The following is a 72,089-nucleotide window of genomic DNA, read 5'->3' as shown; positions in this document are numbered from 1 at the left end:
AGCGCGCTGAAGAAATAGCGACAGCTTCAAAAACTACATTTCATTGTCTTTCTAACAGTATCAATCCGTTTGAGTTACAACGGTTGAGTTACATATTCGTACCAACATGTATTTCGTGCTATTTTTCCGGTATTACTAGGTTGTATGGCTTTTAACAGTAAAACAATTGACTGTGGTACTTAATTGAACTTATTATGGACGGTGATCTTGAAAATGTTATAAGTGAGACAAGTGGACTCCAAGAAATAACATTCTTTTTAATTTGACATGATTGCCGGAACTTATAAATGTTAAAATGAGACAATTGGTCTCCAAGAAATAACATTCTTCCTAATTTGACATGATTGCCGGAACTTAGCGATTACACTGGGCGCTGTGGTAGCGCTTCATTTAAGAATTTAGATAAAAAAGTCATTCTTTACTGTGGGACCAATCCTAGCTGTTGTAGCGCGCTGAAGAAATAGCGACAGCTTCAAAAACTACATTTCATTGTCTTTCTAACAGTATCAATCCGTTTGAGTTACAACGGTTGAGTTACATATTCGTACCAACATGTATTTAGCGATATTTTTCCGGTACTACTAGGTTGTATGGCTTTTAACAGTGAAACAATTGACTGTGGGACTTAATTGAACTGATTATGGACTGTGATCTTAAAAATGTTATAAGTGAGACAATTGGTCTCCAAGAAATAACATTCTTCCTAATTTGACATGATTGCCGGAACTTAGCGATTACACTGGGCGCTGTGGCAGCGCTTCATTTAAGAATTTAGATTAATAAGTCATTCTTTACTGTGGGACCAATCCTAGCCGTTATAGCGCGCTGAAGAAATAGCGACAGCTTCAAAAACTACATTTCATTGTCTTTCTAACAGTATCAATCCGTTTGAGTTACAACGGTTGAGTTACATATTCGTACCAACATGTATTTCGTGCTATTTTTCCGGTATTACTAGGTTGTATGGCTTTTAACAGTAAAACAATTGACTGTGGTACTTAATTGAACTTATTATGGACGGTGATCTTGAAAATGTTATAAGTGAGACAAGTGGACTCCAAGAAATAACATTCTTTTTAATTTGACATGATTGCCGGAACTCAGCGATTACACTGGGCGCTGTGGTAGCGCTTCATTTAAGAATTTAGATAAATGAGTCATTCTTTACTGTGGGACCAATCCTAGCCGTTATCGCGCGCTGAAAAAATAGCGACAGTTTCAAGAACTACATTTCATTGACTTTCTAACGGTATCAATCCACTTTAGTTACAACGGTTGCGTCACATATTCGTACCAACATGTTTTTAGCGATATTTTTCTGATATTACTAGGCTGCATCGCTTTTAACAATGAAACGTTTGACTGTGGGACTTAATTGAACTAACTTTGGACTGTGACCTGATAAATGTGATAAGTGAGACAATTGGACTCTAAGAAATAAAATTCTTCTTAATTTGACGGGATTCACGGAACTCAGCGATTACACTTGTCGCTGTGGTAGTGCTTCATTTAAAAATTTAGATAAATAAGTCATTCTTTACTGTGGGACCAATCCTATCCGTTATCGAGCGCTAAAGAAATAGCGACAGTTTCAAAAACTACATTCCATTAACTTTCTAACGGTGTCAGCCCGTTTGAGATACAACGGTTGGGTCACATACTCGTACTAACATGTATTTAGGGATATCTTTCTGATATTACTAGGTTGCATCGCTTTTAACTACGAAACGATTGATTGTGGAACTTAATTGAACTAACTTTAGACTGTCACCTGAGAAATGTGATAAAGTAGACAATTGGTCTCCAAGAAATAACATTCTTTTTAATTTGACATGATTGCCGGAACTCAGCGATTACACTTGTCGCTGTGGTAGTGCTTCATTTAAAAATTTAGATAAATAAGTCATTCTTTACTGTGGGACCAATCCTATCCGTTATCGCGCGCTGAAGAAATAGCGACAGTTTCAAAAACTACATTTCATTGACTTTCTAACGGTGTCAGTCCCTTTGAGTTACAACGGTTGTGTCACCTATTCGTACCAACATGTTTTTAGCGATATTTTTCTGATATTACTAGGCTGCATCGCTTTAAACAATGAAACGTTTGACTGTGGGACTTATTTGAACAAACTTTGGACTGTGATCTAATAAATGTGATAAATGAGAAAATTGGACTCTAAGAAACAATATTCTTCTCAATTTGACATGATTGCCGGAACTCAGCGATTACACTAGGCGCTGTGGTAGCGCTTCATTTAAGAATTTAGATAAATAAGTCATTCTTTACTGTGGGACCAATCCTAGCCGTTATCGCGCGCTGAAGAAATAGCGACAGCTTCAAAAACTACATTTCATTGTCTTTCTAACAGTATCAATACGTTTGAGTTACAACGGTTGAGTTAAATATTCGTACCAACATGTATTTCGTGCTATTTTTCCGGTATTACTAGGTTGTATGGCTTTTAACAGTGAAACAATTGACTGTGGTACTTAATTGAACTGATTATGGACTGTGATCTTGAAAATGTTATAAGTGAGACAAGTGGACTCCAAGAAATAACATTCTTTTTAATTTGACATGATTGCCGGAACTCAGCGATTACACTGGGCGCTGTGGTAGCGCTTCATTTAAGAATTTAGATAAATGAGTCATTCTTTACTGTTGGACCAATCCTAGCCGTTATCGCGCGCTGAAGAAATAGCGAAAGTTTCAAAAAGTACATTTCATTGACTTTCTAACGGTATCAATCCACTTCAGTTACAACGGTTGCGTCACATATTCGTACCAACATGTATTTAGCGATATTTTTCCGGTACTACTAGGTTGTATGGCTTTTAACAGTGAAACGATTGAATGTGGGACTTAATTAAAATGATTATGGTCTGTGACCTTATAAATGTTAAAATGAGACAAGTGGTCTCCAAGAAATAACATTCTTCCTAATTTGACATGATTGCCGGAACTTAGCGATTACACTGGGCGCTGTGGTAGCGCTTCATTTAAGAATTTAGATAAATAAGTCATTCTTTACTGTGGGACAAAACCTAGCCTTTATAGCGCGCTGAAGAAATAGCGACAGCTTCAAAAACTACATTTCATTGTCTTTCTAACAGTATCAATCCGTTTGAGTTACAACGGTTGAGTTACATATTCGTACCAACATGTATTTCGTGCTATTTTTCCGGTATTACTAGGTTGTATGGCTTTTAACAGTGAAACAATTGACTGTGGGACTTAATTGAACTGATTATGGACTGTGACCTTAAAAATGTTATTAGTGAGACAAGTGGACTCCAATAAATAACATTCTTTTCAATTTGACATGATTGCCGGAACTCAGCGATAACACTGGGCGCTGTGGTAGCGCTTTATTTAAAAAGTTACATAAATAAGTCATTCTTTACTGTGAGACCAGTCCTATCTGTTATCGCGCGCCAAAGAAATAGCGTCAGTTTCAAAAACTACATTTCATTGACTTTCTAACGGTGTCAGCCCGTTTGAGTTATAACGGTTGGGTCACATACTCGTACCAACATGTATTTAGGGATATCTTTCTGATATTACTAGGTTGCATCGCTTTTAACTGTGAAACGATTGATTGTGCAACTTAATTGAACTAACTTTGGACTGTCACTGGATAAATGTGATAAAGGAGACAACTGGTTTCCAAGAAATAAAATTCTTCTTAATTTGACGTGATTGCCGGAACTCGGCGATTACACTGGGCGCTGTGGTAGCGCTTCATTTAAGAATTAGGCTAAAAAAAGTCATTTTTTTACTGTGGGACCAATCCTAGCCGTTAGCGCGCGCTGAAGAAATAGCGAAAGTTTCAAAAACTACATTTCATTGACTTTCTAACGGTGTCAGTCCCTTTGAGTTACAACGGTTGGGTCACCTATTCGTACCAACATGTTTTTAGCGATATTTTTCTAATATTACTAGGCTGCATCGCTTTTAACTATGAAACGTTTGACTGTGGGACTTAATTGAACTAACTTTGGACTGTGACCTGATAAATGTGATAAGTGAGACAATTGGACTCTAAGAAATAACATTCTTCCTAATTTGACGGGATTATCGGAACTCAGCGATTACACTTGTCGCTGTGGTAGCGCTTCATTTAAAAATTTAGATAAATAAGTCATTCTTTACTGTGGGACCAATCCTATCCGTTATCGAGCGCTAAAGAAATAGCGACAGTTTCAAAAACTACATTCCATTAACTTTCTAACGGTGTCAGCCCGTTTGAGTTACAACGGTTGGGTCACATACTCGTACCAACATGTATTTAGGGATATCTTTCTGATATTACTAGGTTGCATCGCTTTTAACTATGAAACGATTGATTGTGGAACTTAATTGAACTAACTTTAGACTGTCACCTGAGAAATGTGATAAAGTAGACAATTGGTCTCCAAGAAATAACATACTTCTTAATTTGACGTGATTGCCGGAACTCAGCGATTACACTGGGCGCTGTGGTAGCGCTTCATTTAAGAATTAGGCTAAAAAAAGTCATTTTTTTACTGTGGGACCAATCCTAGCCGTTAGCGCGCGCTGAAGAAAGAGAGACAGTTTCAAAAACTAAATTTCATTGACTTTCTAACGGTGTCAGTCCGTTTGAGTTACAATGGTTGGGTCACATATTCGTACCAACATGTATTTAGCGATATTTGTTTTGATATTACTAGGCTGCATCGCTTTTTGCAATGAAAGGATTGACTGTGGGACTTAATTGAACAAACTTTGGACTGTGATCTAATAAATGTGATAAATGAGAAAATTGGACTCCAAGAAACAACATTCTTTTCAATTTGACATGATTGCCGGAACTCAGCGATTACACTGGGCGCTGTGGTAGCGCTTCATTTAAGAATTTAGATAAATAAGTCATTCTTTACTGTGGGACCAATCCTAGCCGTTATCGCGCGCTGAAGAAATAGCGAAAGTTTCAAAAACTACATTTCATTGACTTTCTAACGGTGTCAGTCCCTTTGAGTTACAACGGTTGGGTCACCTATTCGTACCAACATGTTTTTAGCGATATTTTTCTAATATTACTAGGCTGCATCGCTTTTAACTATGAAACGTTTGACTGTGGGACTTAATTGAACTAACTTTGGACTGTGACCTGATAAATGTGATAAGTGAGACAATTGGACTCTAAGAAATAACATTCTTCCTAATTTGACGGGATTATCGGAACTCAGCGATTACACTTGTCGCTGTGGTAGCGCTTCATTTAAAAATTTAGATAAATAAGTCATTCTTTACTGTGGGACCAATCCTATCCGTTATCGAGCGCTAAAGAAATAGCGACAGTTTCAAAAACTACATTCCATTAAATTTCTAACGGTGTCAGCCCGTTTGAGTTACAACGGTTGGGTCACATACTCGTACTAACATGTATTTAGGGATATCTTTCTGATATTACTAGGTTGCATCGCTTTTAACTATGAAACGATTGATTGTGGAACTTAATTGAACTAACTTTAGACTGTCACCTGAGAAATGTGATAAAGTAGACAATTGGTCTCCAAGAAATAACATACTTCTTAATTTGACGTGATTGCCGGAACTCAGCGATTACACTGGGCGCTGTGGTAGCGCTTCATTTAAGAATTAGGCTAAAAAAAGTCATTTTTTTACTGTGGGACCAATCCTAGCCGTTAGCGCGCGCTGAAGAAAGACAGACAGTTTCAAAAACTAAATTTCATTGACTTTCTAACGGTGTCAGTCCGTTTGAGTTACAATGGTTGGGTCACATATTCGTACCAACATGTATTTAGCGATATTTGTTTTGATATTACTAGGCTGCATCGCTTTTTGCAATGAAAGGATTTACTGTGGGACTTAATTGAACAAACTTTGGACTGTGATCTAATAAATGTGATAAATGAGAAAATTGGACTCCAAGAAACAACATTCTTTTCAATTTGACATGATTGCCGGAACTCAGCGATTACACTGGGCGCTGTGGTAGCGCTTCATTTAAGAATTAGGCTAAAAAAAGTCATTTTTTTACTGTGGGACCAATCCTAGCCGTTAGCGCGCGCTGAAGAAAGAGAGACAGTTTCAAAAACTACATTTCATTGTCTTTCTAACAATATCAATCCGTTTGAGTTACAACGGTTGAGTTACATATTCGTACCAACATGTATTTCGTGCTATTTATCCGGTATTACTAGGTTGTATGGCTTTTAACAGTGAAACAATTGACTGTGGTACTTAATTGAACTGATTATGGACTGTGACCTTAAAAATGTTATAAGTGAGACAAGTGGACTCCAAGAAACAACATTCTTTTCAATTTGACATGATTGCCGGAACTCAGCGATTACACTGGGCGCTGTGGTAGCGCTTCATTTAAGAATTTAGATAAATAAGTCATTCTTTACTGTGGGACCAATCCTAGCCGTTATCGCGCGCTGAAGAAATAGCGAAAGTTTCAAAAACTACATTTCATTGACTTTCTAACGGTGTCAGTCCCTTTGAGTTACAACGGTTGGGTCACCTATTCGTACCAACATGTTTTTAGATATATTTTTCTAATATTACTAGGCTGCATCGCTTTTAACTATGAAACGTTTGACTGTGGGACTTAATTGAACTAACTTTGGACTGTGACCTGATAAATGTGATAAGTGAGACAATTGGACTCTAAGAAATAACATTCTTCCTAATTTGACGGGATTACCGGAACTCAGCGATTACACTTGTCGCTGTGGTAGCGCTTCATTTAAAAATTTGGATAATTAAGTCATTCTTTACTGTGGGACCAATCCTATCCGTTATCGAGCGCTAAAGAAATAGCGACAGTTTCAAAAACTACATTCCATTAACTTTCTAACGGTGTCAGCCCGTTTGAGTTACAACGGTTGGGTCACCTATTCGTGCCAACATGTTTTTAGCAATATTTTTCTGATATTACTAGGCTGCATCGCTTTTAACAATGAAACGTTTGACTGTGGGACTTAATTGAACTAACTTTGGACTGTGACCTGATAAATGTGATAAGTGAGACAATTGGACTCTAAGAAATAACATTCTTCTTAATTTGACGGGATTACCGCAACTCAGCGATTACACTTGTCGCTGTGGTAGCGCTTCATTTAAAAATTTAGATAAATAAGTCATTCTTTACTGTGGGACCAATCCTATCCGTTATCGCGCGCTAAAGAAATAGCGACAGTTTCAAAAACTACATTTCATTAACTTTCTAACGGTGTCAGCCCGTTTGAGTTACAACGGTTGGGTCACATACTCGTACCAACATGTATTTAGGGATATCTTTCTGACATTACTAGGTTGCATCGCTTTTAACTATGAAACGTTTGACTGTGGGACTTAATTGAACTAACTTTGGACTGTGACCTGATAAATGTGATAAGTGAGACAATTGGACTCTAAGAAATAACATTCTTCCTAATTTGACGGGATTACCGGAACTCAGCGATTACACTTGTCGCTGTGGTAGCGCTTCATTTAAAAATTTGGATAAATAAGTCATTCTTTACTGTGGGACCAATCCTATCCGTTATCGAGCGCTAAAGAAATAGCGACAGTTTCAAAAACTACATTCCATTAACTTTCTAACGGTGTCAGACCGTTTGAGTTACAACGGTTGGGTCACATACTCGTACCAACATGTATTTAGGGATATTTTTCTGACATTACTAGGTTGCATCGCTTTTAACTATGAAACGATTGATTGTGGAACTTAATTGAACTAACTTTGGACTGTCACCTGAGAAATGTGATAAAGGAGACAATTTGTCTGCAAGAAATAACATTCTTCTTAATTTGACGTGATTGCCGGAACTCAGCGATAACACTGGGCGCTGTGGTAGCGCTTCATTTAAGAATTAGGCTAACAAAAAGTCATTTTTTTTCTGTGGGACCAATCCTAGCTGTTAGCGCGCGCTGAAGAAAGAGAGACAGTTTCAAAAACTACATTTCATTGACTTTTTAACAGTATCAATCCGTTTGAGTTACAACGGTTGAGTTACATATTCGTACCAACATGTATTTCGTGCTATTTTTCCGGTATTACTAGGTTGTATGGCTTTTAACAGTGAAACAATTGACTGTGGTACTTAATTGAACTGATTATGGACCGTGACCTTAAAAATGTTATAAGTGAGACAAGTGGACTCCAAGAATTAACATTCTTTTTAATTTGACATGATTGCCGGAACTCAGCGATTACACTGGGCGCTGTGGTAGCGCTTCATTTAAGAATTTAGATAAATGAGTCATTCTTTACTGTGGGAACAATCCTATCCGTTATCGCGCGCTAAAGAAATTGCGACAGTTTCAAAAAGTACATTTCATTGACTTTCTAACGGTATCAATCCACTTCAGTTACAACGGTTGCGTCACATATTCGTACCAACATGTATTTAGTGATATTTGTTTTGATATAACTAGGTTGCATCGCTTTTAGCGATGGAACGTTTGACTGTGGGACTTAATTGAACTAACTTTGGACTGTGACCTGATAAATGTGATAAGTGAGACAATTGGACTCTAAGAAATAACATTCTTCCTAATTTGACGGGATTACCGGAACTCAGCGATTACACTTGTCGCTGTGGTAGCGCTTCATTTAAAAATTTGGATAAATAAGTCATTCTTTACTGTGGGACCAATCCTATCCGTTATCGAGCGCTAAAGAAATAGCGACAGTTTCAAAAACTACATTCCATTAACTTTCTAACGGTGTCAGCCCGTTTGAGTTACAACGGTTGGGTCACATACTCGTACCAACATGTATTTAGGGATATTTTTCTGACATTACTAGGTTGCATCGCTTTTAACTATGAAACGATTGATTGTGGAACTTAATTGAACTAACTTTGGACTGTCACCTGAGAAATGTGATAAAGGAGACAATTTGTCTCCAAGAAATAACATTCTTCTTAATTTGACGTGATTGCCGGAACTCAGCGATAACACTGGGCGCTGTGGTAGCGCTTCATTTAAGAATTAGGCTAACAAAAAGTCATTTTTTTTCTGTGGGACCAATCCTAGCTGTTAGCGCGCGCTGAAGAAAGAGAGACAGTTTCAAAAACTACATTTCATTGACTTTTTAACGGTGTCAATCCGTTTGAGTTACAACGGTTGAGTTACATATTCGTACCAACATGTATTTCGTGCTATTATTCCGGTATTACTAGGTTGTATGGCTTTTAACAGTGAAACAATTGACTGTGGTACTTAATTGAACTGATTATGGACCGTGACCTTAAAAATGTTATAAGTGAGACAAGTGGACTCCAAGAATTAACATTCTTTTTAATTTGACATGATTGCCGGAACTCAGCGATTACACTGGGCGCTGTGGTAGCGCTTCATTTAAGAATTTAGATAAATGAGTCATTCTTTACTGTGGGACCAATCCTATCCGTTATCGCGCGCTAAAGAAATTGCAACAGTTTCAAAAAGTACATTTCATTGACTTTCTAACGGTATCAATCCACTTCAGTTACAACGGTTGCGTCACATATTCGTACCAACATGTATTTAGCGATATTTGTTTTGATATTACTAGGTTGCATCGCTTTTAGCGATGGAACGATTGACTGTGGGACTTAATTGAACAAACTTTGGACTGTGATCTAATAAATGTGATAAATCAGAAAATTGGACTCCAAGAAATAACATTCTTCTCAATTTGACATGATTGCCGGAACTCAGCGATTACACTGTGCGCTGTGGTAGCGCTTCATTTAAGAATTAAGACAAATAAGTCATTCTTTACTGTGGGACCAATCCTATCCGTTATCGCGCGCTAAAGAAATTGCGACAGTTTCAAAAAGTACATTTCATTGACTTTCTAACGGTATCAATCCACTTCAGTTACAACGGTTGCGTCACATATTCATACCAACATGTATTTAGAGATATTTTTCCGGTACTACTAGGTTGTATGGCTTTTAACAGTGAAACGATTGAATGTGGGACTTAATTAAAATGATTATGGTCTGTGACCTTATAAATATTAAAATGAGACAATTGGACTCCAAGAAATAACATTCTTCCTAATTTGACATGATTGCCGGAACTCAGCGATTACACTGGGCGCTGTGGTAGCGCTTTATTTAAGAATTAAGACAAATAAGTCATTCTTTACTGTGGGACCAATCCTAGCCGTTACCGCGCGCTGAAGAAATAGCGACAGCTTCAAAAACTACATTTCATTGTCTTTCTAACAGTATCAATCCGTTTGAGTTACAACGGTTGAGTTACATATTCGTACCAACATGTATTTCGTGCTATTTTTCCGGTATTACTAGGTTGTATGGCTTTTAACAGTGAAATAATTGACTGTGGTACTTAATTGAACTGATTATGGACTGTGACCTTAAAAATGTTATAAGTGAGACAAGTGGACTCCAAGAAATAACATTCTTTTTAATTTGACATGATTGCCGGAACTCAGCGATTACACTGGGCGCTGTGGTAGCGCTTCATTTAAGAATTTAGATAAATGAGTCATTCTTTACTGTGGGACCAATCCAATCCGTTATCGCGCGCTAAAGAAATTGCGACAGTTTCAAAAAGTACATTTCATTGACTTTCTAACGGTATCAATCCACTTCAGTTACAACGGTTGCGTCACATATTCGTACCAACATGTATTTAGAGATATTTTTACGGTACTACTAGGTTGTATGGCTTTTAACAGTGAAACGATTGAATGTGGGACTTAATTAAAATGATTATGGTCTGTGACCTTATAAATATTAAAATGAGACAATTGGACTCCAAGAAATAACATTCTTCCTAATTTGACATGATTGCCGGAACTCAGCGATTACACTGGGCGCTGTGGTAGCGCTTCATTTAAGAATTTAGATAAATAAGTCATTCTTTACTGTGGGACCAATCCTAGTCGTTATCGCGCGCTGAAGAAATAGCGACAGCTTCAAAAACTACATTTCATTGTCTTTCTAACAGTATCAATCCGTTTGAGTTACAACGGTTGAGTTACATATTCGTACCAACATGTATTTCGTGCTATTTTTCCGGTATTACTAGGTTGTATGGCTTTTAACAGTGAAACAATTGACTGTGGTACTTAATTAAACTGATTATGGACTGTGACTTTAAAAATGTTATAAGTGAGACAAGTGGACTCCAAGAAATAACATTCTTTTTAATTTGACATGATTGCCGAAACTCAGCGATTACACTGGGCGCTGTGGTAGCGCTTCATTTAAGAATTTAGATAAATTAGTCATTCTTTACTGTGGGACCAAACCTAGCCGTTATCGCGCGCTCAAGAAATAGCGACAGTTTCAAAAATTACATTTCATTGACTTTCTAACGGTATCAATCCACTTCAGTTACAACGGTTGCGTCACATATTCGTACCAACATGTATTTTGCGATATTTTTCTCATATTACTAGGTTGCATCGCTTTTAACAGTGAAACGATTGACTGTGGTACTAAATTGAACTGATTTTGGACTTTGACCTTATAAATGTTATAAGTGAGACAAGTGGACTCCAAGAAATAGCATTCTTCTTAATTTGAAATGATTGCCGAAACTCAGCGATTACACTGGGCGTTGTGGTAGCGCTTCAATTAAAAATTAAGATAAAAAAGTCATTTTTTACTGCGGGACCAATCCTAGCCGTTATCACGCGCTGAAGAAATAACAAGAGTTTCAAAAACTATATTTCATTGACTTTCTAACGGTGTCAGTCCCTTTGAGTTACACGGTTGGGTCACCTATTCGTACCAACATGTATTTAGCGATATTTGTTTTGATATTACTAGGTTGCATCGCTTTTAGCGATGAAACGATTGACTGTGGGACTTAATTGAACAAACTTTGGACTGTGATCTAATAAATGTGATAAATCAGAAAATTGGACTCCAAGAAATAACATTCTTCTGAATTTGACATGATTGCCGGAACTCAGCGATTGCACTGGGCGCTGTGGTAGCGCTTCATTTAAGAATTAAGACGAATAAGTCTTTCTTTACTTTGGGACCAATCCTAGCCGTTACTGCGCGCTAAAGAAATAGCGACAGCTTCAAAAACTACATTTCATTTTCTTTCTAACAGTATCAATCAGTTTGAGTTACAACGGTTGAGTTACATATTCGTACCAACATGTATTTCGTGCTATTTTTCCGGTATTACTAGGTTGTATGGCTTTTAACAGTGAAACAATTGACTGTGGTACTTAATTGAACTGATTACGGACTGTGACCTTAAAAATGTTATAAGTGAGACAAGTGGACTCCAAGAAATAACATTCTTTTTAATTTGACATGATTGCCGGAACTCAGCGATTACACTGTGCGCTGTGGTAGCGCTTCAATTAAAAATTAAGATAAAAAAGTCATTTTTTACTGCGGGACCAATCCTATCCGTTATCGCGCGCTAAAGAAATAGCGACAGTTTCAAAAACTACATTTCATTAACTTTCTAACGGTGTCAGCCCGTTTGAGTTACAACGGTTGTGTCACATACTCGTACCAACATGTATTTAGGAATATCTTTCTGATATTACTAGGTTGCATCGCTTTTAACTATGAAACGATTGATTGTGGAACTTAATTGAACTAACTTTGGACTGTCACCTGAGAAATGTGATAAAGGAGACAATTTGGCTCCAAGAAATAACATTCTTCTTAATTTGACGTGATTGCCGGAACTCAGCGATAACACTGGGCGCTGTGGTAGCGCTTCATTTAAGAATTAGGCTAACAAAAAGTCATTTTTTTTCTGTGGGACCAATCCTAGCTGTTAGCGCGCGCTGAAGAAAGAGAGACAGTTTCAAAAACTACATTTCATTGACTTTTTAACGGTGTCAGTCCGTTTGAGTTAGAACGACGGTTGGGTCACATATTCGTGCCAACATTAATTTAGCGACATTTGTTTTGATATTACTAGGTTGCATCGCTTTTAGCGATGGAACGATTGACTGTGGGACTTAATTGAACAAACTTTGGACTGTAATCTCATAAATGTGATAAATCAGAAAATTGGACTCCAAGAAATAACATTCTTCTCAATTTGACATGATTGCCGGAACTCAGCGATTACACTGTGCGCTGTGGTAGCGCTTCATTTAAGAATTAAGACAAATAAGTCATTCTTTACTGTGGGACCAATCCTAGCCGTTACCGCGCGCTGAAGAAATAGCGACAGCTTCAAAAACTACATTTCATTGTCTTTCTAACAGTATCAATCCGTTTGAGTTACAACGGTTGAGTTACATATTCGTACCAACATGTATTTCGTGCTATTTTTCCGGTATTACTAGGTTGTATGGCTTTTAACAGTGAAACAATTGACTGTGGTACTTAATTGAACTGATTATGGACTTTTACCTTAAAAATGTTGTAAGTGAGACAAGTGGACTCCAAGAAATAACATTCTTTTTAATTTGACATGATTGCCGGAACTCAGCGATTACACTGGGCGCTGTGGTAGCGCTTCATTTAAGAATTTAGATAAATGAGTCATTCTTTACTGTGGGACCAATCCTATCCGTTATCGCGCGCTAAAGAAATAGCGACAGTTTCAAAAAGTACATTTCATTGACTTTCTAACGGTATCAATCCACTTCAGTTACAACGGTTGCGTCACATATTCGTACCAACATGTATTTACGATATTTGTTTTGATAATACTAGGTTGCATCGCTTTTAGCGATGAAACGATTGACTGTGGGACTTAATTGAACAAACTTTGGACTGTGATCTAATAAATGTGATAAATCAGAAAATTGGACTCCAAGAAATAACATTCTTCTCAATTTGACATGATTGCCGGAACTCAGCGATTACACTGTGCGCTGTGGTAGCGCTTCATTTAAGAATTAAGACAAATAAGTCATTCTTTACTGTGGGACCAATCCTAGCCGTTATAGCGCGCTGAAGAAATAGCGACAGCTTCAAAAACTACATTTCATTGTCTTTCTAATGGTGTCAGCCCGTTTGAGTTACAACGGTTGGGTCACATACTCGTACCAACATGTATTTCGTGCTATTTTTCCGGTATTACTAGGTTGCATGGCTTTTAACAGTGAAACAATTGAACTGATTATGGACTGTGACCTTAAAAATGTTATAAGTGAGACAAGTGGACTCCAAGAAATAACATTCTTTTTAATTTGACATGATTGCCATAACTCAGCGATTACACTGGGCGCTGTGGTAGCGCTTCATTTAAGAATTTAGATAAATGAGTCATTCTTTACTGTGGGACCAATCCTATCCGTTATCGCGCGCTAAAGAAATTGCGACAGTTTCAAAAAGTACATTTCATTGACTTTCTAACGGTATCAATCCACTTCAGTTACAACGGTTGCGTCACATATTGATACCAACATGTATTTAGAGATATTTTTCCGGTACTACTAAGTTGTATGGCTTTTAACAGTGAAACGATTGAATGTGGGACTTATATAAAATGATTATGGTCTGTGACCTTATAAATATTAAAATGAGACAATTGGACTCCAAGAAATAACATTCTTCCTAATTTGACATGATTGCCGGAACTCAGCGATTACACTGGGCGCTGTGGTAGCGCTTTATTTAAGAATTAAGACAAATAAGTCATTCTTTACTGTGGGACCAATCCTAGCCGTTACCGCGCGCTGAAGAAATAGCGACAGCTTCAAAAACTACATTTCATTGTCTTTCTAACAGTATCAATCCGTTTGAGTTACAACGGTTGAGTTACATATTCGTACCAACATGTATTTCGTGCTATTTTTCCGGTATTACTAGGTTGTATGGCTTTTAACAGTGAAACAATTGACTGTGGTACTTAATTGAACTGATTATGAACTGTGACCTTAAAAATGTTATAAGTGAGACAAGTGGACTCCAAGAAATAACATTCTTTTTAATTTGACATGATTGCCGGAACTCAGCGATTACACTGGGCGCTGTGGTAGCGCTTCAATTAAAAATTAAGATAAAAAAGTCATTTTTTACTGCGGGACCAATCCTAGCCGTTATCACGCGCTGAAGAAATAGCAAGAGTTTCAAAAACTACATTTCATTGACTTTCTAACGGTGTCAGTCCCTTTGAGTTACACGGTTGGGTCACCTATTCGTACCAACATGTATTTAGCGATATTTGTTTTGATATTACTAGGTTGCATCGCTTTTAGCGATGAAACGATTGACTGTGGGACTTAATTGAACAAACTTTGGACTGTGATCTAATAAATCAGAAAATTGGACTCCAAGAAATAACATTCTTCTCAATTTGACATGATTGCCGGAACTCAGCGATTGCACTGGGCGCTGTGGTAGCGCTTCATTTTAGAATTAAGACAAATAAGTCTTTCTTTACTGTGGGACCAATCCTAGCCGTTACCGCGCGCTAAAGAAATAGCGACAGCTTCAAAAACTACATTTCATTTTCTTTCTAACAGTATCAATCAGTTTGAGTTACAACGGTTGAGTTACATATTCGTACCAACATGTATTTCGTGCTATTTTTCCGGTATTACTAGGTTGTATGGCTTTTAACAGTGAAACAATTGACTGTGGTACTTAATTGAACTGATTACGGACTGTGACCTTAAAAATGTTATAAGTGAGACAAGTGGACTCCAAGAAATAACATTCTTTTTAATTTGACATGATTGCCGGAACTCAGCGATTACACTGGGCGCTGTGGTAGCGCTTCATTTAAGAATTTATATAAATGAGTCATTTTTTACTGTGGGACCAATCCTATCCGTTATCGCGCGCTAAAGAAATAGCGACAGTTTCAAAAAGTACATTTCATTGACTTTCTAACGGTATCAATCCACTTCAGTTACAACGGTTGCGTCAGATATTCGTACCAACATGTATTTTGCGATATTTTTCTCATATTACTAGGTTGCATCGCTTTTAACAGTGAAACGATTGACTGTGGTACTAAATTGAACTGATTTTGGACTTTGACGTTATAAATGTTATAAGTGAGACAAGTGGACTCCAAGAAATAGCATTCTTCTTAATTTGAAATGATTGCCGAAACTCAGCGATTACACTGGACGCCGTGGTAGCGCTTCAATTAAAAATTAAGATAAAAAAGTCATTTTTTACTGCGGGACCAATCCTAGCCGTTATCACGCGCTGAAGAAATAGCGACAGTTTCAAAAACTACATTTCATTGACTTTCTAACGGTGTCAGTCCCTTTAAGTTACACGGTTGGGTCACCTATTCGTAACAACATGTATTTAGCGATATTTGTTTTGATATTACTAGGTTGCATCGCTTTTAGCGATGAAACGATTGACTGTGGGACTTAATTGAACAAACTTTGGACTGTGATCTAATAAATGTGATAAATCAGAAAATTGGACTCCAAGAAATAACATTCTTCTTAATTTGACATGATTGCCGGAACTCAGCGATTGCACTGGGCGCTGTGGTAGCGCTTCATTTAAGAAGTAAGACAAATAAGTCTTTCTTTACTGTGGGACCAATCCTAGCCGTTACCACGCGCTAAAGAAATAGCGACAGCTTCAAAAACTACATTTCATTTTCTTTCTAACAGTATCAATCAGTTTGAGTTACAACGGTTGAGTTACATATTCGTACCAACAATTATTTCGTGCTATTTTTCCGGTATTACTAGGTTGTATGGCTTTTAACAGTGAAACAATTGACTGTGGTACTTAATTGAACTGATTACGGACTGTGACCTTAAAAATGTTATAAGTGAGACAAGTGGACTCCAAGAAATAACATTCTTTTTAATTTGACATGATTGCCGGAACTCAGCGATTACACTGGGCGCTGTGGTAGCGCTTCATTTAAGGATTTATATAAATGAGTCATTTTTTACTGTGGGACCAATCCTATCCGTTATCGCGCGCTAAAGAAATAGCGACAGTTTCAAAAAGTACATTTCATTGACTTTCTAACGGTATCAATCCACTTCAGTTACAACGGTTGCGTCAGATATTCGTACCAACATGTATTTTGCGATATTTTTTTCATATTACTAGGTTGCATCACTTTTAACAGTGAAACGATTGACTGTGGTACTAAATTGAACTGATTTTGGACTTTGACGTTATAAATGTTATAAGTGAGACAAGTGGACTCCAAGAAATAGCATTCTTCTTAATTTGAAATGATTGCCGAAACTCAGCGATTACACTGGACGCCGTGGTAGCGCTTCAATTAAAAATTAAGATAAAAAAGTCATTTTTTACTGCGGGACCAATCCTAGCCGTTATCACGCGCTGAAGAAATAGCGACAGTTTCAAAAACTACATTTCATTGACTTTCTAACGGTGTCAGTCCCTTTGAGTTACACGGTTGGGTCACCTATTTGTACCAACATGTTTTTAGCGATATTTTTCTGATCTTACTAGGCTGCATCGCTTTTAACAGTAAAACGATTGACTGTGGGACTTAATTGAACTAACTTTGGACTGTGACCTGATAAATGTGATAAGTGAGACAATTGGACTCTAAGAAATAACATTCTTCTTAATTTGACGGGATTACCGGAACTCAGCGATTACACTTGTCGCTGTGGTAGCGCTTCATTTAAAAATTAGGCTGAAAAAAAGTCATTTTTTTACTGTGGGACCAATCCTAGCAGTAGGTGCGCTGAAGAAAGAGAGACAGTTTCAAAAACTACATTTCATTGACTTTTTAACGGTGTCAGTCCGTTTATGTTAGAACGGTTGGGTCACATATTCGTACCAACATGTATTTAGCGATATTTGTTTTGATATTACTAGGTTGCATCGCTTTAAGCAATGAGACGATTGACTGTGGGACTTAATTGAACAAACTTTGGACTGTGATCTAATAAATGTGATAAATGAGAAAATTGGACTCCAAGAAATAACATTCTTCTCAATTTGACATGATTGACGGAACTCAGCGATTACACTGGGCGCTGTGGTAGCGCTTCAGTTAAGAATTAAGATAAAAAAGTCATTCTTTACTGTGGGACCAATCCTAGCCGTTATCGCGTGATAAAGAAACAGCGACAGCTTCAAAAACTACATTTCATTGACTTTCTAACAGTATCAATCCGTTTGAGTTACTACGGTTGAGTTACATATTCGTACCAACATGTATTTCGTGCTATTTTTCCGGTATTACTAGGTTGTATGCCTTTTAACAGTGAAACAATTGACTGTGGTACTTAATTAAAATGATTATGGTCTGTGACCTTATAAATGTTAAAATGTGACAATTGGACTCCAAGAAATAACATTCTTCCTAATTTGACATGATTGCCGGAACTTAGCGATTACACTGGGCGCTTCATTAAAGAATTTAGATAAATGAGTCATTCTTTACTGTGGGACCAATCCTAGCCGTTATCGCGCGCTGAAGAAATAGCGACAGTTACAAAAACTACATTTCATTGACTTTCTAACAGTATCAACCACTTCAGTTACAACGGTTGCGTCACATATTCGTACCAACATGTATTTCGTGCTATTTTTCCGGTATTACTAGGTTGTATGGCTTTTAACAGTGAAACAATTGACCTTGGTACTTAATTGAACTGATTATGGACTGTGACCTTAATAATGTTATAAGTGAGACAAGTGGACTCCAAGAAATAACATTCATCCTAATTTGACATGATTGCCGGAACTCAGCGATTACACTGGGCGCTGTGATAGCGCTTCATTTAAGAATTTACATAAATGAGTCATTCTTTACTGTGGGACCAATCCTAGCCGTTGTCGCGCGCTGAAGAAATAGCGACAGTTTCAAAAATTACATTTCATTGAATTTCTAACGGTATCAATCCACTTCAGTTACAACGATTGCGTCACATATTCGTACCAATATGCATTTAGCGATATTTTTCCGGTAATACTAGGTTGTATGGCTTTTAACAATAAAACGATTGAATGTGGGACTTAATTAAAATGATTATGGTCTGTGACCTTATAAATGTTAAAATAAGATAATTGGACTCCAAGAAATAACATTCTTCCTAATTTGACATGATTGCCGAAACTCAGCGATTACACTGGGCGCTGTGGTAGCGCTTCAATTAAAAATTAGGATAAAAAAGTCATTTTTTACTGCGGGACCAATCCTAGCTGTTATCGCGCGCTGAAGAAATAGTGACAGTTTCAAAAACTACATTTCATTGACTTTTTAACGGTGTCAGTCCTTTTGAGTTACAACGGTTGGGTCACTTATTCATACCAACATGTGTTTAGCAATATTTTTCTGATATTACTAGGTTGCATCGCTTTTAACAATGAAATAATTGACTGTGGGACTTAATTGAACTAACTATGGACTGTGACCAGATAAATGTGATAAATGAGAGAATTGGACTCTAAGAAATAACATTCTTCTTAATTTGACGGGATTACCGGAACTCAGCGATTACACTTGTCGCTGTGGTAGCGCTTCATTTAAAAATTTAGATAAATAAGTCATTCTTTACTGTGGGACCAATCCTATCCGTTATCGCGCGCTGAAGAAATAGCGACAGTTTCAAAAACTACATTTCATTGACTTTCTAACGGTGTAAGTCCGTTTGAGTTACAACGGTTGGGTCACATATTTGTACCAACATGTATTTTGCGATATTTTTTTGGTAATACTAGGTTGCATCGCTTTTAACAGTGAAACGATTGACTGTGGTGCTAAACTGAACTGATTTTGGACTTTGACCTTATAAATGTTATAAGTGAGACAAGTGGACTCCAAGAAATAGCATTCTTCTTAATTTGAAATGATTGCCGAAACTCAGCGATTACACTGGGCGCTGTGGTAGCGCTTCAATTAAAAATTAAGATGAAAAAGTCATTTTTTACTGTGGCATCAATCCTAGCCGTTATCGCGCGCTGAAGAAATAGTGACTGTTTCAAAAACTACATTTCATTGACTTTCTAACGGTGTCAGTCCCTTTGAGTTACAACGGTTGGGTCACCTATTCGTACCAACATGTTTTTAGCGATATTTTTATGATATTACTAGGCTGCATCGCTTTTAACAATGAAACGATTGACTGTGGGACTTAACTGAACTGACTTTGGACTGTGACCTGATAAATGTGATAAGTGAGAGAATTGGACTCTAAGAAATAACATTCTTCTTAATTTGACGGGATTACCGGAACTCAGCGATTACACTTGTCGCTGTGGTAGCGCTTCATTTAAAAATTTAGATAAATAAGTCATTCTTTACTGTGGGACCAATCCTATCCGTTATCGCGCGCTGAAGAAATAGCGACAGTTTCAAAAATTACATTTCATTGACTTTCTAACGGTATCAATCCACTTCAGTTACAACGGTTGCGTCACATATTCGTACCAACATGTATTTAGCGATATTTTTTCGGTAATACTAGGTTGTATGGCTTTTAACAATGAAACGATTGAATGTGGGACTTAATTAAAATGATTTTGGTCTGTGACCTTATAAATGTTAAAATGAGACAATTGGACTCCAAGAAATAACATTCTTCCTAATTTGACATGATTGCCGAAACTCAGCGATTACACTGGGCGCTGAGGTAGCGCTTCAATTAAAAATTAGGATAAAAAAGTCATTTTTTACTGCGGGACCAATCCTAGCCGTTATCGCGCTCTGAAGAAATAGTGACAGTTTCAAAAACTACATTTCATTGACTTTTTAACGGTGTCAGTCCTTTTGAGTTACAACGGTTGGGTCACTTATTCATACCAACATGTGTTTAGCAATATTTTTCTGATATTACTAGGTTGCTTCGCTTTTAACAATGAAACGATTGACTGTGGGACTTAATTAAACTAACTTTGGATTGTGACCTCATAAATGTGATAAATGAGACAATTGGACTCCAAGAAATAACATTCTTCTTCTTTTGACGGGATTGCCGGAACTCAGCGATTACACTGGGCGCTGTGGTAGCGCTTCAATTAAAAATTAGGATAAAAAAGTCATTTTTGACTGCGGGACCAATCCTAGCCGTTATTGCGCGCTGAAGAAATAGCGACAGTTTCAAAAACTACATTTCATTGACCTTTTAACGGTGTCAGTCCTTTTGAGTTACAACGGTTGGGTCACCTATTCATACCAACATGTGTTTAGCAATATTTTTTTGATAATACTAGCTTGCATCGCTTTTAACAGTGAAACGATTGACTGTGGTACTAAATTGAACTGATTTTGGACTTTGACCTTATAAATGTTATAAGTGAGACAAGTGGACTCCAAGAAATAGCATTCTTCTCAATTTGAAATGATTGCCGAAACTCAGCGATTACACTGGGCACTGTTGTAGCGCTTAAATTAAAAATTTAGATAAAAAAGTCACTTTTTACTGCGGGACCAATCCTAGCCGTTATCGCGCGCTGAAGAAATAGCCACAGTTTCAAAAATTACATTTCATTGACTTTCTAACGGTGTGAATCCGTTTGAGTTACAACGGTTGGGTCACATATTCGTACCAACATGTATTTAGGATATTTTTTTTGATATTACTAGGTTGCATCGCTTTTAACAATGAAGCGAATGACTGTCGGACTTAATTGAACTAACTTTGGACTGTGATCTGATAAATGTGATAAATGAGACAATTGGACTCCAAGAAATAACATTCTTCTTATTTTTACGGGATTGCCGGAACTCAGCGATTACACTGGGCGCTGTGGTAGCGCTTCATTTAAAGATTTAGGTAAATAAGTCATTCTTTACTGTGGGACCAATCCTAGCCGTTATCGCGCGCTGAAGAAATATTGACAGTTTTAAAAACTACATTTCATTGACTTCCTAACGGTGTCAGTCCGTTTGAGTTACAACAGTTGGGTCACATATTTGTACCAACATGTATTTAGCGATATTTTTTTGATATTACTAGGTTGCATCGCTTTTAACAGTGAAACGATTGACTGTGGTACTAAATTGAACTGATTTTGGACTTTGACCTTATAAATGTTATAAGTGAGACAAGTGGAATCCAAGAAATAGCATTCTTCTTAATTTGAAATGATTGCGGAAACTCAGCGATTACACTGGGCGCTGTGGTAGCGCTTCAATTAAAAATTAGGATAAAAAAGTCATTTTTTACTGCGGGACCAATCTTAGCCATTATTGCGCGCTGAAGAAATAGCGACAGTTTCAAAAACTACATTTCATTGACCTTTTAACGGTGTCAGACCTTTTGAGTTACAACGGTTGGGTCACCTATTCATACCAACATGTGTTTAGCAATATTTTTCTGATATTACTAGGTTGCATCGCTTTTAACAATGAAACGATTGACTGTGGGACTTAATTAAACTAACTTTGGACTGTGACCTGAGAAATGTGATAAATGAGACAATTGAACTCCAAGAAATAACATTCTTCTTATTTTGACGGGATTGCCGGAACTCAGCGATTACAATGGGCGCTGTGGTGGCGCTTCATTTAAAAATTTAGGTAAATAAGTCATTCTTTACTGTGGGACCAATTCTAGCCGTTATCGCGCGCTGAAGAAATATTGACAGTTTCAAAAACTACATTTCATTGACTTTCTAACGGTGTCATTCCGTTTGAGTTACAACGGTTGGGTCACATATTTGTACCAACATGTATTTAGCGATATTTTTTTGCTAATACTAGGTTGCATCGCTTTTAACAGTGAAACGATTGACTGTGGTACTAAATTGAACTGATTTTTGACTTTGACCTTATAAATGTTATAAGTGAGACAAGTGGACTCCAAGAAATAGCATTCTTCTTAATTTGAAATGATTGCCGAAACTCAGCGATTACAATGGGCACTGTGGTAGCGCTTAAATGAAAAATTAGGATAAAAAAAGTCATTTTTTACTGCGGGACCAATCCTAGCCGTTATCGCGCGCTGAAGAAATAGCGACATTTTCAAAAACTACATTTCATTGACTTTTTAACAGTGTCAGTCCTTTTGAGTTACAACGGTTGGGTCACTTATTCATACCAACATGTGTTTAGCAATATTTTTCTGATATTACTAGGTTGCTTCGCTTTTAACAATGAAACGATTGACTGTGGGACTTAATTAAACTAACTTTGGATTGTGACCTGATAAATGTGATAAATGAGACAATTGGACTCCAAGAAATAACATTCTTCTTCTTTTGACGGGATTGCCGGAACTCAGCGATTACACTGGGCGCTGTGGTAGCGCTTCAATTAAAAATTAGGATAAAAAAGTCATTTTTTACTGCGGGACCAATCCTAGCCGTTATTGCGCGCTGAAGAAATAGCGACAGTTTCAAAAACTACATTTCATTGACCTTTTAACGGTGTCAGTCCTTTTGAGTTACAACGGTTGGGTCACCTATTCATACCAACATGTGTTTAGCAATATTTTTTTGATAATACTAGGTTGCATCGCTTTTAACAGTGAAACGATTGACTGTGGTACTAAATTGAACTGATTTTGGACTTTGACCTTATAAATGTTATAAGTGAGACAAGTGGACTCCAAGAAATAGCATTCTTCTCAATTTGAAATGATTGCCGAAACTCAGCGATTACACTGGGCACTGTTGTAGCGCTTAAATTAAAAATTTAGATAAAAAAGTCACTTTTTACTGCGGGACCAATCCTAGCCGTTATCGCGCGCTGAAGAAATAGCCACAGTTTCAAAAATTACATTTCATTGACTTTCTAACGGTGTGAATCCGTTTGAGTTACAACGGTTGTGTCACATATTCGTACCAACATGTATTTAGGATATTTTTTTTGATATTACTAGGTTGCATCGCTTTTAACAATGAAGCGAATGACTGTCGGACTTAATTGAACTAACTTTGGACTGTGACCTGATAAATGTGATAAATGAGACAATTGGACTCCAAGAAATAACATTCTTCTTATTTTTACGGGATTGCCGGAACTCAGCGATTACACTGGGCGCTGTGGTAGCGCTTCATTTAAAGATTTAGGTAAATAAGTCATTCTTTACTGTGGGACCAATCCTAGCCGTTATCGCGCGCTGAAGAAATATTGACAGTTTTAAAAACTACATTTCATTGACTTCCTAACGGTGTCAGTCCGTTTGAGTTACAACAGTTGGGTCACATATTTGTACCAACATGTATTTAGCGATATTTTTTTGATATTACTAGGTTGCATCGCTTTTAACAGTGAAACGATTGACTGTGGTACTAAATTGAACTGATTTTGGACTTTGACCTTATAAATGTTATAAGTGAGACAAGTGGAATCCAAGAAATAGCATTCTTCTTAATTTGAAATGATTGCGGAAACTCAGCGATTACACTGGGCGCTGTGGTAGCGCTTCAATTAAAAATTAGGATAAAAAAGTCATTTTTTACTGCGGGACCAATCTTAGCCATTATTGCGCGCTGAAGAAATAGCGACAGTTTCAAAAACTACATTTCATTGACCTTTTAACGGTGTCAGACCTTTTGAGTTACAACGGTTGGGTCACCTATTCATACCAACATGTGTTTAGCAATATTTTTCTGATATTACTAGGTTGCATCGCTTTTAACAATGAAACGATTGACTGTGGGACTTAATTAAACTAACTTTGGACTGTGACCTGAGAAATGTGATAAATGAGACAATTGAACTCCAAGAAATAACATTCTTCTTATTTTGACGGGATTGCCGGAATTCAGCGATTACAATGGGCGCTGTGGTGGCGCTTTATTTAAAAATTTAGGTAAATAAGTCATTCTTTACTGTGGGACCAATTCTAGCCGTTATCGCGCGCTGAAGAAATATTGACAGTTTCAAAAACTACATTTCATTGACTTTCTAACGGTGTCATTCCGTTTGAGTTACAACGGTTGCGTCACATATTCGTACCAACATGTATTTAGCGACATTTTTCCGGTACTACTAGGCTGTACGGCCTTTAACAGTGAAACGATTGAATGTGGGACTTAATTAAAATGATTACGGTCTGTGACCTTATAAATGTTAAAATGAGACAATTGGACTCCGAAATAACATTCTTCCTAATTTGACATGATAGCCGAAGCTCAGCGATTACACTGGGCGCTGTGGTAGCGCTTCAATGAAAAATTAGGATAAAAAAAGTCATTTTTTACTGCGGGACCAATCCTAGCCGTTATTGCGCGCTGAAGAAATAGCGACATTTTCAAAAACTACATTTCATTGACTTTTTAACAGTGTCAGTCCTTTTGAGTTACAACGGTTGGGTCACCTATTCATACCAACATGTGTTTAGCAATATTGTTCTGATATTACTAGGTTGCATCGCTTTTAACAATAAAACGATTGACTGTGGCACTTAATTAAACTAACTTTGGACTGTGACCTGAAGAATGTGATAAATGAGACAATTGAACTCCAAGAAATAACATTCTTCTTATTTTGACGGGATTGCCGGAATTCAGCGATTACAATGGGCGCTGTGGTGGCGCTTCATTTAAAAATTTAGGTAAATAAGTCATTCTTTACTGTGGGACCAATTCTAGCCGTTATCGCGCGCTGAAGAAGTATTGACAGTTTCAAAAACTACATTTCATTGACTTTCTAACGGTGTCATTCCGTTTGAGTTACAACGGTTGCGTCACATATTCGTACCAACATGTATTTAGCGACATTTTTCCGGTACTACTAGGCTGTACGGCCTTTAACAGTGAAACGATTGAATGTGGGACTTAATTAAAATGATTACGGTCTGTGACCTTATAAATGTTAAAATGAGACAATTGGACTCCAAGAAATAACATTCTTCCTAATTTGACATGATAGCCGAAGCTCAGCGATTACACTGGGCGCTGTGGTAGCGCTTCAATGAAAAATTAGGATAAAAAAAGTCATTTTTTACTGCGGGACCAAACCTAGCCGTTATCGCGCGCTGAAGAAATAGCGACATTTTCAAAAACTACATTTCATTGACTTTTTAACAGTGTCAGTCCTTTTGAGTTACAACGGTTGGGTCACCTATTCATACCAACATGTGTTTAGCAATATTGTTCTGATATTACTAGGTTGCATCGCTTTTAACAATAAAACGATTGACTGTGGCACTTAATTAAACTAACTTTGGACTGTGACCTGATAAATGTGATAAATGAGACAATTGGACTTCAAGAAATAACATTCTTTTTAATTTGACATGATTGCCGAAACTCAGCGATTACACTGGGCGCTGTGGTACCGCTTCATTTAATAATTAAGATAATAAAAAAGTCATTTTTTTACTTTGGGACCAACCCTAGCCGTTATCGCGCGCTGAAGAAATATTGACAGTTTCAAAAACTACATTTCATTGACTTCCTAACGGTGTCAGTCCGTTTGAGTTACAACAGTTGGGTCACATATTTGTACCAACATGTATTTAGCGATATTTTTTTGATATTACTAGGTTGCATCGCTTTTAACAGTGAAACGATTGACTGTGGTACTAAATTAAACTGTTTTTGGACTTTGACCTTATAAATGTTATAAGTGGGACAAGTGGAATCCAAGAAATAGCATTCTTCTTATTTCGACGGGATTGCTGGAACTCAGCGATTACAATGGGCGCTGTGGTGGCGCTTCATTTAAAAATTTAGGTAAATAAGTCATTCTTTACTGTGGGACCAATTCTAGCCGTTATCGCGCGCTGAAGAAATATTGACAGTTTCAAAAACTACATTTCATTGACTTTCTAACGGTGTCATTCCGTTTGAGTTACAACGGTTGGGTCACATATTTGTACCAACATGTATTTAGCGATATTTTTTTGCTAATACTAGGTTGCATCGCTTTTAACAGTGAAACGATTGACTGTGGTACTAAATTGAACTAACTTTGGATTGTGACCTGATAAATGTGATAAATGAGACAATTGGACTCCAAGAAATAACATTCTTCTTCTTTTGACGGGATTGCCGGAACTCAGCGATTACACTGGGCGCTGTGGTAGCGCTTCAATTAAAAATTAGGATAAAAAAGTCATTTTTTACTGCGGGACCAATCCTAGCCGTTATTGCGCGCTGAAGAAATAGCGACAGTTTCAAAAACTACATTTCATTGACCTTTTAACGGTGTCAGTCCTTTTGAGTTACAACGGTTGGGTCACCTATTCATACCAACATGTGTTTAGCAATATTTTTTTGATAATACTAGGTTGCATCGCTTTTAACAGTGAAACGATTGACTGTGGTACTAAATTGAACTGATTTTGGACTTTGACCTTATAAATGTTATAAGTGAGACAAGTGGACTCCAAGAAATAGCATTCTTCTCAGTTTGAAATGATTGCCGAAACTCAGCGATTACACTGGGCACTGTTGTAGCGCTTAAATTAAAAATTTAGATAAAAAAGTCACTTTTTACTGCGGGACCAATCCTAGCCGTTATCGCGCGCTGAAGAAATAGCCACAGTTTCAAAAATTACATTTCATTGACTTTCTAACGGTGTGAATCCGTTTGAGTTACAACGGTTGTGTCACATATTCGTACCAACATGTATTTAGGATATTTTTTTTGATATTACTAGGTTGCATCGCTTTTAACAATGAAGCGAATGACTGTCGGACTTAATTGAACTAACTTTGGACTGTGACCTGATAAATGTGATAAATGAGACAATTGGACTCCAAGAAATAACATTCTTCTTATTTTTACGGGATTGCCGGAACTCAGCGATTACACTGGGCGCTGTGGTAGCGCTTCATTTAAAGATTTAGGTAAATAAGTCATTCTTTACTGTGGGACCAATCCTAGCCGTTATCGCGCGCTGAAGAAATATTGACAGTTTTAAAAACTACATTTCATTGACTTCCTAACGGTGTCAGTCCGTTTGAGTTACAACAGTTGGGTCACATATTTGTACCAACATGTATTTAGCGATATTTTTTTGATATTACTAGGTTGCATCGCTTTTAACAGTGAAACGATTGACTGTGGTACTAAATTGAACTGATTTTGGACTTTGACCTTATAAATGTTATAAGTGAGACAAGTGGAATCCAAGAAATAGCATTCTTCTTAATTTGAAATGATTGCGGAAACTCAGCGATTACACTGGGCGCTGTGGTAGCGCTTCAATTAAAAATTAGGATAAAAAAGTCATTTTTTACTGCGGGACCAATCTTAGCCATTATTGCGCGCTGAAGAAATAGCGACAGTTTCAAAAACTACATTTCATTGACCTTTTAACGGTGTCAGACCTTTTGAGTTACAACGGTTGGGTCACCTATTCATACCAACATGTGTTTAGCAATATTTTTCTGATATTACTAGGTTGCATCGCTTTTAACAATGAAACGATTGACTGTGGGACTTAATTAAACTAACTTTGGACTGTGACCTGAGAAATGTGATAAATGAGACAATTGAACTCCAAGAAATAAGATTCTTCTTATTTTGACGGGATTTCCGGAACTCAGCGATTACAATGGGCGCTGTGGTGGCGCTTCATTTAAAAATTTAGGTAAATAAGTCATTCTTTACTGTGGGACCAATTCTAGCCGTTATCGCGCGCTGAAGAAATATTGACAGTTTCAAAAACTACATTTCATTGACTTTCTAACGGTGTCATTCCGTTTGAGTTACAACGGTTGCGTCACATATTCGTACCAACATGTATTTAGCGACATTTTTCCGGTACTACTAGGCTGTACGGCCTTTAACAGTGAAACGGTTGAATGTGGGACTTAATTAAAATGATTACGGTCTGTGACCTTATAAATGTTAAAATGAGACAATTGGACTCCAAGAAATAACATTCTTCCTAATTTGACATGATAGCCGAAGCTCAGCGATTACACTGGGCGCTGTGGTAGCGCTTCAATGAAAAATTAGGATAAAAAAAGTCATTTTTTACTGCGGGACCAATCCTAGCCGTTATCGCGCGCTGAAGAAATAGTGACATTTTCAAAAACTACATTTCATTGACTTTTTAACAGTGTCAGTCCTTTTGAGTTACAACGGTTGGGTCACCTATTCATACCAACATGTGTTTAGCAATATTGTTCTGATATTACTAGGTTGCATCGCTTTTAACAATAAAACGATTGACTGTGGCACTTAATTAAACTAACTTTGGACTGTGACCTGATAAATGTGATAAATGAGACAATTGGACTTCAAGAAATAACATTCTTTTTAATTTGACATGATTGCCGAAACTCAGCGATTACACTGGGCGCTGTGGTACCGCTTCATTTAATAATTAAGATAATAAAAAAGTCATGTTTTTACTGTGGGACCAACCCTAGCCGTTATCGCGCGCTGAAGAAATATTGACAGTTTCAAAAACTACATTTCATTGACTTCCTAACGGTGTCAGTCCGTTTGAGTTACAACAGTTGGGTCACATATTTGTACCAACATGTATTTAGCGATATTTTTTTGATATTACTAGGTTGCATCGCTTTTAACAGTGAAACGATTGACTGTGGTACTAAATTAAACTGTTTTTGGACTTTGACCTTATAAATGTTATAAGTGGGACAAGTGGAATCCAAGAAATAGCATTCTTCTTATTTCGACGGGATTGCTGGAACTCAGCGATTACAATGGGCGCTGTGGTGGCGCTTCATTTAAAAATTTAGGTAAATAAGTCATTCTTTACTGTGGGACCAATTCTAGCCGTTATCGCGCGCTGAAGAAATATTGACAGTTTCAAAAACTACATTTCATTGACTTTCTAACGGTGTCATTCCGTTTGAGTTACAACGGTTGGGTCACATATTTGTACCAACATGTATTTAGCGATATTTTTTTGCTAATACTAGGTTGCATCGCTTTTAACAGTGAAACGATTGACTGTGGTACTAAATTGAACTGATTTTTGACTTTGACCTTATAAATGTTATAAGTGAGACAAGTGGACTCCAAGAAATAGCATTCTTCTTAATTTGAAATGATTGCCGAAACTCAGCGATTACAATGGGCACTGTGGTAGCGCTTAAATTAAAAATTTAGATAAAAAAGTCATTTTTTACTGCGGGACCAATCCTAGCCGTTATCGCGCGCTGAAGAAATAGCCACAGTTTCAAAAATTACATTTCATTGACTTTCTAACGGTGTCAGTCCGTTTGAGTTGCAACGGTTGTGTCACATATTCGTACGAACATGTATTTCGTGCTATTTTTCCGATATTACTAGGTTGTATGGCTTTTAACAGTGAAACAATTGACTGTGGTACTTAATTGAACTGATTATGGACTGTGACCATAAAAATGTTATAAGGGAGACAAGTGGACTCCAAGAAATAACATTCTTTTTAATTTGACATGATTGCCGGAACTCAGCGATTACACTGGGCGCTGTGGTAGCGCTTCATTTAAGAATTTAGATAAATGAGTCATTCTTTACTGTGGGACCAATCCTAGCCGCTATCGCACGCTGAAGAAATAGCGACAGTTTCAAAAACTACATTTTATTGACTTTCTAACGGTATCAATCCACTTCACTTACAACGGTTGCGTCACATATTCGTACCAACATGTATTTAGCGACATTTTTCCGGTACTACTAGGCTGTACGGCCTTTAACAGTGAAACAATTGAATGTGGGACTTAATTAAAATGATTACGGTCTGTGACCTTATAAATGTTAAAATGAGACAATTGGACTCCAAGAAATAACATTCTTCCTAATTTGACATGATAGCCGAAGCTCAGCGATTACACTGGGCGCTGTGGTAGCGCTTCAATTAAAAATTAGGATAAAAAAAGTCATTTTTTACTGCGGGACCAATCCTAGCCGTTATCGCGCGCTGGAGAAATAGCGACATTTTCAAAAACTACAGTTCATTGACTTTTTAACAGTGTCAGTCCTTTTGAGTTACAACGGTTGGGTCACCTATTCATACCAACATGTGTTTAGCAATATTGTTCTGATATTACTAGGTTGCATCGCTTTTAACAATAAAACGATTGACTGTGGCACTTAATTAAACTAACTTTGGACTGTGACCTGATAAATGTGATAACTGAGAAAATTGGACTCCAAGAAATAACATTCTTCTTAATTTGACATGATTGCCGAAACTCAGCGATTACACTGGGCGCTGTGGTACCGCTTCATTTAATAATTAAGATAATAAAAAAGTCATTTTTTTACTGTGGGACCAACCCTAGCCGTTATCGCGCGCTGAAGAAATATTGACAGTTTCAAAAACTACATTTCATTGACTTCCTAACGGTGTCAGTCCGTTTGAGTTACAACAGTTGGGTCACATATTTGTACCAACATGTATTTAGCGATATTTTTTTGATATTACTAGGTTGCATCGCTTTTAACAGTGAAACGATTGACTGTGGTACTAAATTGAACTGATTTTGGACTTTGACCTTATAAATGTTATAAGTGAGAAAAGTGGACTCCAAGAAATAGCATTCTTCTTAATTTGAAATGATTGCCGAAATTCAGCGATTGCACTGGGCGCTGTGGTAGCGCTTCAAATAAAAATTAAGATAAAAAAGTCATTTTTTACTGCGGGACCAATCCTAGCCGTAATCGCGCGCTGAAGAAACAGCCACAGTTTCAAAAACTACATTTCATTGACTTTCTAACGGTGTCAGTCCGTTTGAGTTACAACGGTTGTGTCACATATTCGTACCAACATGTATTTAGCGATATTTTTTTATATTACTTGGTTGCATCGCTTTTAACAATGAAAAGATTGACTGTGGGACTTAATTGAACAAACTTTGGACTGTGACCTAAAAAATTTGATAAATGAGAAAATTGGACTCCAAGAAAAAAACATTCTTCTCAATTTGACATGATTGCCGGATCTCAGCGATTACACTGGGCGCTGTGGTAGCGCTTCATTTAAAAATTTAGATCAATAAGTCATTTTTACTGTGGGAAAAATCCTAGCCGTTATCTCGCGCTGAAAAAATAGCGACAGATTCAAAAACTACATTTCAATGTCTTTCTAACAGTATCAATCCGTTTGAGTTACAACGGTTGAGCTACATATTCGTACCAACATGTATTTCGTGCTATTTTTCCGGACTTAATTAAAATGATTATGGTCTGTGACCTTATAAATGTTAAAATGAGACAATTGGACTCCAAGAAATAACATTCTTCCTAATTTGACATGATAGCCGAAGCTCAGCGATTTAACTGGGCGCTGTGGTAGCGCATCAAATAAAAATAAGAATAAAAAAGTCATTTTTTAGTGCGGGACCAATCCTAGCCGTTATCGCGCGCTGAAGAAATAGCAACATTCTCAAAAACTACATTTCATTGACTTTTTAACGGTGTCAGTCCTTTTGAGTTACAACGGTTGGGTCACCTATTCATACCAACATGTGTTTAGCAATATTGTTCCAATATTACTAGGTTGCATCGCTTTTAACACTAAAACAATTGACTGTGGCACTTAATTAAACTAACTTTGGACTGTGACCTGATAAATGTGATAAATGAGACAAGTGGAATCCAAGAAATAACATTCTTCTTATTTTAACGGGATTGCCGGAACTCAGCGATAACACTGGGCGCTGTGGTAGCGTTTCATTTAAAAATTTAGATAAATAAGTCATTTTTTACTGTGGGACCAATCCTAGCCGTTATCGCGCGCTGAAGAAATATTGACAGTTTCAAAAACTACATTTCATTGACTTCCTAACGGTGTCAGTCCGTTTGAGTTACAACGGTTGGGTCACATACTCGTACCAACCTGTATTTAGGAATATCTTTCTGATATTACTAGGTTGCATCGGTTTTAGCAATGAAACAATTGACTGTGGGACTTAATTGAACAAACTTTGGACTGTGATCTAATAAATGTGATAAATGAGAAAATTGGACTCCAAGAAAAAAACATTCTTCTCAATTTGACATGATTGCCGGAACTCAGCGATTACACTGGGCGCTGTGGTAGCGCTTCATTTCAGAATTTAGATAAATAAGTCATTCTTTACTGTGGGACCAATCCTAGCCGCTATCGCGCGCTGAAGAAATAGCGACAGTTTCAAAAACTACACTTCATTGACTTTCTAACGGTATCAATCTACTTCAGTTACAATGGTTGCGTCACATATTCGTAGCAACATGTATTTAGCGATATTTTTCCGGTACTACTAGGTTGCATGGCTTTTAACAGTGAAACGATTGAATGTGGGACTTAATCTTATATATTAATTCCCTTGCGTGAGTAAAGTGTGAGTCCACGACACGGAAATCACGGGTCACTTTCTTATGACGTGGCTGTACGCTAAAATTTAACTAAAAGATTAGGGATGTACTTCATAGAAATCGCACATAAGGTGTAAATATATAACCCGCTGCTAATAACGATATAAATATATAGACCCTTATGCCAAAAAACTCTATGTTAGCATATATATATAGGTATGGCTACATATGAAACGGTATTAGATATTCACAAAGCATACGGACTGTTAAATGAAGTTCCTAGCATAAAACGGAAATTGTGTTTACGAAAAAGATGGCTGTTCTTTTTGAGTATTCTCTACTCTTTCATTCAAAATAAATCTTTAAAAAAACATTTGAAGAAGAGCATGGTGTTATAAATTAATCATAGCAAGGTTCTGTAAGGTTTTTTCATGTTTTATTTTCAGTTTTGATTATATTATTTTTGCCAGACAGCATCATAAAAATTACTTATTTTTAAAATGTAAATTTAATTTGTTTTAAATTGTGGGCAAAAACCTTAATCAGCATGCTAAAAGAACTGACTTTTCTTAATTTAGAATTACTAAACACAACCATTTTCTTACATTTAGTGTAAACTTTTGTGCGTATGGCTTATATTTAATACACCAAAAGAGCTACTTTGTTGATTTCAATTTTATACTCTTTGTAAGCTATTTTTTTCTTCTTTTTGACATTTCTGTTTTACCACTTAATTTTTACATTTTATAAGTTATTTGGAACAGAATGGTATGAAATAGACCAAAATACCTGATCTTAGTTGTTTTTAATTTACAGACTGTGTCTGTGAAACTTTAAGGGGAACATTTGGTGGAAGACAATGGCATGACATATACTGATAGAACTGATTTTTGTTGTGTTAGATGTTATATCTGAACCTTTTTGACATTTTATGTTAATTTTGCGAGGAAGGACCATATATATATACACAGAAGAAGAATTCAATTTTACACCTTGCAAGCTTTGTTTTTCTATATTTTGTATAAATTCTTACTGGGGAGGACTCCGTGCAATATGTCGAAATGACTGATCCTTCTCGATTTAAATTTGATGTGTTCTAAATCGTATATAGTTTTGGAAATTTTGTGTAAGACTTAATGGGTAAAGGCTAGATGCAATATGTCAAAAAAACTTTTTTTGTTGAATCAGAAGCACTCCCTACAACCATTCTTTTTTTTACAGTTTGTGAAGCTTTTGTGAGGAAAGAGTGTATGCAATATTATCGAAATAACTGATTTTTGTTGCAAACTGTTTTTCTTTGGCATTTTGGATTAAAATATTGTTTTAGAGGGCATATGCAGTAGATATATGTACTGAAATAGTTAAATTTTGCAAACTTTGATTTTGTCGTTACCTCTCATTTTTTACATTTTGATTAAACTTTTGTGGGAGACCGTCGGTATGCGAAGGACCAAAATAAGAGATTTTAGTATTGTTTAGAATTTGTATTTTGTGTTGCAAAATTGGTGCAAAAATTGATATAAATGTGATAAATGAGACAATTGGACTCCAAGAAATAACATTCTTCTTATTTTAACGGGATTGCCGGAACTCAGCGATTACACTGGGCGCTGTGGTAGCGTTTCATTTAAAAATTTAGATAAATAAGTCATTTTTTACTGTGGGACCAATCCTAGCCGTTATCGCGCGCTGAAGAAATATTGACAGTTTCAAAAACTACATTTCATTGACTTCCTAACGGTGTCAGTCCGTTTGAGTTACAACGGTTGGGTCACATACTCGTACCAACCTGTATTTAGGAATATCTTTCTGATATTACTAGGTTGCATCGGTTTTAGCAATGAAACAATTGACTGTGGGACTTAATTGAACAAACTTTGGACTGTGATCTAATAAATGTGATAAATGAGAAAATTGGACTCCAAGAAAAAAACATTCTTCTTAATTTGACATGATTGCCGGATCTCAGCGATTACACTGGGCGCTGTGGTAGCGCTTCATTTAAAAATTTAGATCAATAAGTCATTTTTTACTGTGGGAAAAATCCTAGCCGTTATCGCGCGCTGAAGAAATAGCGACAGATTCAAAAACTACTTTTCATTGTCTTTCTAACAGTATCAATCCGTTTGAGTTACAACGGTTGAGCTACATATTCGTACCAACATGTACTTCGTGCTATTTTTCCGGTATTACTAGGTTGTATGGCTTTTAACAGTGAAACAATTGACTGTGGTACTTAATTGAACTGATTATGGACTGTGACGTTAAAAATGTTATAAGTGAGACAAGTGGACTCCAAGAAATAACATTCTTTTTAATTTGACACCATTGCCGGAACTCAGCGATTACACTGGGCGCTGTGGTAGCGCTTCATTTAAGAATTTAGATAAATGAGTCATTTTTTACTGTGGGACCAATACTAGCCGCTATCGCGCGCTGTAGAAATAGCGACAGTTTCAAAAACTACATTTCATTGACTTTCTAACGGTATCAATCCACTTTAGTTACAACGGTTGCGTCACATATTCGTACCAACATGTATTTAGCAATATTTTTCCGGTACTACTAGGTTGTATGGCTTTTAACAGTGAAACAATTGACTGTGGTACTTAATTGAAATGATTATGGACTGTGACCTTAAAAATGTTATAAGTGAGACAAGTGGACTCCAAGAAATAACATTCTTCTCAATTTGACATGATTGCCGGAACTCAGCGATTACACTGGGCGCTGTGGTAGCGCTTCATTTCAGAATTTAGATAAATAAGTCATTCTTTACTGTGGGACCAATCCTAGCCGCTATCGCACGCTGAAGAAATAGCCACAGTTTCAAAAACTACATTTCATTGACATTCTAACGGCGTTAGTCCGTTTGAGTTACAACGGTTGCGTCACATGTTCGTACCAACATGTATTTAGCGATATTTTGTTTGATATTACTAGGTTGCCTTGCTTTTAACAATGAAACGATTGACTGTGGGACTTAATTGAACTAACTTTGGACTGTGACCTGATAAATGTTATAAGTGAGACAAGTGGACTCCAAGAAATAGCATTCTTCTTAATTTGAAATGATTGCCGAAACTCAGCGATTGCACTGGGCGCTGTGGTAGCGCTTCAATTAAAAATTAATATAAAAAAGTCATTTTTTACTGCGGGACCAATCCTAGCTGTTATCGTGCGCTGAAGAAATAGCCACAGTTTCAAAAACTACATTTCATTGACTTTCTAACGGTGTCAGTCTGTTTGAGTTACAACGGTTTAGTCACATATTTGTACCAACATGTATTTAGCGATATTTTTTTCATATTACTTGGTTGCATCGCCTTTAACAATGAAAAGATTGACTGTGGGACTTAATTGAACAAACTTTGGACTGTGACCTAATAAATTTGATAAATAAAAAAATTGGACTCCAAGAAAAAAACATTCTTCTCAATTTGACATGATTGCCGGAACTCAGCGATTACACTGGGCGCTGTGGTAGTGCTTCATTCAAAAATTTAGATTAATCAGTCATTTTTTACTGTGGGACCAATCCTAGCCGTTATCGCGCGCTGAAGAAATAGCGACTGTTTCAAAAACTACATTTCATTGACTTTCTAACGGTGTCAGTCCGTTTGAGTTACAACGGTTGTGTCACATATTCGTACCAACATGTAATTAGCGATATTTTTTTTATATTACTTGGTTGCATCGCTTTTAACAATTAAAAGATTGACTGTGGGACTTAATTGAACAAACTTTGGACTGTGACCTAATAAATTTGATAAATGAGAAAATTGGATTCCAAGAAATAACATTCTTCTCAATTTGACATGATTGCCGGAACTCAGCGATTACACTGGGCGCTGTGGTAGCGCTTCACTTAAAAATTTAGATTAATAAGTCATTTTTTACTGTTGGACCAATCATAGCCGTTATCGCGCGTTGAAGAAATAGCGACAGTTTCAAAAACTACATTTCATTGACTTTTTAGCGGTGTCAGTCCGTTTGAGTAACAACGGTTGGGCACCTATTCGTACTAACATGTGTTTAGCGATATTTTTCTGATAATACTAGGTTGCATCGCTTTTAACAATGAAACGATTGACTGTGGGACTTAATTGAACTGACTTTGGACTGTGACATGATAAATGTGATAAATGAGACAATTGGACTCCAAGAAATAACATTCTTCTTAATTTAACGGGATTGCCGGAACTCAGCGATTGCATTGGGCGCTGTGGTAGCGCTTCAATTAAAAATTAATATAAAAAAGTCATTTTTTACTGCGGGACCAATCCTAGCTGTTATCGTGCGCTGAAGAAATAGCCACAGTTTCAAAAACTACATTTCATTGACTTTCTAACGGTGTCAGTCTGTTTGAGTTACAACGGTTTAGTCACATATTTGTACCAACATGTATTTAGCGATATTTTTTTCATATTACTTGGTTGCATCGCCTTTAACAATGAAAAGATTGACTGTGGGACTTAATTGAACAAACTTTGGACTGTGACCTAATAAATTTGATAAATAAAAAAATTGGACTCCAAGAAAAAAACATTCTTCTCAATTTGACATGATTGCCGGAACTCAGCGATTACACTGGGCGCTGTGGTAGCGCTTCATTCAAAAATTTAGATTAATCAGTCATTTTTTACTGTGGGACCAATCCTAGCCGTTATCGCGCGCTGAAGAAATAGCGACTGTTTCAAAAACTACATTTCATTGACTTTCTAACGGTGTCAGTCCGTTTGAGTTACAACGGTTGTGTCACATATTCGTACCAACATGTAATTAGCGATATTTTTTTTATATTACTTGGTTGCATCGCTTTTAACAATTAAAAGATTGACTGTGGGACTTAATTGAACAAACTTTGGACTGTGACCTAATAAATTTGATAAATGAGAAAATTGGATTCCAAGAAATAACATTCTTCTCAATTTGACATGATTGCCGGAACTCAGCGATTACACTGGGCGCTGTGGTAGCGCTTCACTTAAAAATTTAGATTAATAAGTCATTTTTTACTGTTGGACCAATCATAGCCGTTATCGCGCGTTGAAGAAATAGCGACAGTTTCAAAAACTACATTTCATTGACTTTTTAGCGGTGTCAGTCCGTTTGAGTAACAACGGTTGGGCACCTATTCGTACTAACATGTGTTTAGCGATATTTTTCTGATAATACTAGGTTGCATCGCTTTTAACAATGAAACGATTGACTGTGGGACTTAATTGAACTGACTTTGGACTGTGACCTGATAAATGTGATAAATGAGACAATTGGACTCCAAGAAATAACATTCTCCTTAATTTAACGGGATTGCCGGAACTCAGCGATTGCATTGGGCGCTGTGGTAGCGCTTCATTTAAAAATTTAGATAAGTAAGTCATTCTTTACTATGGTTCCAATCCTAGTCGTTATCGCGCGCTGAAGAAATATCGACATTTTCAAAAACTACATTTCATTGACTTTCTAACGGCGTCAGTCCGTTTGAGTTACCACGGTTGGGTCACATATTCGTACCAACATGTATTTAGCGATATTTTTCTCATATTACTAGCTTGCATCGCTTTTAACAATGAAACGAATGACTGTGGGACTTAACTGAACTAACTTTGGACTGTGACCTGGTAAATGTGATAAATGAGGCAATTGGACTCCAAGAAATAACATTCTTCTTAATTTGACATGAATGCCGAAACTCAGCGATTACACTGGGCGCTGTGGTAGCGCTTCATTTAAGAATTAAGATAAAAAGTCATTTTTTCACTGTGGGACGAATCCTAGCCGTTATCGCGCGCTGAAGAAATAACAACAGTTTCAAAAACTACATTTCATTGACTTTCTAACGGTGTCAGTCCGTTTGAGTAACAACGGTTGGGTCACATACTCGTACCAACATGTATTTAGCGGTATTTTTCTGATATTACTAGGTTGCATTGCTTTAAACAATGAAACGATTGACTGTGGGACTTAATTGAACTAACTTTGGACTGTGACCTAATAAATGTGATAAATGAGACAATTGGACTCCAAGAAATAACATTCTTCTTAATTTGACATGATTGCCGAAACTCAGCGATTACACTGGGCGCTGTAGTACCGCTTCATTTAAGAACTAAGATAAAAAAGTCATTTTATTACTGTGAGACCAATCCTAGCCGTTATTGCGCGCTGAAGAAATAGCAACAGTTTCAAAAACTACATTTCATTGACTTTCTAACGGTGACACTTCGTTTGAGTTACAACGGTTGGGTCGCATACTCGTACCAACATGTATTTAGCGGTATTTTTCTGATATTACTAGGTTGCATCGCTTTTAACTATGAAACTATTGACTGTGGGACTTAATTGAACTAACTTTTGACTGTCACCTGATAAATGTGATAAAGGAGACATTTGGACTCCAAGAAATAACATTCTTCTTAATTTGACATGAATGCCGAATTTCAGCGATTACACTGGGCGCTGTGGTAGCGCTTCATTTAAAAAGTAAGCTAAAAAAAGTCATTTTTTTACGGTGGGACCAATCCTATCCGTTAGTGCCCGCTGAAGAAATAGAGACAGTTTCAAATACTACATTTCACTGACTTTCTAACGGTGTCAGTCCGTTTGAGTATCAAGGGTTGGGTCGCATATTCGTACCAACATGTATTTAGCGATATTTTTCTCATATTACTAGGTTGCATCGCTTTTAACAGTGAAACGATTGACTGTGGGACTTAATTGAGCTAAATTTGGACTATCACCTGATAAATGTGATAAAGGAGACAATTGGACTCCAAGAAATAAAATTCTTCTTAATTTGACAAGATTGCAGAAACTCAGCGATTACCCTGTGCGCTGTGGTAGCGCTTCATTAAAGAATTAAGCTAAAAAAAGTCATTTTTTATTGTGGGACCAATCCTAGCCGTTAGCGCGAACTGAAGAAATAGCAACAGTTTCAAAAACTACATTTCATTGACTTTCTAACGGTATCAATCCACTTCAGTTACAACGGTTGCGTCACATATTCGTACCAACATGTATTTAGCGATATTTTTCTCATATTACTAGGTTGCATCGCTTTTAACAGTGAAACGATTGACTGTGCGACTTAATTGAACTAACTTTGGACTGTGACCTGATAAATGTGATAAATGAGATAAATGAGACAATTGGACTCCAAGAAATAACATTCTTCTCAATTTGACGTGATTGCCCGAACTCAGCAATTACACTGGACGCTGTGGTAGCGCTTCATTTAAAAGTTTAGGTAAATAAGGCAATGTTTACTGTTGAACCAATCCTAGCCGTTATCGTGCGCTGAAGAAATAGCGACATTTTTAAAAACTACATTTCATTGACTTTCCAACGGTGTCAGTCCGTTTGAGTTACAACGGTTGGGCACCTATTCGTACTAACATGTGTTTAGCGATGTTTTTCTGATAATACTAGGTTGCATCGCTTTTAACAATGAAACGATTGACTGTGGGACTTAATTGAACTAACTTTGGACTGTGACCTGATAAATGTGATAAATGAGACAATTGGACTCCAAGAAATAACATTCTTCTTAATTTAACGGGATTGCCGGAACTCGGCGATTGCATTGGGCGCTGTGGTAGCGCTTCATTTAAAAATTTAGATAAATAAGTCATTCTTTACTATGGGCCCAATCCTAGTCGTTATCGTGCGCTGAAGAAATATCGACATTTTCAAAAACTACATTTCATTGACTTTCTAACGGTGTCAGTCCGTTTGAGTTACCACGGTTGGGTCACATATTCGTACCAACATGTATTTAGCGATATTTTTCTCATATTACTAGCTTGCATCGCTTTTAACAATGAAACGAATGACTGTGGGACTTAACTGAACTAACTTTGGACTGTGACCTGGTAAATGTGATAAATGAGGCAATTGGACTCCAAGAAATAACATTCTTCTTAATTTGACATGAATGCCGAAACTCAGCGATTACACTGGGCGCTGTGGTAGCGCTTCATTTAAGAATTAAGATAAAAAGTCATTTTTTTACTGTGGGACGAATCCTAGCCGTTATCGCGCGCTGAAGAAATAACAACAGTTTCAAAAACTACATTTCATTGACTTTCTAACGGTGTCAGTCCGTTTCAGTTACAACGGTTGGGTCACATACTCGTACCAACTTGTATTTAGCGGTATTTTTCTGATATCACTAGGTTGCATCGCTTTAAACAATGAAACGATTGACTGTGGGACTTAATTGAACTAACTTTGGACTGTGACCTAATAAATGTGATAAATGAGACAATTGGACTCCAAGAAATAACATTCTTCTTAATTTGACATGATTGCCGAAACTCAGCGATTACACTGGGCGCTGTGGTACCGCTTCATTTAAGAAATAAGATAAAAAAGTCATTTTATTACTGTGGGACCAATCCTAGCCGTTATCGCGCGCTGAACAAATAGCAACAGTTTCAAAAACTACATTTCATTGACTTTCTAACGGTGTCACTTCGTTTGAGTTACAACGGTTGGGCACCTATTCGTACTAACATGTGTTTAGCGATATTTTTCTGATAATACTAGGTTGCATCGCTTTTAACAATGAAACGATTGACTGTGGGACTTAATTGAACTAACTTTGGACTGTGACCTGATAAATGTGATAAATGAGACAATTGGACTCCAAGAAATAACATTCTTCTTAATTTAACGGGATTGCCGGAACTCAGCGATTGCACTGGGCGCTGTGGTAGCGCTTCATTTAAAAATTTAGATAAGTAAGTCATTCTTTACTATGGGACCAATCCTAGTCGTTATCGCGCGCTGAAGAAATATCGACATTTTCAAAAACTACATTTCATTGACTTTCTAACGGTGTCAGTCCGTTTGAGTTACCACGGTTGAGTCACATATTCGTACCAACATGTATTTAGCGATATTTTTCTCATATTACTAGCTTGCATCGCTTTTAACAATGAAACGAATGACTGTGGGACTTAACTGAACTAACTTTGGACTGTGACCTGGTAAATGTGATAAATGAGGCAATTGGACTCCAAGAAATAACATTCTTCTTAATTTGACATGAATGCCGAAACTCAGCGATTACACTGGGCGCTGTGGTAGCGCTTCATTTAAGAATTAAGATAAAAAGTCATTTTTTCACTGTGGGACGAATCCTAGCCGTTATCGCGCGCTGAAGAAATAACAACAGTTTCAAAAACTACATTTCATTGACTTTCTAACGGTGTCAGTCCGTTTGAGTTACAACGGTTGTGTCACATACTCGTACCAACATGTATTTAGCGGTATTTTTCTGATATTACCAGGTTGCATCGCTTTAAACAATGAAACGATTGACTGTGGGACTTAATTGAACTAACTTTGGACTGTGACCTAATAAATGTGATAAATGAGACAATTGGACTCTAAGAAATAACATTCTTCTTAATTTGACATGATTGCCGAAACTCAGCGATTACACTGGGCGCTGTGGTACCGCTTCATTTAAGAACTAAGATAAAAAAGTCATTTTATTACTGTGGGACCAATCCTAGCCGTTATCGCGCGCTGAAGAAATAGCAACAGTTTCAAAAACTACATTTCATTGACTTTCTAACGGTGTCACTTCGTTTCAGTTACAACGGTTGGGTCGCATACTCGTACCAACATGTATTTAGCGGTATTTTTCTGATATTTCTAGGTTGCATCGCTTTTAACTATGAAACTATTGACTGTGGGACTTAATTGAACTTACTTTTGACTTTCACCTGATAAATGTGATAAAGGAGACATTTGGACTCCAAGAAATAACATTCTTCTTAATTTGACATGAATGCCGAAACTCAGCGATTACACTGGGCGCTGTGGTAGCGCTTCATTTAAAAAGTAAGCTAAAAAAAGTCATTTTTTTACGGTGGGACCAATCCTATCCGTTAGCGCCCGCTGAAGAAATAGAGAGAGTTTCTAATACTATATTTCACTGACTTTCTAACGGTGTCAGTCCGTTTGAGTATCAAGGGTTGGGTCGCATATTCGTACCAACATGTATTTAGCGATATTTTTCTCATATTACTAGGTTGCATCGCTTTTAACAGTGAAACGATTAACTGTGGGACTTAATTGAGCTAAATTTGGACTGTCACCTGATAAATGTGATAAAGGAGACAATTGGACTCCAAGAAATAAAATTCTTCTTAATTTGACAAGATTGCCGAAACTCAGCGATTACCCTGGGCGCTGTGGTAGCGCTTCATTTAAAAGTTTAGGTAAATAAGGCAATCCTTACTGTTGGACCAATCCTAGCCGTTATCGTGCGCTGAAGAAATAGCGACATTTTCAAACACTACATTTCATTGACTTTCCAACGGTGTCAGTCCGTTTGAGTTACAACGGTTGGGCACCTATTCGTACTAACATGTGTTTAGCGATGTTTTTCTGATAATACTAGGTTGCATCGCTTTTAACAATGAAACGATTGACTGTGGGACTTAATTGAACTAACTTTGGACTGTGACCTGATAAATGTGATAAATGAGACAATTGGACTCCAAGAAATAACATTCTTCTTAATTTAACGGGATTGCCGGAACTCAGCGATTGCATTGGGCGCTGTGGTAGCGCTTCATTTAAAAATTTAGATAAATAAGTCATTCTTTACTGTGGGACCAATCCTAGTCGTTATCGTGCGCTGAAGAAATATCGACATTTTCAAAAACTACATTTCATTGACTTTCTAACGGTGTCAGTCCGTTTGAGTTACCACGGTTGGGTCACATATTCGTACCAACATGTATTTAGCGATATTTTTCTCATATTACTAGCTTGCATCGCTTTTAACAATGAAACGAATCACTGTGGGACTTAACTGAACTAACTTAGGACTGTGACCTGGTAAATGTGATAAATGAGGCAATTGGACTCCAAGAAGTAAAAATCTTCTTAATTTGACATGAATGCCGAAACTCAGCGATTGCACTGGGCGCTGTGGTAGCGCTTCATTTAAGAATTAAGGTAAAAAGTCATTTTTTCACTGTGGGACGAATCCTAGCCGTTATCGCGCGCTGAAGAAATAACAACAGTTTCAAAAACTACATTTCATTGACTTTCTAACGGTGTCAGTCCGTTTCAGTTACAACGGTTGGGTCACATACTCGTACCAACATGTATTTAGCGGTATTTTTCTGATATCACTAGGTTGCATCGCTTTAAACAATGAAACGATTGACTGTGGGACTTAATTGAAGTAACTTTGGACTGTGACCTAATAAATGTGATAAATGAGACAATTGGACTCCAAGAAATAACATTCTTCTTAATTTGACATGATTGCCGAAACTCAGCGATTACACTGGGCGCTGTGGTACCGCTTCATTTAAGAAATAAGATAAAAAAGTCATTTTATTACTGTGGGACCAATCCTAGCCGTTATCGCGCGCTGAAGAAATAGCAACAGTTTCAAAAACTACATTTCATTGACTTTCTAACGGTGTCACTTCGTTTGAGTTACAACGGTTGGGTCACATACTCGTACCAACATGTATTTAGCGGTATTTTTCTGATATTACTAGGTTGCATCGCTTTTAACTATGAAACTATTGACTGTGGGACTTAATTGAACTAACTTTTGACTGTCACCTGATAAATGTGATAAAGGAGACATTTGGACTCCAAGAAATAACATTCTTCTTAATTTGACATGAATGCCGAAACTCAGCGATTACACTGGGCCTAGTACACTAGTGCCTCATTTAAGAATTAAGATAAAAAGTCATTTTTTCACTGTGGGACGAATCCTAGCCGTTATCGCGCGCTGAAGAAATAACAACAGTTTCAAAAACTACATTTCATTGACTTTCTAACGGTGTCAGTCCGTTTGAGTTACAGCGGTTGGGTCACATACTCGTACCAACATGTATTTAGCGGTATTTTTCTGATATTACTAGGTTGTATCGCTTTAAACAATGAAACGATTGACTGTGGGACTTAATTGAACTAACTTTGGACTGTGACCTAATAAATGTGATAAATGAGACAATTGGACTCCAAGAAATAACATTCTTCTTAATTTGACATGATTGCCGAAACTCAGCGATTACACTGGGCGCTGTGGTACCGCTTCATTTAAGAACTAAGATAAAAAAGTCATTTTATTACTGTGGGACCAATCCTAGCCGTTATCGCGCGCTGAAGAAATAGCAACAGTTTCAAAAACTACATTTCATTGACTTTCTAACGGTGTCACTTCGGTTGAGTTACAACGGTCGGGTCACATACTCGTACCAACATGTATTTAGCGGTATTTTTCTGATATTACTAGGTTGCATCGCTTTTAACTATGAAACTATTGACTGTGGGACTTAATTGAACTAACTTTTGACTGTCACCTGATAAATGTGATAAAGGAGACATTTGGACTCCAAGAAATAACATTCTTCTTAATTTGACATGAATGCCGAAACTCAGCGATTACACTGGGCGCTGTGGTAGCGCTTCATTTAAAAAGTAAGCTAAAAAAGTCATTTTTTTACGGTGGGACCAATCCTATCCGTTAGCGCCCGCTGAAGAAATAGAGACAGTTTCAAATACTACATTTCACTGACTTTCTAACGGTGTCAGTCCGTTTGAGTTTCAAGGGTTGGGTCGCATATTCGTACCAACATGTATTTAGCGATATTTTTCTCATATTACTAGGTTGCATCGCTTTTAACAGTGAAACGATTGACTGTGGGACTTAATTGAGCTAAATTTGGACTGTCACCTGATAAATGTGATAAAGGAGACAATTGGACTCCAAGAAATAAAATTCTTCTTAATTTGACAAGATTGCCGAAACTCAGCGATTACCCTGGGCGCTGTGGTAGCGCTTCATTAAAGAAATAAGCTAAAAAAAGTCATTTTTTATTGTGGGACCAATCCTAGCCGTTAGCGCGAACTGAAGAAATAGCAACAGTTTCAAAAACTACATTTCATTGACTTTCTAACGGTATCAATCCACTTCAGTTACAACGGTTGCGTCACATATTCGTACCAACATGTATTTAGCGATATTTTTCTGATATTACTAGGTTGCATCGCTTTTAACTATGAAACTATTGACTGTGGGACTTAATTGAACTAACTTTTGACTGTCACCTGATAAATGTGATAAAGGAGACATTTGGACTCCAAGAAATAACATTCTTCTTAATTTGACATGAATGCCGAAACTCAGCGATTACACTGGGCGCTGTGGTAGTGCCTCATTTAAGAATTAAGATAAAAAGTCATTTTCTCACTGTGGGACGAATCCTAGCCGTTATCGCGCGCTGAAGAAATAACAACAGTTTCAAAAACTACATTTCATTGACTTTCTAACGGTGTCAGTCCGTTTGAGTTACAGCGGTTGGGTCACATACTCGTACCAACATGTATTTAGCGGTATTTTTCTGATATTACTAGGTTGCATCGCTTTAAACAATGAAACGATTGACTGTGGGACTTAATTGAACTAACTTTGGACTGTGACCTAATAAATGTGATAAATGAGACAATTGGACTCCAAGAAATAACATTCTTCTTAATTTGACATGATTGCCGAAACTCAGCGATTACACTGGGCGCTGTGGTACCGCTTCATTTAAGAACTAAGATAAAAAAGTCATTTTATTACTGTGGGACCAATCCTAGCCGTTATCGCGCGCTGAAGAAATAGCAACAGTTTCAAAAACTACATTTCATTGACTTTCTAACGGTGTCACTTCGGTTGAGTTACAACGGTCGGGTCACATACTCGTACCAACATGTATTTAGCGGTATTTTTCTGATATTACTAGGTTGCATCGCTTTTAACTATGAAACTATTGACTGTGGGACTTAATTGAACTAACTTTTGACTGTCACCTGATAAATGTGATAAAGGAGACATTTGGACTCCAAGAAATAACATTCTTCTTAATTTGACATGAATGCCGAAACTCAGCGATTACACTGGGCGCTGTGGTAGCGCTTCATTTAAAAAGTAAGCTAAAAAAGTCATTTTTTTACGGTGGGACCAATCCTATCCGTTAGCGCCCGCTGAAGAAATAGAGACAGTTTCAAATACTACATTTCACTGACTTTCTAACGGTGTCAGTCCGTTTGAGTTTCAAGGGTTGGGTCGCATATTCGTACCAACATGTATTTAGCAATATTTTTCTCATATTACTAGGTTGCATCGCTTTTAACAGTGAAACGATTGACTGTGGGACTTAATTGAGCTAAATTTGGACTGTCACCTGATAAATGTGATAAAGGAGACAATTGGACTCCAAGAAATAAAATTCTTCTTAATTTGACAAGATTGCCGAAACTCAGCAATTACCCTGGGTGCTGTGGTAGCGCTTCATTAAAGAAATAAGCTAAAAAAAGTCATTTTTTATTGTGGGACCAATCCTAGCCGTTAGCGCGAACTGAAGAAATAGCAACAGTTGCAAAAACTACATTTCATTGACTTTCTAACGGTATCAATCTACTTCAGTTACAACGGTTGCGTCACATATTCGTACCAACATGTATTTAGCGATATTTTTCTCATATTACTAGGTTGCATCGCTTTTAACAGTGAAACGATTGACTATGCGACTTAATTGAACTAACTTTGGACTGTGACCTGATAAATGTAATAAATGAGATAAATGAGAGAATTGGACTCCAAGAAATAACATTCTTCTCAATTTGACGTGATTGCCCGAACTCAGCAATTACACTGGACGCTGTGGTAGCGCTTCATTTAAAAGTTTAGGTAAATAAGGCAATCTTTACTGTTGGACCAATCCTAGCCGTTATTGTGCGCTGAAGAAATAGCGACATTTTCAAAAACTACATTTCATTGACTTTCCAACGGTGTCAGTCCGTTTGAGTTACAACGGTTGGGTCACATACTCGTACCAACATGTATTTAGCGATATTTTTCTGATATTACTAGGTTGCATCGCTTTTAACTATGAAGCGATTGACTGTGGGACTTAATTGAACTAACTTTGGACTGTGACCTGATAAATGTGATAAATGAGACAATTGGACTTCAAGAAATAACATTCTTCTTAATTTAACGGGATTGCCGGAACTCAGCGATTGCGCTGGGCGCTGTGGTAGCGCTTCATTTAAAAATTTAGATAAATAAGTCATTCTTTACTATGGGACCAATCCTAGTCGTTATCGCGCGCTGAAGAAAGATCGACATTTTCAAAAACTACATTTCATTGACTTTCTAACGGTGTCAGTCCGTTTGAGTTACCACGGTTGGGTCACATATTCGTACCAACATGTATTTAGCGATATTTTTCTCATATTACTAGCTTGCATCGCTTTTAACAATGAAACGAATGACTGTGGGACTTAACTGAACTAACTTTGGACTGTGACCTGGTAAATGTGATAAATGAGGCAATTGGACTCCAAGAAATAACATTCTTCTTAATTTGACATGAATGCCGAAATTCAGCGATTACACTGGGCGCTGTGGTAGCGCTTCATTTAAGAATTAAGATAAAAAGTCATTTTTTCACTGTGGGACGAATCCTAGCCGTTATCGCGCGCTGAAGAAATAACAACAGTTTCAAAAACTACATTTCATTGACTTTCTAACGGTGTCAGTCCGTTTGAGTTACAACGGTTGGGTCACATACTCGTACCAACATGTATTTAGCGGTATTTTTCTGATATTACTAGGTTGCATCGCTTTAAACAATGAAACGATTGACTGTGGGACTTAATTGAACTAACCTTGGACTGTGACCTAATAAATGTGATAAATGAGACAATTGGACTCCAAGAAATAACATTCTTCTTAATTTGACATGATTGCCGAAACTCAGCGATTACACTGGGCGCTGTGGTACCGCTTCATTTAAGAACTAAGATAAAAAAGTCATTTTATTACTGTGGGACCAATCCTAGCCGTTATCGCGCGCTGAAGAAATAGCAACAGTTTCAAAAACTACATTTCATTGACTTTCTAACGGTGTCACTCCGTTTGAGTTACAACCGGTGGGTCACATATTCGTACCAACATGTATTTAGCGATATTTTTCTGATATTACTAGGTTGCATCGCTTTAAACAATGAAACTATTGACTGTGGGACTTAATTGAACTAACTTTTGACTGTCAACTGATAAATGTGATAAAGGAGACATTTGGACTCCAAGAAATAACATTCTTCTTAATTTGACATGAATGCCGAAACTCAGCGATTACACTGGGCGCTGTGGTAGCGCTTCATTTAAAAAGTAAGCTAAAAAAAGTCATTTTTTTACGGTGGGACCAATCCTATCCGTTAGCGCCGGCTGAAGAAATAGAGACAGTTTCAAATACTACATTTCACTGACTTTCTAACGGTGTCAGTCCGTTTGAGTTTCAAGGGTTGGGTCGCATATTCGTACCAACATGTATTTAGCGATATTTTTCTCATATTACTAGGTTGCATCGCTTTTAACAGTGAAACGATTGACTGTGGGACTTAATTGAGCTAAATTTGGACTGTCACCTGATAAATGTGATAAAGGAGACAATTGGACTCCAAGAAATAAAATTCTTCTTAATTTGACGAGATTGCCGAAACTCAGCGATTACCTTGGGCGCTGTGGTAGCGCTTCATTAAAGAATTAAGCTAAAAAAAGTCATCCTTTATTGTGGGACCAATCCTAGCCGTTAGCGCGAACTGAAGAAATAGCAACAGTTTCAAAAACTACATTTCATTGACTTTCTAACGGTATCAATCCACTTCAGTTACAACGGTTGCGTCACATATTCGTACCAACATGTATTTAGCAATATTTTTCTCATATTACTAGGTTGCATCGCTTTTAACAGTGAAACGATTGACTATGCGACTTAATTGAACTAACTTTGGACTGTGACCTGATAAATGTAATAAATGAGATAAATGAGACAATTGGACTCCAAGAAATAACATTCTTCTCAATTTGACGTGATTGCCCGAACTCAGCAATTACACTGGACGCTGTGGTAGCGCTTCATTTAAAAGTTTAGGTAAATAAGGCAATCTTTACTGTTGGACCAATCCTAGCCGTTATCGTGCGCTGAAGAAATAGCCACATTTTCAAAAACTACATTTCATTGACTTTCCAACGGTGTCAGTCCGTTTGAGTTACAACGGTTGGGTCACATACTCGTACCAACATGTATTTAGCGGTATTTTTCTGATATTACTAGGTTGCATCGCTTTTAACTATGAAACTATTGACTGTGGGACTTAATTGAACTAACTTTTGACTGTCACCTGATAAATGTGATAAAGGAGACATTTGCACTCCAAGAAATAACATTCTTCTTAATTTGACATGAATGCCGAAACTCAGCGATTACACTGGGCACTGTGGTAGCGCTTCATTTAAGAATTAAGATAAAAAGTCATTTTTTCACTGTGGGACGAATCCTAGCCGTTATCGCGGGCTGAAGAAATAACAACAGTTTCAAAAACTACATTTCATTGACTTTCTAACGGTGTCAGTCCGTTTGAGTTACAACGGTTGGGTCACATACTCGTACCAACATGTATTTAGCGATATTTTTCTGATATTACTAGGTTGCATCGCTTTAAACAATGAAACTATTGACTGTGGGACTTAATTGAACTAACTTTTGACTGTCAACTGATAAATGTGATAAAGGAGACATTTGGACTCCAAGAAATAACATTCTTCTTAATTTGACATGAATGCCGAAACTCAGCGATTACACTGGGCGCTGTGGTAGCGCTTCATTTAAAAAGTAAGCTAAAAAAAGTCATTTTTTTACGGTGGGACCAATCCTATCCGTTAGCGCCGGCTGAAGAAATAGAGACAGTTTCAAATACTACATTTCACTGACTTTCTAACGGTGTCAGTCCGTTTGAGTTTCAAGGGTTGGGTCGCATATTCGTACCAACATGTATTTAGCGATATTTTTCTCATATTACTAGGTTGCATCGCTTTTAACAGTGAAACGATTGACTGTGGGACTTAATTGAGCTAAATTTGGACTGTCACCTGATAAATGTGATAAAGGAGACAATTGGACTCCAAGAAATAAAATTCTTCTTAATTTGACGAGATTGCCGAAACTCAGCGATTACCTTGGGCGCTGTGGTAGCGCTTCATTAAAGAATTAAGCTAAAAAAAGTCATCCTTTATTGTGGGACCAATCCTAGCCGTTAGCGCGAACTGAAGAAATAGCAACAGTTTCAAAAACTACATTTCATTGACTTTCTAACGGTATCAATCCACTTCAGTTACAACGGTTGCGTCACATATTCGTACCAACATGTATTTAGCAATATTTTTCTCATATTACTAGGTTGCATCGCTTTTAACAGTGAAACGATTGACTATGCGACTTAATTGAACTAACTTTGGACTGTGACCTGATAAATGTAATAAATGAGATAAATGAGACAATTGGACTCCAAGAAATAACATTCTTCTCAATTTGACGTGATTGCCCGAACTCAGCAATTACACTGGACGCTGTGGTAGCGCTTCATTTAAAAGTTTAGGTAAATAAGGCAATCTTTACTGTTGGACCAATCCTAGCCGTTATCGTGCGCTGAAGAAATAGCCACATTTTCAAAAACTACATTTCATTGACTTTCCAACGGTGTCAGTCCGTTTGAGTTACAACGGTTGGGTCACATACTCGTACCAACATGTATTTAGCGGTATTTTTCTGATATTACTAGGTTGCATCGCTTTTAACTATGAAACTATTGACTGTGGGACTTAATTGAACTAACTTTTGACTGTCACCTGATAAATGTGATAAAGGAGACATTTGCACTCCAAGAAATAACATTCTTCTTAATTTGACATGAATGCCGAAACTCAGCGATTACACTGGGCACTGTGGTAGCGCTTCATTTAAGAATTAAGATAAAAAGTCATTTTTTCACTGTGGGACGAATCCTAGCCGTTATCGCGGGCTGAAGAAATAACAACAGTTTCAAAAACTACATTTCATTGACTTTCTAACGGTGTCAGTCCGTTTGAGTTACAACGGTTGGGTCACATACTCGTACCAACATGTATTTAGCGGTATTTTTCTGATATTACTAGGCTGCATCGCTTTAAACAATGAATCGATTGACTGTGGGACTTAATTGAACTAACTTTGGACTGTGACCTAATAAATGTGATAAATGAGACAATTGGACTCCAAGAAATAACATTCTTCTTAATTTGACATGATTGCCGAAACTCAGCGATTACACTGGGCGCTGTGGTACCGCTTCATTTAAGAACTAAGATAAAAAAGTAATTTTATTACTGTGGGACCAATCCTAGCCGTTATCGCGCGCTGAAGAAATAGCAACAGTTTTAAAAACTACATTTCATTGACTTTTTAACGGTGTCACTTCGTTTGAGTTGCAACGGTCGGGTCACATACTCGTACCAACATGTATTTAGCGGTATTTTTCTGATATTACTAGGTTGCATCGCTTTAAACAATGAATCGATTGACTGTGGGACTTAATTGAACTAACTTTGGACTGTGACCTAATAAATGTGATAAATGAGACAATTGGACTCCAAGAAATAACATTCTTCTTAATTTGACATGATTGCCGAAACTCAGCGATTACACTGGGCGCTGTGGTACCGCTTCATTTAAGAACTAAGATAAAAAAGTCATTTTATTACTGTGGGACCAATCCTAGCCGTTATCGCGCGCTGAAGAAATAGCAACAGTTTTAAAAACTACATTTCATTGACTTTCTAACGGTGTCACTTCGTTTGAGTTGCAACGGTCGGGTCACATACTCGTACCAACATGTATTTAGCGGTATTTTTCTGATATTACTAGGTTGCATCGCTTTTAACTATTAAACTATTGACTGTGGGACTTAATTGAACTAACTTTTGACTGTCACCTAATAAATGTGATAAAGGAGACATTTGGACTCCAAGAAATAACATTCTTCTTAATTTGACATGAATGCCGAAACTCAGCGATTACACTGGGCGCTGTGGTAGCGCTTCATTTAAAAAGTAAGCTAAAAAAAGTCATTTTTTTACGGTGGGACCAATCCTATCCGTTAGCGCCCGCTGAAGAAATAGAGACAGTTTCAAATACTACATTTCACTGACTTTCTAACGGTGTCAGTCCGTTTGAGTTTTAAGGGTTGGGTTGCATATTCGTACCAACATGTATTTAGCGATATTTTTCTCATATTACTAGGTTGCATCGCTTTTAACAGTGAAACGATTGACTGTGGGACTTAATTGAGCTAAATTTGGACTGTCACCTGATAAATGTGATAAAGGAGACAATTGGACTCCAAGAAATAAAATTCTTCCTAATTTGACAAGATTGCCGAAACTCAGCGATTACCCTGGGCGCTGTGGTAGCGCTTCATTAAAGAATTAAGCTAAAAAAAGTCATTTTTTATTGTGGGACCAATCCTAGCCGTTAGCGCGAACTGAAGAAATAGCAACAGTTTCAAAAACTACATTTCATTGACTTTCTAACGGTATCAATCCACTTCAGTTACAACGGTTGCGTCACATATTCGTACCAACATGTATTTAGCGATATTTTTCTCATATTACTAGGTTGCATCGCCTTTAACAGTGAAACGATTGACTATGCGACTTAATTGAACTAACTTTGGACTGTGACCTGATAAATGTAATAAATGAGATAAATGAGAGAATTGGACTCCAAGAAATAACATTCTTCTCAATTTGACGTGATTGCCCGAACTCAGCAATTACACTGGACGCTGTGGTAGCGCTTCATTTAAAAGTTTAGGTAAATAAGGCAATCTTTACTGTTGGACCAATCCTAGCCGTTATTGTGCGCTGAAGAAATAGCGACATTTTCAAAAACTACATTTCATTGACTTTCCAACGGTGTCAGTCCGTTTGAGTTACAACGGTTGGGTCACATACTCGTACCAACATGTATTTAGCGATATTTTTCTGATATTACTAGGTTGCATCGCTTTTAACTATGAAGCGATTGACTGTGGGACTTAATTGAACTAACTTTGGACTGTGACCTGATAAATGTGATAAATGAGACAATTGGACTCCAAAAAATAACATTCTTCTTAATTTGACGGGATTTCCGGAACTCAGCGATTGCACTGGGCGCTGTGGTAGCGCTTCATTTAAAAATTTAGATAAATAAGTCATTCTTTACTATGGGACCAATCCTAGTCGTTATCGCGCGCTGAAGAAATATCGACATTTTCAGAAACTACATTTCATTGACTTTCTAACGGTGTCAGTCCGTTTGAGTTACCACGGTTGGGTCACATATTCGTACCAACATGTATTTAGCGATATTTTTCTCATATTACTAGGTTGCATCGCTTTAAACAATGAAACGATTGACTGTGGGACTTAATTGAACTAACTTTGGACTGTGACCTGATAAATGTAATAAATGAGATAAATGAGACAATTGGACTCCAAGAAATAACATTCTTCTCAATTTGACGTGATTGCCCGAACTCAGCAATTACACTGGACGCTGTGGTAGCGCGTCATTTAAAAGTTTAGGTAAATAAGGCAATCTTTACTGTTGGACCAATCCTAGCCGTTATCGTGCGCTGAAGAAATAGCCACATTTTCAAAAACTACATTTCATTGACTTTCCAACGGTGTCAGTCCGTTTGAGTTACAACGGTTGGGTCACATACTCGTACCAACATGTATTTAGCGGTATTTTTCTGATATTACTAGGTTGCATCGCTTTTAACTATGAAACTATTGACTGTGGGACTTAATTGAACTAACTTTTGACTGTCACCTGATAAATGTGATAAAGGAGACATTTGGACTCCAAGAAATAACATTCTTCTTAATTTGACATGAATGCCGAAACTCAGCGATTACACTGGGCACTGTGGTAGCGCTTCATTTAAGAATTAAGATAAAAAGTCATTTTTTCACTGTGGGACGAATCCTAGCCGTTATCGCGCGCTGAAGAAATAACAACAGTTTCAAAAACTACATTTCATTGAATTTCTAACGGTGTCAGTCCGTTTGAGTTACAACGGTTGGGTCACATACTCGTACCAACATGTATTTAGCTGTATTTTTCTGATATTACTAGGCTGCATCGCTTTAAACAATGAATCGATTGACTGTGGGACTTAATTGAACTAACTTTGGACTGTGACCTAATAAATGTGATAAATGAGACAATTTGACTCCAAGAAATAACATTCTTCTTAATTTGACATGATTGCCGAAACTCAGCGATTACACTGGGCGCTGTGGTACCGCTTCATTTAAGAACTAAGATAAAAAAGTCATTTTATTACTGTGGGACCAATCCTAGCCGTTATCGCGCGCTGAAGAAATAGCAACAGTTTTAAAAACTACATTTATTTGACTTTCTAACGGTGTCACTTCGTTTGAGTTGCAACGGTCGGGTCACATACTCGTACAAACATGTATTTAGCGGTATTTTTCTGATATTACTAGGTTGCATCGCTTTTAACTATGAAACTATTGACTATGGGACTTAATTGAACTAACTTTTGACTGTCACCTAATAAATGTGATAAAGGAGACATTTGGACTCCAAGAAATAACATTCTTCTTAATTTGACATGAATGCCGAAACTCAGCGATTACACTGGGCGCTGTGGTAGCGCTTCATTAAAGAATTAAGCTAAAAAAAGTGATTTTTTATTGTGGGACCAATCCTAGCCGTTAGCGCGAACTGAAAAAATAGCAACAGTTTCAAAAACTACATTTCATTGACTTTCTAACGGTATCAATCCACTTCAGTTACAACGGTTGCGTCACATATTCGTACCAACATGTATTTAGCGATATTTTTCTCATATTACTAGGTTGCATCGCTTTTAACAGTGAAACGATTGACTATGCGACTTAATTGAACTAACTTTGGACTGTGACCTGATAATTGTAATAAATGAGATAAATGAGAGAATTGGACTCCAAGAAATAACATTCTTCTCAATTTGACGTGATTGCCCGAACTCAGCAATTACACTGGACGCTGTGGTAGCGCTTCATTTAAAAGTTTAGGTAAATAAGGCAATCTTTACTGTTGGACCAATCCTAGCCGTTATTGTGCGCTGAAGAAATAGCGACATTTTCAAAAACTACATTTCATTGACTTTCCAACGGTGTCAGTCCGTTTGAGTTACCACGGTTGGGTCACATATTCGTACCAACATGTATTTAGCGATATTTTTCTCATATTACTAGCTTGCATCGCTTTTAACAATGAAACAAATGACTGTGGGACTTAACTGAACTAACTTTGGACTGTGACCTGGTAAATGTGATAAATGAGGCAATTGGACTCCAAGAAATAACATTCTTCTTAATTTGACATGAATGCCGAAACTCAGCGATTACACTGGGCGCTGTGGTAGCGCTTCATTTAAGAATTAAGATAAAAAGTCATTTTTTCACTGTGGGACGAATCCTAGCCCTCATCGCGCGCCGAAGAAATAACAACAGTTTCAAAAACTACATTTCATTGACTTTCTAACGGTGTCAGTCCGTTTGAGTTACAACGGTTGGGTCACATACTCGTACCAACATGTATTTAGCGGTATTTTTCTGATATTACTAGGTTGCATCGCTTTAAACAATGAAACGATTGACTGTGGGACTTAATTGAACTAACTTTGGACTGTGACCTAATAAATGTGATAAATGAGACAATTGGACTCCAAGAAATAACATTCTTCTTAATTTGACATGATTGCCGAAACTCAGCGATTACACTGGGCGCTGTGGTACCGCTTCATTTAAGAACTAAGATAAAAAAGTCATTTTATTACTGTGGGACCAATCCTAGCCGTTATCCCGCGCTGAAGAAATAGCAACAGTTTCAAAAACTACATTTCATTGACTTTCTAACGGTGTCACTCCGTTTGAGTTACAACCGGTGGGTCACATATTCGTACCAACATGTATTTAGCGATATTTTTCTCATATTACTAGGTTGCATCGCTTTTAACAGTGAAACAATTGACTGTGGGACTTAATTGAGCTAAATTTGGACTGTCACCTGATAAATGTGATAAAGGAGACAATTGGACTCCAAGAAATAAAATTCTTCTTAATTTGACGAGATTGCCGAAACTCAGCGATTACCCTGGGCGCTGTGGTAGCGCTTCATTAAAGAATTAAGCTAAAAATAGTCATTCTTTATTGTGGGACCAATCCTAGCCGTTAGCGCGAACTGAAGAAATAGCAACAGTTTCAAAAACTACATTTCATTGAATTTCTAACGGTATCAATCCACTTCAGTTACAACGGTTGCGTCACATATTCGTACCAACATGTATTTAGCGATATTTTTCTCATATTACTAGGTTGCATCGCTTTTAACAGTGAAACGATTGACTATGCGACTTAATTGAACTAACTTTGGACTGTGACCTGATAAATGTAATAAATGAGATAAATGAGAGAGTTGGACTCCAAGAAATAACATTCTTCTCAATTTGACGTGATTGCCCGAACTCAGCAATTACACTGGACGCTGTGGTAGCGCTTCATTTAAAAGTTTAGGTAAATAAGGCAATCTTTACTGTTGGACCAATCCTAGCCGTTATTGTGCGCTGAAGAAATAGCGACATTTTCAAAAACTACATTTCATTGACTTTCCAACGGTGTCAGTCCGTTTGAGTTACAACGGTTGGGTCACATACTCGTACCAACATGTATTTAGCGATATTTTTCTGATATTACTAGGTTGCATCGCTTTTAACTATGAAGCGATTGACTGTGGGACTTAATTGAACTAACTTTGGACTGTGACCTGATAAATGTGATAAATGAGACAATTGGACTCCAAAAAATAACATTCTTCTTAATTTGACGGGATTTCCGGAACTCAGCGATTGCACTGGGCGCTGTGGTAGCGCTTCATTTAAAAATTTAGATAAAAAAGTCATTCTTTACTATGGGACCAATCCTAGTCGTTATCGCGCGCTGAAGAAATATCGACATTTTCAAAAACTACATTTCATTGACTTTCTAACGGTGTCAGTCCGTTTGAGTTACCACGGTTGGGTCACATATTCGTACCAACATGTATTTAGCGATATTTTTCTCATATTACTAGCTTGCATCGCTTTTAACAATGAAACGAATGACTGTGGGACTTAACTGAACTAACTTTGGACTGTGACCTGGTAAATGTGATAAATGAGGCAATTGGACTCCAAGAAATAACATTCTTCTTAATTTGACATGAATGCCGAAACTCAGCGATTACACTGGGCGCTGTGGTAGCGCTTCATTTAAGAATTAAGATAAAAAGTCATTTTTTCACTGTGGGACAAATCCTAGCCGTTATCGCGCGCCGAAGAAATAACAACAGTTTCAAAAACTACATTTCATTGACTTTCTAACGGTGTCAGTCCGTTTGAGTTACAACGGTTGGGTCACATACTCGTACCAACATGTATTTAGCGGTATTTTTCTGATATTACTAGGTTGCATCGCTTTAAACAATGAAACGATTGACTGTGGGACTTAATTGAACTAACTTTGGACTGTGACCTAATAAATGTGATAAATGAGACAATTGGACTCCAAGAAATAACATTCTTCTTAATTTGACATGATTGCCGAAACTCAGCGATTACACTGGGCGCTGTGGTACCGCTTCATTTAAGAACTAAGATAAAAAAGTCATTTTATTACTGTGGGACCAATCCTAGCCGTTATCGCGCGCTGAAGAAATAGCAACAGTTTCAAAAACTACATTTCATTGACTTTCTAACGGTGTCACTCCGTTTGAGTTACAACCGGTGGGTCACATATTCGTACCAACATGTATTTAGCGATATTTTTCTCATATTACTAGGTTGCATCGCTTTTAACAGTGAAACGATTGACTGTGGGACTTAATTGAGCTAAATTTGGACTGTCACCTGATAAATGTGATAAAGGAGACAATTGGACTCCAAGAAATAAAATTCTTCTTAATTTGACGAGATTGCCGAAACTCAGCGATTACCCTGGGCGCTGTGGTAGCGCTTCATTAAAGAATTAAGCTAAAAATAGTCATTCTTTATTGTGGGACCAATCCTAGCCGTTAGCGCGAACTGAAGAAATAGCAACAGTTTCAAAAACTACATTTCATTGAATTTCTAACGGTATCAATCCACTTCAGTTACAACGGTTGCGTCACATATTCGTACCAACATGTATTTAGCGATATTTTTCTCATATTACTAGGTTGCATCGCTTTTAACAGTGAAACCATTGACTATGTGACTTAATTGAACTAACTTTGGACTGTGACCTGATAAATGTAATAAATGAGATAAATGAGACAATTGGACTCCAAGAAATAACATTCTTCTCAATTTGACGTGATTGCCCGAACTCAGCAATTACACTGGACGCTGTGGTAGCGCTTCATTTAAAAGTTTAGGTAAATAAGGCAATCTTTACTGTTGGACCAATCCTAGCCGTTATCGTGCGCTGAAGAAATAGCGACATTTTCAAAAACTACATTTCATTGACTTTCTAACGGTGTCGGTCCGTTTGAGTTACAACGGTTGGGTCACATACTCGTACCAACATGTATTTAGCGGTATTTTTCTGATATTACTAGGTTGCATCGCTTTAAACAATGAAACGATTGACTGTGGGACTTAATTGAACTAACTTTGGACTGTGACCTGATAAATGTGATAAATGAGACAATTCGACTCCAAGAAATAACATTCTTCTTAATTTGACATGATTGCCGAAACTCAGCGTTTACACTGGGCGCTGTGGTAGCGCTTCCTTTAAAAATTTACATTAATAAGTCATTTTTTACTGTGGGACCAATCCTAGCCGTTATCGCGCGCTGAAGAAATAGCAACAGTTTCAAAAACTACATTTCATTGACTTTCTAACGGTGTCACTTCGTTTGAGTTACAACGGTTGGGTCACATATTGGTAGCGATATTTTTCTGATATTACTAGGTTGCATCGCTTTTAACAATGAAACGATTGACTGTGGGACTTAACTGAGCTAAATTTGGACTGTCACCTGAAAAATGTGATAAATGAGACAATTGGACTCCAGGAAATAACATTCTTCTTAATTTGACATGATTGCCGAAACTCAGCAATTACACTGGGCGCTATGGTACCGCTTCATTTAAGAATTAAGATAAAAAAGTAATTTTTTTACTGTGGGACCAATCCTAGCCGTTATCGCGCGTTGAAGAAATAGCGACAGTTTCAAAAACTACATTTCATTGACTTTTTAACGGTGTCAGTCCGTTTGAGTAACAACGGTTGGGTCACCTATTCGTACCAACATGTGTTTAGCAATATTTTTCTGATATTACTAGGTTGCATAGCGTTTAACAATGAAACGATTGACTGTGGGACTTAATTGAACTAACTCTGGACTGTGACCTGATAAATGTGATAATTGAGACAATTGGACTCCAAGAAATAACATTCTTCTTAATTCAACGGGATTGCCGGAACTCAGCGATTACACTGGGCGCTGTGGTAGCGCTTCAATTAAAAATTAAGATAAAAAAGTCATTTTTTACTGCGGGACAAATCCTAGCCGTTATCGCGCGCTGAAGAAATAGCCACAGTTTCAAAAACTACATTTCATTGCCTTTCTAACGGTGTTAGTCCGTTTGAGTTACAACGGTTGCGTCACATGTTCGTACCAATATGTATTTAGCGATATTTTGTTTGATATTACTAGGTTGCATTGCTTTTAACAATGAAACGATTGACTGTGGGAATTAATTGAACTAACTTTGGACTGTGACCTGATAAATGTTATAAGTGAGACAAGTGGACTCCAAGAAATAGCATTCTTCTTAATTTGAAATGATTGCCGAAACTCGGCGATTGCACTGGGCGCTGTGGTAGCGCTTCAATTAAAAATTAATATAAAGAAGTCGTTTTTTACTGTTGGAGCAATCATAGCCGTTATCGCGCGCTGAAGAAATAGCCACAGTTTCAAAAACTACATTTCATTGCCTTTCTAACGGTGTTAGTCCGTTTGAGTTACAACGGTTGCGTCACATGTTCGTACCAATATGTATTTAGCGATATTTTGTTTGATATTACTAGGTTGCATTGCTTTTAACAATGAAACGATTGACTGTGGGACTTAATTGAACTAACTTTGGACTGTGACCTGATAAATGTTATAAGTGAGACAAGTGGACTCCAAGAAATAGCATTCTTCTTAATTTGAAATGATTGCCGAAACTCGGCGATTGCACTGGGCGCTGTGGTAGCGCTTCAATTAAAAATTAATATAAAAAAGTCATTTTTTACTGCGGGACCAATCCTAGCCGTTATCACGCGCTGAAGAAATAGCCACAGTTTCAAAACCTACATTTCATTGACTTTCTAACGGTGTCAGTCCGTTTGAGTTACAACAGTTGTGTCATATATTTGAACCAACATGTATTTAGCGATATTTTTTCATATTACTTGGTTGCAGCGCTTTTAACAATGAAAAGATTGACTGTGGGACTTAATTGAACAAACTTTGGACTGTGACCTAATAAATTTGATAAATGAGAAAATTGGACTCCAAGAAAAAAACATTCTTCTCAATTTGACATGATTGCCGGAACTCAGCGATTACACTGGGCGCTGTGGTAGCGCTTCATTTAAAAATTTAGATTAATCAGTCATTTTTTACTGTGGGAACAATCCTTGCCGTTATCGCGCGCTGAAGAAATAGCGACAGTTTCAAAAACTACATTTCATTGACTTTCTAACGGTGTCAGTCCGTTTGAGTTACAACGGTTGTGTCACATATTCGCACCAACATGTAATTAGCGATATTTTTTTTATATTACTTGGTTGCATAGCTTTTAACAATTAAAAGATTGACTGTGGGACTTAATTGAACAAACTTTGGACTGTGACCTAATAAATTTGATAAATGAGAAAATTGGACTCCAATAAATAACATTCTTCTCAATTTGACATGATTGCCGGAACTCAGCGATTACACTGGGCGCTGTGGTAGCGCTTCAATTAAAAATTTATATTAATAAGTCATTTTTAACTGTTGGAGCAATCATAGCCGTTATCGCGCGTTGAAGAAATAGCGACAGTTTCAAAAACTACATTTCATTGACTTTTTAACGGTGTCAGTCCGTTTCAGTTACAACGGTTGGGCACCTATTCGTACTAACATGTGTTTAGCGATATTTTTCTGATAATATTATGTTGCATCGAATTTAACAATAAAACGATTGACTGTGGGACTTAATTGAACTAACTTTGGACTGTGACCTGATAAATGTGATAAATGAGACAATTGGACTCCAAGAAATAACATTCTTCTTAATTTAACGGGATTGCCGGAACTCAGCGATTGCACTGGGCGCTGTGGTAGTGCTTCATTTAAAAATTTAGATAAATAAGTCATTCTTTACTATGGGACCAATCCTAGTCGTTATCGCGCGCTGAAGAAATATCGATATTTTCAAAAACTACATTTCATTGACTTTCTAACGGTGTTAGTCCGTTTGAGTTACCACGGTTGGGTCACATATTCGTACCAACATGTATTTAGCGATATTTTTCTCATATTACTAGCTTGCATCGCTTTTAACAATGAAACGAATGACTGTGGGATTTAACTGAACTAACTTTGGACTGTGACCTGGTAAATGTGATAAATGAGGCAATTGGACTCCAAGAAATAACATTTTTCTTAATTTTACGTGACTGCCGGAACTCAGCGATTACAATGGGCGCTGTGGTAGCACTTCATTTAAAAATATAGATAAATAAGTCTTTCTTTACTGTGGGACCAATCCTATCCGTTATCGCGCGCTGAAGAAATAGCAACAGTTTCAAAAACTACATTTCATTGACATTTTAACGGTGTCACTTCGTTTGAGTTACAACGGTTGGGCCACATATTTGTACCAACATGTATTTAGCGATATTTTTCTAATATTACTAGGTTGCATCGCTTTTAACTATGAAACTATTGACTGTGGGACTTAATTGAACTAACTTTTGACTGTCACCTGATAAATGTGATAAAGGAGACATTTGGACTCCAAGAAATAACAGTCTTCTTAATTTGACATGAATGCCGAAACTCAGCGATTACACTGGGCGCTGTGGTAGCGCTTCATTTAAAAAGTAAGCTAAAAAAAGTCATTTTTTTACGGTGGGACCAATCCTATCCGTTAGCCCCCGCTAAAGAAATAGAGACAGTTTCAAATACAACATTTCACTGACTTTCTAACGGTGTCAGTCCGTTTGAGTTTCAAGGGTTGGGTCGCATATTCGTACCAACATGTATTTACCGATATTTTTCTCATAATTCTAGGTTGCATCGCTTTTAACAGTGAAACGATTGACTGTGGGACTTAATTGAGCTAAAATTGGACTGTCACCTGATAAATGTGATAAAGGAGACAATTGGACTCCAAGAAATAAAATTCTTTTTAATTTGACAAGATTGCCGAAACTCAGCGATTACCCTGGGCGCTGTGGTAGCGCTTCATTAAAGAATTAAGCTAAAAAAAAAGTCATTTTTTATTGTGGGAACAATCCTAGCCGTTAGCGCGCACTGAAGAAATAGCAACAGTTTCAAAAACTACATTTCATTGACTTTCTAACGGTATCAATCCACTTCAGTTACAACGGTTGCGTCACATATTCGTACCAACATGTATTTAGCGATATTTTTCTGATATTACTAGGTTGCATCGCTTTTAACAGTTAAATGATTGACTGTGCGACTTAATTGAACTAACTTTGGACTGTGACCTGATAAATGTGATAAATGTGATAAATGAGACAATTGGACTCCAAGAAATAACATTCTTCTTAATTTGACATGATTGCCGAAACTCAGCTATTACACTGGGCGCTGTGGTACCGCTTCATTTAAGAACTAAGATAAAAAAGTCATTTTTTTACTGTGGGACCAATCCTAGCCGTTATCGCGCGCTGAAGAAATAACAACAGTTTCAAAAACTACATTTCATTGATTTTCTAACGGTGTCAGTCCGTTTGAGTTACAACGGTTGGGTCACATACTCGTACCAACATGTATTTAGCGATATTTTTCTGATGTTACTAGGTTGCATCGCTTTTAACAATGAAACGATTGATTGTGGGACTTAATTGAACTAACTTTGGACTGTGACCTGATAAATGTGATAAATGAGACAATTGGACTCCAAGAAATAACATTCTTCTTAATTTGACATGATTGCCGAAACTCAGCGATTACACTGGGCGCTGTGGTAGCGCTTCATTAAAGAATTAAGCTAGAAAAAAAGTCATTTTCTATTGTGGGTACAATCCTAGCCGTTAGCGCGCACTGAAGAAATAGCAACAGTTTCAAAAACTACATTTCATTGACTTTCTAACGGTATCAATCCACTTCAGTTACAACGGTTGCGTCACATATTCGTACCAACATGTATTTAGCGATATTTTTCTGATATTACTAGGTTGCATCGCTTTTAACAGTTAAATGATTGACTGTGCGACTTAATTGAACTAACTTTGGACTGTGACCTGATAAATGTGATAAATGTGATAAATGAGACAATTGGACTCCAAGAAATAACATTCTTCTTAATTTGACATGATTGCCGAAACTCAGCTATTACACTGGGCGCTGTGGTACCGCTTCATTTAAGAACTAGTATAAAAAAGTCATTTTTTTACTGTGGGACCAATCCTAGCCGTTATCGCGCGCTGAAGAAATAACAACAGTTTCAAAAACTACATTTCATTGATTTTCTAACGGTGTCAGTCCGTTTGAGTTACAACGGTTGGGTCACATACTCGTACCAACATGTATTTAGCGATATTTTTCTGATGTTACTAGGTTGCATCGCTTTTAACAATGAAACGATTGACTGTGGGACTTAATTGAACTAACTTTGGACTGTGACCTGATAAATGTGATAAATGAGACAATTGGACTCCAAGAAATAACATTCTTCTTAATTTGACATGATTGCCGAAACTCAGCGATTACACTGGGCGCTGTGGTACCGCTTCATTTAAGAACTAAGATAAAAAAAGTCATTTTAATACTGTGGGACCAATCCTAGCCGTTATCGCGCGCTGAAGAAATAGCAACAGTTTCAAAAACTACATTTCATTGACTTTCCAACGGTGTCACTTCGTTTGAGTTACAACGGTTGGGTCACATATTCGTACCAACATGTATTTAGCGACATTTTTCTGATATTACTAGGTTGCATCGCTTTTAACTATGAAACTATTGACTGTGGGACTTAATTGAACTAAATTTGGACTGTCAACTGATAAATGTAGTAAAGGAGACAATTGGACTCCAAGAAATAAAATTCTTCTTAATTTGACAAGATTGCCGAAACTCAGCGATTACACTGGACACTGTGGTAGCGCTTCATTTAAGAATTAAGCTAAAAAAAGTCATTTTTTATTGTGGGACCAATCGTAGCCGTTAGCGCGCACTGAAGAAATAGCAACAGTTTCAAAAACTACATTTCATTGACTTCTAACGGTATCAATCCACTTCAGTTACAACGGTTGCGTCACATATTCGTACCAACATGTATTTAGCGATATTTTTCTGATATTACTAGGTTGCATCGCTTTTAACAATGAAACGATTGACTGTGGGACTTAATTGAACTAACTTTGGACTGTGACCTGATAAATGTGATAAATGAGACAATTGGACTCCAAGAAATAACATTCTTCTTAATTTGACATGATTGCCGGAACTCAGCGATTACACTGGGCGCTGTGGTAGCGCTTCATTTAAGAACTAAGATAAAAAAGTCATTTTATTACTGTGGGACCAATCCTAGCCGTTATCGCGCGCTGAAGAAATAGCAACAGTTTCAAAAACTACATTTCATTGACTTTCTAACGGTGTCACTCCGTTTGAGTTACAACCGGTGGGTCACATATTCGTACCAACATGTATTTAGCGATATTTTTCTGATATTACTAGGTTTCATCGCTTTTAACAGTTAAATGATTGACTGTGCGACTTAATTGAACTAACTTTGGACTGTGACCTGATAAATGTGATAAATGTGATAAATGAGACAATTGGACTCCAAGAAATAACATTCTTCTTAATTTGACATGATTGCCGAAACTCAGCTATTACACTGGGCGCTGTGGTACCGCTTCATTTAAGAACTAAGATAAAAAAAGTCATTTTAATACTGTGGGACCAATCCTAGCCGTTATCGCGCGCTGAAGAAATAGCAACAGTTTCAAAAACTACATTTCATTGACTTTCCAACGGTGTCACTTCGTTTGAGTTACAACGGTTGGGTCACATATTCGTACCAACATGTATTTAGCGACATTTTTCTGATATTACTAGGTTGCATCGCTTTTAACTATGAAACTATTGACTGTGGGACTTAATTGAACTAAATTTGGACTGTCAACTGATAAATGTAGTAAAGGAGACAATTGGACTCCAAGAAATAAAATTCTTCTTAATTTGACAAGATTGCCGAAACTCAGCGATTACACTGGACACTGTGGTAGCGCTTCATTTAAGAATTAAGCTAAAAAAAGTCATTTTTTATTGTGGGACCAATCGTAGCCGTTAGCGCGCACTGAAGAAATAGCAACAGTTTCAAAAACTACATTTCATTGACTTCTAACGGTATCAATCCACTTCAGTTACAACGGTTGCGTCACATATTCGTACCAACATGTATTTAGCGATATTTTTCTGATATTACTAGGTTGCATCGCTTTTAACAATGAAACGATTGACTGTGGGACTTAATTGAACTAACTTTGGACTGTGACCTGATAAATGTGATAAATGAGACAATTGGACTCCAAGAAATAACATTCTTCTTAATTTGACATGATTGCCGGAACTCAGCGATTACACTGGGCGCTGTGGTAGCGCTTCATTTAAGAACTAAGATAAAAAAGTCATTTTATTACTGTGGGACCAATCCTAGCCGTTATCGCGCGCTGAAGAAATAGCAACAGTTTCAAAAACTACATTTCATTGACTTTCTAACGGTGTCACTCCGTTTGAGTTACAACCGGTGGGTCACATATTCGTACCAACATGTATTTAGCGATATTTTTCTGATATTACTAGGTTTCATCGCTTTTAACAGTTAAATGATTGACTGTGCGACTTAATTGAACTAACTTTGGACTGTGACCTGATAAATGTGATAAATGTGATAAATGAGACAATTGGACTCCAAGAAATAACATTCTTCTTAATTTGACATGATTGCCGAAACTCAGCTATTACACTGGGCGCTGTGGTACCGCTTCATTTAAGAACTAAGATAAAAAAGTCATTTTTTTACTGTGGGACCAATCCTAGCCGTTATCGCGCGCTGAAGAAATAACAACAGTTTCAAAAACTACATTTCATTGATTTTCTAACGGTGTCAGTCCGTTTGAGTTACAACGGTTGGGTCACATACTCGTACCAACATGTATTTAGCGATATTTTTCTGATGTTACTAGGTTGCATCGCTTTTAACAATGAAACGATTGACTGTGGGACTTAATTGAACTAACTTTGGACTGTGACCTGATAAATGTGATAAATGAGACAATTGGACTCCAAGAAATAACATTCTTCTTAATTTGACATGATTGCCGAAACTCAGCGATTACACTGGGCGCTGTGGTAGCGCTTCATTAAAGAATTAAGCTAAAAAAAAAGTCATTTTTTATTGTGGGAACAATCCTAGCCGTTAGCGCGCACTGAAGAAATAGCAACAGTTTCAAAAACTACATTTCATTGACTTTCTAACGGTATCAATCCACTTCAGTTACAACGGTTGCATCACATATTCGTACCAACATGTATTTAGCGATATTTTTCTGATATTACTAGGTTGCATCGCTTTTAACAGTTAAATGATTGACTGTGCGACTTAATTGAACTAACTTTGGACTGTGACCTGATAAATGTGATAAATGTGATAAATGAGACAATTGGACTCCAAGAAATAACATTCTTCTTAATTTGACATGATTGCCGAAACTCAGCTATTACACTGGGCGCTGTGGTACCGCTTCATTTAAGAACTAAGATAAAAAATTCATTTTTTTACTGTGGGACCAATCCTAGCCGTTATCGCGCGCTGAAGAAATAACAACAGTTTCAAAAACTACATTTCATTGATTTTCTAACGGTGTCAGTCCGTTTGAGTTACAACGGTTGGGTCACATACTCGTACCAACATGTATTTAGCGATATTTTTCTGATGTTACTAGGTTGCATCGCTTTTAACAATGAAACGATTGACTGTGGGACTTAATTGAACTAACTTTGGACTGTGACCTGATAAATGTGATAAATGAGACAATTTGACTCCAAGAAATAACATTCTTCTTAATTTGACATGATTGCCGAAACTCAGCGATTACACCGGGCGCTGTGGTACCGCTTCATTTAAGAACTAAGATAAAAAAAGTCATTTTAATACTGTGGGACCAATCCTAGCCGTTATCGCGCGCTGAAGAAATAGCAACAGTTTCAAAAACTACATTTCATTGACTTTCCAACGGTGTCACTTCGTTTGAGTTACAACGGTTGGGTCACATATTCGTACCAACATGTATTTAGCGACATTTTTCTGATATTACTAGGTGGCATCGCTTTTAACTATGAAACTATTGACTGTGGGACTTAATTGAACTAAATTTGGACTGTCAACTGATAAATGTAGTAAAGGAGACAATTGGACTCCAAGAAATAAAATTCTTCTTAATTTGACAAGATTGCCGAAACTCAGCGATTACACTGGACACTGTGGTAGCGCTTCATTTAAGAATTAAGCTAAAAAAAGTCATTTTTTATTGTGGGACCAATCGTAGCCGTTAGCGCGCACTGAAGAAATAGCAACAGTTTCAAAAACTACATTTCATTGACTTTCTAACGGTATCAATCCACTTCAGTTACAACGGTTGCGTCACATATTCGTACCAACATGTATTTAGCGATATTTTTCTGATATTACTAGGTTGCATCGCTTTTAACAATGAAACGATTGACTGTGGGACTTAATTGAACTAACTTTGGACTGTGACCTGATAAATGTGATAAATGAGACAATTGGACTCCAAGAAATAACATTCTTCTTAATTTGACATGATTGCCGGAACTCAGCGATTACACTGGGCGCTGTGGTAGCGCTTCATTTAAAAATTTAGATTAATAAGTCATTTTTTACTGTTGGACCAATCATAGCCATTATCGCGCGTTGAAGAAATAGCGACAGTTTCAAAAACTACATTTCATTGACTTTTTAACGGTGTCAGTCCGTTTGAGTTACAACGGTTGGGCACCTATTAGTACTAACATGTGTTTAGCGATATTTTTCTGATAATACTAGGTTGCATCGCATTTAACAATGAAACGATTGACTGTGGGACTTAATTGAACTAACTTTGGACTGTGACCTGATAAATGTGATAAATGAGACAATTGGACTCCAAGAAATAACATTCTTCTTAATTTAACGGGATTGGCGGAACTCAGCGATTGCACTGGGCGCTGTGGTAGCGCTTCATTTAAAAATTTAGATAAATAAGTCATTCTTTACTATGGGACCAATCCTAGTCGTTATCGCGCGCTGAAGAAATATCGACATTTTCAAAAACTACATTTCATTGACTTTCTAACGGTGTCAGTCCGTTTGAGTTACCACGGTTGGGTCACATATTCGTACCAACATGTATTTAGCGATATTTTTCTCATATTACTAGTTTGCATCGTTTTTAACAATGAAACGAATGACTGTGGGACTTAATTGAACTAACTTTGGACTGTGACCTGGTAAATGTGATAAATGAGGCAATTGGACTCCAAGAAATAACATTTTTCTTAATTTTACGTGACTGCCGGAACTCAGCGATTACAATGGGCGCTGTGGTAGCACTTCATTTAAAAATTTAGATAAATAAGTCATTCTTTACTGTGGGACCAATCCTATCCGTTATCGCGCGCTGAAGAAATAGCAACCGTTTCAAAAACTACATTTCATTGACATTTTAACGGTGTCACTTCGTTTGAGTTACCACGGTTGGGTCACATATTTGTACCAACATGTATTTAGCGATATTTTTCTCATATTACTAGGTTGCATCGCTTTTAACAATGAAACGATTGACTGTGGGACTTAATTGAACTAACTTTGGACTGTGACCTGATAAATGTGATAAATGAGACAATTGGACTCCAAGAAATAACATTCTTCTTAATTTGACATGATTGCCGGAACTCAGCGATTACACTGGGCGCTGTGGTAGCGCTTCATTTAAAAATTTAGATTAATAAGCCATTTTTTACTGTTGGACCAATCATAGCCGTTATCGCGCGTTGAAGAAATAGCGACAGTTTCAAAAACTACATTTCATTGACTTTTTAACGGTGTCAGTCCGTTTGAGTTACAACGGTTGGGCACCTATTCGTACTAACAAGTGTTTAGCGATATTTTTCTGATAATACTAGGTTGCATCGCATTTAACAATGAAACGATTGACTGTGGGACTTAATTGAACTAACTTTGGACTGTGACCTGATAAATGTGATAAATGAGACAATTGGACTCCAAGAAATAACATTCTTCTTAATTTAACGGGATTGGCGGAACTCAGCGATTGCACTGGGCGCTGTGGTAGCGCTTCATTTAAAAATTTAGATAAATAAGTCATTCTTTACTATGGGACCAATCCTAGTCGTTATCGCGCGCTGAAGAAATATCGACATTTTCAAAAACTACATTTCATTGACTTTCTAACGGTGTCAGTCCGTTTAAGTTACCACGGTTGGGTCACATATTCGTACCAACATGTATTTAGCGATATTTTTCTCATATTACTAGCTTGCATCGTTTTTAACAATGAAACGAATGACTGTGGGACTTAACTGAACTAACTTTGGACTGTGACCTGGTAAATGTGATAAATGAGGCAATTGAACTCCAAGAAATAACATTTTTCTTAATTTCACGTGACTGCCGGAACTCAGCGATTACAATGGGCGCTGTGGTAGCACTTCATTTAAAAATTTAGATAAATAAGTCATTCTTTACTGTGGGATCAATCCTATCCGATATCGCGCGCTGAAGAAATAGCAACAGTTTCAAAAACTACATTTCATTGACTTTTTAACGGTGTCACTTCGTTTGAGTTACCACGGTTGGGTCACATATTCGTACCAACATGTATTTAGCGATATTTTTCTCATATTACTAGGTTGCATCGCTTTTAACAATGAAACGATTGACTGTGGGACTTAATTGAACTAACTTTGGACTGTGACCTGATAAATGTGATAAATAAGACAATTGGACTCCAAGAAATAACATTCTTCTTAATTTGACATGATTGCCGGAACTCAGCGATTACACTGGGCGCTGTGGTAGCGCTTCATTTAAAAATTTAGATTAATAAGTCATTTTTTACTATTGGACCAATCATAGCCGTTATCGCGCGTTGAAGAAATAGCGACAGTTTCAAAAACTACATTTCATTGACTTTTTAACGGTGTCAGTCCGTTTGAGTTACAACGGTTGGGCACCTATTCGTACTAACATGTGTTTAGCGATATTTTTCTGATAATACTAGGTTGAATCGCATTTAACAATGAAACGATTGACTGTGGGACTTAATTGAACTAACTTTGGACTGTGACCTGATAAATGTGATAAATGAGACAATTGGACTCCAAGAAATAACATTCTTCTTAATTTAACGGGATTGGCGCAACTCAGCGATTGCACTGGGCGCTGTGGTAGCGCTTCATTTAAAAATTTAGATAAATAAGTCATTCTTTACTATGGGACCAATCCTAGTCGTTATCGCGCGCTGAAGAAATATCGACATTTTCAAAAACTACATTTCATTGAATTTCTAACGGTGTCAGTCCGTTTGAGTTACCACGGTTGGGTCACATATTCGTACCAACATGTATTTAGCGATATTTTTCTCATATTACTAGCTTGCATCGTTTTTAACAATGAAACGAATGACTGTGGGACTTAACTGAACTAACTTTGGACTGTGACCTGGTAAATGTGATAAATGAGGCAATTGGACTCCAAGAAATAACATTTTTCTTAATTTTACGTGACTGCCGGA

The sequence above is a fragment of the Hydractinia symbiolongicarpus genome, chromosome 7, assembly GCF_029227915.1.
Source record: "Hydractinia symbiolongicarpus strain clone_291-10 chromosome 7, HSymV2.1, whole genome shotgun sequence".
Taxonomy (NCBI): Eukaryota; Metazoa; Cnidaria; class Hydrozoa; order Anthoathecata; family Hydractiniidae; genus Hydractinia; species Hydractinia symbiolongicarpus.
This window is presented reverse-complemented; position numbering follows the sequence as displayed.